We start from the raw sequence: 72089 nt of genomic DNA on the forward strand, positions 1-72089 counted from the left end.
CAAAGAAAAAGCCTGGAAAAAATGGACAACATACAATAACATTTGCGATTACGAAATATTTTCTCTATATCGAACCAGGTTCAAAGAGGAGTGCAACAAATGTTATCTTAATCATATTAAATTAATCGAGGAAAATATCACCAAAAATATAAAAAATTTTTGGACTTACATATCTAAGCGTAAAAATACGAGTGCTATACCTGCCAACATGTATTATAAGAATAGTACCTCTGACGTCCCAATTGATACATGTAATTTGTTTGCCACATTCTTCCACTCAGTCTACGAACCTTCAACCTTAGACACTAACAACTGGCTGCCGAACACTAACCTTGCTGATAATTCCACTCTCATAACGGAGATACAAATGTCGATGACATCAATCACTAAAACACTAAGCAACCTAGACGAGTCTAAGGGGCCAGGACCGGATGGTTTGCCTGTTATATTTCTAAAGTCTACAGCTAGATCTCTGACAAAACCGCTTCATATATTATTCAACAATTGTTTAAAAAATGGCTTGTTTCCAGATATCTGGAAGCAAGCATATATAACACCAGTTCATAAAAGTGGCGATAAGCAAAATATCGAAAATTACCGACCTATTTCGATACTCTCTTTAATATCAAAAGTTTTTGAAACCCTGGTTCACAGCATTATTTATCCTAGTCTACACAGTGTGATAATCCCTGAACAGCATGGTTTTGTGAAACGTAGATCCACAACTACTAACCTATTAATTTTTACGAACTATTTGTTTGAGCATTTGGACCATCGCGTGCAAATCGATGCTGTATATACTGATTTTCAAAAATGCTTTGACAAAGTGGACCACGAACTGCTTCTCAATAAAATAGCGTTTAATGGTATCAGAGGAAATCTACTCAGATGGTTCTCCTCTTACGTAACTCGTAGAAGCCAGGTAGTTGTAATTAATGGTTATAAATCAGATATCATAGTAAACACAACTTCTGAGGTCCCACAGGGATCCATTTTAGGTCCTTTATTGTTCGTTATATATATTAATGACATAAAAAATTGTTTCCAGAACTCACAGTTCTTAATGTACGCCGATGACCTAAAAATTTATAGAAGTATTAGTAATGAGTCTGATGTCGACCTACTTCAGCAGGACCTAAATAGATTTATCCTTTTCTGCCATCGTAATAAATTGAAAATTAATTTTGACAAATGCTATTCCATCTCTTTTTCAAAAAATAAAAATGTTATAACAAATAATTACAAACTATCTGACTCTATAGTAAAGCGCGTTTCATTAATTAAGGACTTGGGAGTTCTATTAGACTCGAAACTGCATCTAGATCAACACATAAGTACCATCAGAGATAAAGCGCTCAGATTATTTGGCTTCGTCATGAGGTCATGCAGTGACTTTAAGCGTCCCTCAACATTTTTAATATTGTACACAACACTTATACGCTCCCAAGTAGAGTATGCCACACCAGTATGGAACCCCTTATTTAATAAATATGCTGACACTTTGGAGAGAATACAAAGTAAATTCCTTAGTAGAATTGATATCCAATATGGGCGTACGAAACGAACGTACAGTCAATTGCTTGAAATTTATAAACTTCTTAGCTTACGCAATCGGCGTACTCTTTTGGGTGCAATGACATTGTACAATATTTGTCACAATATATATGATTGCATAGAACTAAACAATAAACTTAATTACGCAGTTCCACGCATAGCATATAGGCGGGCGGTGCGCACGCAGCGGCTATTTCACACGCCGCGCTACCGCACGCACGCTGGCGGTCGCGCCCCACTACACAGATTAGTCGACACACATGACAGACTTTTTAATGACCTTGACATTTTCTTTTCAACAAAACCAAAATTTAAAAAGCAAGTTAATGATATTTTAAGTGAACTGGATTAATATATATATAGTTTTATATATATATATAAAACCGCATTAGGTAACTCTTTTGTTTAAATATAAAGTAAATTTTGTAAATAACTTAGTTTTAAGACATCTAATTTTATATTTCATTCCTCTTTATGTTTGTACATATTTCTTTAACTAATGTTAAACTTTGTTATTCATCATGTAAGATACCAGTAACTATAAAATTAACCTGTGGATAACGGTGTGGGTTCTCACTAAAATTAATTTAATATCTACTTTAATTTTAAATTGTAAAATGTATTGTGTGAACTGTTTGTTGTCCCTAAGAAATAAAATAAAATAAATAAAATAAAATATACTGATTAGAATGTATGGGCAAAGTTATGAATTTTGACAATAAATTTTGTGATACGTATTCGAATTTATAAGTTACAATAGTTGGAATTATTAAAGCTGGTGAAATTACGTTGAATTAGGTTCTGTTACGTTATAGACATGTAATAAATGTAAACGTAAGTATAATAAAATGAAATAGATACTGATGTGGATTCATCAATGTAAGCCAATATCGATAATATGTTTAACAATGTTGGTGAAACAATATACTTTGGAATCTGGTAATTAATACACAATATGTATTTATTGGCGATGTAATGTAATTATATTTATAATAATAGAATTGTAACTGATATTTCAGTGATAAGTTGTTGATTTAGGCGTGTATTAGAAAAGGTCACGATAATGTTTTTATTTGAAGCAAAATTTAAGTAGGTTCGGATACTTACCAGTGGGAGGCTCCTATACAGGATGCCGGCTAGATTATGGGTACCACAGCAGCGCCTATTTCTGCCGTGAAGCAGTAATGTGTAAACATTATTGATTTTGGTCTGAAGGGCGCCGTAGCAAGTGAAATTACTGGGCAAACAAGACTTAACATCTCAAGTCTTAAGGTGACGTGCGCAATTGTAGTACCGCTCAGAAATTTTGGATTTTTCAATAATCATGAGCGGCACTGCATTGTAATGGGCAGGGCGTATCAATTACCATCAAGTGAACGTCCTGTTCATCTCGTTCCTTATTTTCATAAGAAAAATATATACTATTTGATCTTTGAGACCTTGCTTATTATTAAATCAAATTTTGTCATTGTAGATCATTTTACCCTTTCACATTATTTTTAATTTTACTTTCTTACATCCCATTTTATACGTTGACAAGGTCGTTTCATCGATATTAAACGAACTTTATATTAAATGATTATTCAACCCAGTATTTTCCTTTAATGTAGCTAACGATTAAACAAGAATCTTAGGAAAAGTTGTTTTCATTTAACGTTTTTATCGTTTCATTGTTCATTCTTTTATTTTGCAATTGCAATCTTTATACTATAAAGACTTAATTTTTTATGCATAGTTTGCCAATATTTCGTTAACTACGTTTTCTTATTTCCTTGAATAATATTACAACAGTGAGTTTGGTGTGATAGATCCATCACAAAATCGTCACTTTTTATTTTTAAATTACCTTGAATTACCAAAGATTTCGAAGCTTCCAGTTGTATTAAAAATTGTCATACCATTAAAATTTTGATGAATTTTATAGAATATTTCTTTGTCAAAACAAAAAAATCTTCGTTACTTAGTAAATAATAAATGTAGTGTTAATAGATTTACTGCAACATTTACAATACGCTCACATTCACTAGTACGTTGAATGTACAATGAAGAGCAATGAAATGTTAATGAGCTACTGTAATTATTACTGACAGACATTAATTTCATTTCTATTAATGATTGTATAGCATTTATATTTTCACATCATATTAATTGTGACATGGCAGTAAAACGTAGGACTACAAATATAACAACAATATTTGCCGATTTGCACATATTTCATTGATTTTCACAATATTTCATCACTTCAGTTTGATTGCTGTCAGCCTTAAAAATGTGCAACCCTAGCTCTAGATTTATTACCTGGTCGTGACGTCATATTGTAATCTTTACACATAATAATATACTAGCTACCGACAGTCATTGTTCCATTCATAGTAAAAAAACCATTCTGGGCCGAATTTCGTAAAATGCGTAAAAAACTAATCCTTAAAATTCATAAAATTCTAAGCTGATTTACAGTCTATCCTTTTACGCTTACTTACATTTCAATATACTATCGACATAAAGCATTGGACTATAACGGCTGTTCCCAATATTCAGTCTATCTCCGATTGTGGCCTACTTGAGATAAAATTCGTAACTATCGTTGACTTTTTTGTCCCATAATCATATCGACGGTGACTCACCTTATTCGTAGACGCTGTCTGTCAATGGGGAGACGTATAGCTTACCAGCTATAGAAGTTTGTAAGGAAATTGCAATTCACGCGTCCCAATATAAGGCGATAAAAATGGCTTATCAGGTATATTGGGACAGATTCAGATTATTGACAATTAATTAAAAATACAAAACAGTGTCTTTTTTCACGTAAGAATCATTGGAAACAGGATGAAATAAAAGATAAGGAAATACTAATATAACTAGCTAGGTCGCTTGGGCATGAGCACTAAAATCGCAACTTGAAGAATTGTATTGAATTGTAAGATTGAGTTGGGGTCATTGTATCACGCTACAAAATTCGTTATCCAATACTTTTTCTGCTGCATGCTTTGAATATGCAGTCGGGCACTACCTACCCTAGTTATTTAGCGTTGGGAAAATCTTACTGAATTCGTGCTCATTCATTTGAAGTTTGGTTGTAGAATAGCGGAATCAAATTTAGATTCGTAAATAGGCACTGCCTTATTGTCTGTATGGTACGCATGCCCCTGGGTCACAAGGCAAAATGGGGCAGATTGAAAAATTGGGTCTCATCATTCTCGAATCGTGGTTATTATCTGAATAGACATTTCAACTAGCAACGTCTATTAACATAATTTATTGCCCAATAGTTTTCTTCAGTTTTAGTTGTGAGTAAAGTCAAATGATTTTGCAAGTAAATTTTTTGATTCGAAAGCTATTAATATCTCTCTTGCAGTTATTCTGAATTACAAATATAAGTCCAGGGCCGAAAGTATAATAAAGCAGAACAACTTATACATAATTCACACGAGGGCTAATAATTTATGCCCAGGTCTGTGTATCTGAAACTAGGGCGAATCATGATGTGGGTCAGCTGTCCGACAGCCCAATCAAAATAACATTACTTTTGATTTAGTGTTAATTAATGAATGGATTATTTTTATTAGAACAGGAGAGAAACGAGAGTATGGTAACTTGATGGTAGGTGATCACTACCGTCCATATTCTCTTGTGTCAATAGAGGAATTAAGATGTATGTACGCGCTTTCTTTGTTCATTCATATCGTTCGACCTTGTTCTTGTTGTTCGATGCGGGACACGGAACGCGAGAGGTCGCGGGTTCGAGTCCCAGATCATTCATAAATTTTGCTTATAAATTTTATTTGTGTAATTAATCCCAGAAGTCAGGGTTATCACATTAAAAAAAAAAACAAATTGTTTAGATTTTCAAAAGCGACATCTCAAGTCAATTTCGTAATATGCAAATATTGGTGTTGAGCAGGTTAAGTAGATCCTGTAGATGAAATCACAACCTGAGAGTTGAACATGGCATATATAAGATTTATCAACTATACGTCACTTAGATGATTGGCTCAGTTGAAGAGCACTCTCACGGATCGCGAGAGGTCACGGGTTCAAGTTACATATTGTTCATAAATTTTGTTTATATATTTTACTTGTGTAATTAATCCCAGAAATTAGGGTTATCGCTTTAAAAAATAACAAATTGCTTAGATTTCCATGAGCTACATCTCAAGTTAATTTCCTAATATGCAAATATTAGGGTTAAAGAGGTTATCAACTGTAAAGTAGACCCTGTAGATGAAGCATAATTCATATAATTTGTTTGTAAATTTACTTGTGTAATTAATCCCAGAAGTGAGGGTTACCGCATTAAAAAATAAATTGTTTACATCGGTGAGTTTGATTTTCCTACGGATCTCCTCATTTCTGAATCGATCTCGCACGGAAACTCCGAGAATAGCCCTCTCCATAGCACCATGAGCTTCCTCATAAGGCCCATAGTTAGATTTAATATAACGTCACTCATATCTTTAACAGTAAATATCCTTTATGCGTTAAAGATTAACCAGGCTAAGAAAAAGTGGTTACAACCTTCACACTCCTGGATCAGTTCTGTGAAGGTCATAAGGTCTTTACTATCTCTATAACTAACCGACTTCAAAAAAGGAGGAGGTTCTCAATTCGTCGGTATGTTTTTTTTATGTTTGTTACCTGTAAAAATCCTTTATTATCTTATGTGTCATGACACAGAATGTAATGAGCAAGCAAAGGTATTGGCAAATGGACTTGTATATTCTTTGTAGTTGATTTATTACAAAGAGACTTCAAGAACTTTGAGTTCTGCTGAAGCAGCATCTTAAAATACTTAAATATTAAACAGGACATTATAATAGAATATTAGAACAAGCTTTAAGTTTGTTACTTCAAGGTGTTGAGTAACCGAAATGCACTTTATTTTGACATCTATTTCATTATGGAAGATTTAATTATTTGGACGACCCCTATAGCCAGACCCTACCTACTGAGCCAGAGGTCCCGGGTTCGAATTCCGGTAGGTGCAATCAATTATATGATAAATATTAATGTTTGTTTCCGAATCATGTTTGTATATATTTATAGGCATCCTCAGGACTTGTTGTCTCTCCAAAATGAGACTGTCTCGTGCCAGATTCTGGCGAGACAACACGTCCTGAGGATGCATCGTGTAGAGGCGAAACACGTGTCGATTTGTTTAAAGACAAATATTGGCGGAATTAACACTAAAGAAAACTCAAACCATTTGAATAGTTATGGATTTCCGCAAAATTACGCCTATTTCAATAAATTTTCTTATGTTTAAGTCAGTATATTGTATTAAATATATCATTATCTTGTACCCATAGTGCAGGCTATGCCTAGTTTGGGGCAAGATAATTTGTATAAGAGTGTTTCAGTATTATTATTATTGAAAATCATTATTTCATGTATATGTAAGTATACGTTTCTTCACAATGCATTTCTCATAATTTTTTAAACATCTAATTAAATTAGGTGCTTAAACTAATAATAAGAAAAATATATATTTTTTCATTTTATTAACATCTAATTTGATTAAGATGAGATCATCATATGGAAAGAATATCGTATTCATATTCCTTTAATTTTGTATTAAACTATACATATATATATAACCTTACAAATATTAATGAGAACTATTCAATTTTGGTGCTGAAATTCCTGTTTGCTCACGTTGCCATATGGCAACGGCATGTTATTTGATACTTTTCAGTTTTTGCAGTCGGTTTTTTTAAACGTCGTTATTTATAAAAAAAATTAAAGTTTAATAAACTTTAAAGTTAGCGAACCAAACTTCAATAACAACAAAAAATAAAAAAATGTAAAGTACGAGAGGTACAATGGGTTCCGTACCATAAAATGTTGTCATTAGTTACCATCAAATCAAACTACATGATATAATGTGCTGTGCTTTTTAAATACTTTTTTAATAAAAATAAGAGTTAAAAAAGTGTGTGTGTACTTATGTATGCACGCTAGAAGTTATATTTCTTTGGCCAAACAAAGCAAAAATCCTTAAAATTATTTATTACTAGTGCTATTCTACGTTTGTAAAATGAATAATATTGTAAAAATCTTGCAACGATGGCTTTAACAATTAATTATTAAATAACGAATACGATTGTACGGGCTTGAACCCTTTGCCTATCCTAATTATGGACGAAGAAACCAAAAAAAAATTATAACAAATGTCGCAAACGTCAGAAAATTTTAGGAACCAACATCACCCTGTTATTTTTGTGTTAAAGTGATGCGCGCGCATCTAAAAATTTCACTCTCAACATTTTTTCATAACGCGCCTAAAGAAGTATAACTTCAATAACAATATTTTATCATTTGTAAAATTATTTTTCGAAATATTTATTAATTTATAGTTCATATTCTTGATAGTTTCCTAGTTCATTAGTCATTAGTGTTAAAGAGGTGATGGTCAAAAAAACACTATGAAAATTTTAGCGTCATTTTGTCAAGTGATATTATTTTTTGTAGAAATATCAGAATTTGAAAAGATTGAACAAAAAAGAAACAGTAAATTCTTAGATTAAAGATTTGTCTCCGCTGCGTTCCAGCTAGATACCGCAGGCGTAGTGGCAAAGTGCGGCAACTAATACTAAACCGCAGTGGGCGTACTCGAGCCAGTCTCGAACAATGTTTGACGTTGACGTGCTGCATGTTCTGTTAAACTTTGCTAATAATTAAAATTTTAATTCCGAGTTGCGTAGTAATACTTTGTAAAAATAATATTACAAGATATAAGAAAGACGCTGAGAACACATATTATTATCAGTAATTATCTTGCATTTTATTGTGAAATAACACGATGTGTATATAAGTTACAAAATTTGAAACATGCATTTGTGTGTCAAGATGCCACGCACACGAGCATCTTTACAAATAGCCAAAACACAATACAATATAAGATTGCCGTAATAAAAAAGCTATTGTTCTTAGATAGTGCAGTATCTAGTTGGAGCGCAGCGGAGGACAATCCTTATTCTAAGAGTAAATTGATTATTTGTATCACACATTTAATTGGGTTTAACATTTCAAATTTCATTAAAAAATTTTTTCTTATTACATTCACTACTTGAAAAAATATTGAATAAAGATTTATGATTACTAAGTAAGAAAAAAAAAACCCTTTTTTTACACAGACAAAGTGCGCGGTCTCTTAGCAACGTTCACGTTCGTAGTCTTCTCTTGAATCTACAAATGCTTTAATTAAATGTTTGAATCCCTGTAATGTTTTTATCTAGAGTATTTTTGAGGTAAAACTACATTAGGCGCGACGTGACACGAGGGTAAGTTGGATTTTTTTCTGGCGGACGTAACGCTTACTTCATAAAAAAATAAATTAAAATTTTTTTGAGCTGTTAAAATATAATGGTTTTAAAAATTCCACGCTCATAGCGTGTGAGTTACGCAACCGTAATAGTGTGAGACCTATAGGGTCCTTATAACTGGGCTTTATGACTCCATCCTGCTTGGACTGAGGAATCAACCTGCTTGTTTTGCGAGGTTGTAACTTTAAAGTCTCCTCTTCAGGGCATCCACGCTTTAGCGCTTTCAACTCTGGGGCTCTCTCATTTAGGATTCAGCCCCAAGGCATCCTACATAAGGCGAAGGCCTCTTCGGCTCCAACACCAGCCATCAGCTTCTTGTACTTCTTCCTAGCAGCACATCCCAAGCGGGGTCGAACCCACTTGGGAGCCGCGTTCACCTGGACCATCGGTTGGGGCATTTCGGAAGGTTTTTCGACTTGAAGCACTTTTTTCTAACACCTGTCTCGGCTTCTAGGCATTCGCGTGTGTCACGGTTGCAGAGAACAGGAATTTTTTTTCAAAAATTAAAAAAATTATATTTCCGGATCATGTATCACACAAAACTGGCTACGAAAATAAAATAAATCTTATCGAACAAAATTACAAATACAATTCATACCCAACTACCCTTGGTAATATATTCATCTGTATATTAAACATTACTCTCTATCGAACCACGCAATCAATATTCAAAAGCCGTGACAGAAGATCCTGGAATCAGCTATTTTATATCACAATCGCAGTTTCTATTCAAGTTAACTGCGTACATTTTATATAAACGTGACCTATTACATCCCTTGTAAATGTCTTCACATTTTTCATGTATGTGATTTTATTTCTAGGCATTTTTGATATTTTTTTAGTATAAATACCTAGACTGACTTATACAAATACAATTTCCAATATTAATAGTCGATTTTGCATAAATTAATTCATAACATCTTAGATAATTTATACGTCTAGATAGAGTCTCTTGCTATTAGACAACCGATAAAAAGATTCCACGAATATTTGTATAGGGTGCGTTACATACAAGCTCTTTAAACTCGCGATTTGTATAACATTTTTTGTTAGTATACGTGCAGTACTTAAAATAGAGGTTAATTGTAAACTTAATTTTTTTTGACGTTTTCACAGCTGTCTGTATAAATGACATCTATATGTATAAATGACCTAAGATCTAAGATATTAAAATAAAAATAACCTCGTTATTTCAGAATCTTAAGCAAAAATTACTCCTTATATTGTCTTTAGCTAAGCAAAATTTGATATAACTGGATTAAGGCGACTGGAAACCGCTGAATATCTTGAACAAATAAGAACATTTAATTATTTTCTTTAATCCCTGCCACGCTCAAGTATTTAACGAGTTTTGTCTCAAACAGAATTTTATCTTATGAAAACGAGTGCTTATTCTGTTACTAAAATAATACTTTAAAATTATATGTTTTGTGTTTAAAAAAATATTTTAAAGGATTAAAACGCGTGTAATTGTAGCTTGGTTTTTACATCAGATTTTAGCGACAAAGTTACATTTTTATCCCGACCTTTCCAGATCTCGTTTTCAGGGGGACTGCAGATTAAATGAGTCAAGATAGTAATTTTTAATAGGTAACACAAAATATACTATGTTTTGTGTTATTAATGAATAGATTATGAAAGAATTAAACGCCCTGCGACTGTATAATGTATCTTTAGCTTCTTCTATCTATCTTTTTTTATGTCAATAAGGGACGAGACGAGCAGAACGATCAGTTGATGGTATTTAATACGCGCTGCCCATTATAATACAGTGCCAATCAGGGTTCTTGGATAACCCAAAAATACTGATCGCCACTACAATTGCGCTTGTCACCTTGTAACATAAGATATTAAGTCTCATTTGCCCAGTAATTTCACTAGCTACGGAGCCTTTCAGACCGAAACAAAATAATGCTTCTACATTACTGTTTAATGGCGGAAAAGGCGCCGTTGGTATCCATAATCTTGCCGGCATCCTGTGCAATGAAGCCTCCCACTGGTAAATGCCTTTAGTCGCTTCTTCCGACGCCCTAGGGCCTGGTATTCCCTATTCTTTGTGCCTCGGGGAAGCACAAGGAAAATCTTATATCGTGATATGAATCTAATTGCTTACTACGATATAATTAATTACTTTGTTAATAATACCATACCTTGTATAAAATGGAACAACCCCCATAATTGTACCCCCGAGACTATTTAAGCCGTCGAGATTCTTGCGCCCGGTCTTCTCTAATCTGAGATACATCTCTTTGAATGGGTATTGGTTACAAAACAAATCCTCTAACTATATTTACAATAATATGACTACATATTATTAAAACTATCATTACGTGGAAGCGTACCAAGAATACTGGCAGTATTTCCGCGTTGGATAGCTAGGCTGATCCGTTGACTGAAATAGCTGCTAGCGCTTGGGTTTCCAGTAGCCTTATTGAGGTGCGAAGATAGTACTTTGTACATTCTCCACGTCTCTGGGTCCCACGGGCCAAGTGTCTCGACACTAAACGGCACATATAAGTATGACTCACTGAGACCGACATATTTGCGACGCTTGCAGTCTTCTTAGTGGTTGTGTTTAATAATGGGTGGTAAATGATTATAAATGTTTTGATAATGTGATTGTAAAAAATTTATTAAACTGCAATCAGTTGAATTCAATAATTCAAAAAAATATCAACACAAAGCAAGCCAAGTTTACAAGTCCACCCAATATTTTTTTCTCATATTTAAACAAAAACAACTTAGTTTACATAGGTAACGAGCAAACGGTCCTTGTCGCTATTTACTCAGGACGAATTTTCATTAACATTTAGAAGGTTTATATTTATTTTGTTATGATTGGCTAATGTCGTTTCGGATTTAAGACATATTAAAGTATTCCAAGGCTTTCATTTAAGTATTTAAATCAATATAAACATAAATCTTAGAGCTACTACGAACAATCTATACCTATTGTACTAGATAATTACTATTACTAGAACATACACCAACTACCCTAATTTTAAACTCGTTCAGTGAGCGAGTAGGCAAGTCAATCCTATGTCAAAATTCGTTTAATTTTCGTAAAGCGACTGTAATAGGCGTATCTCGCATAAGATTGTTTCTCGCTCGTGGAATTACGATCAGCTGCTGTCGCCTTCGCCTTGTAGCGCGTCCATCCGGTACCCACAGACCAATTCGCTCCAGTAGGGCTGGATGACTCACCGTACCACGTAAAATTTTCCATAAATTTAAGACCAAGTGTACGTCCCTCCTTGTTTTTAGTTTTTTATACACAACTATGCCAAGAACAAAATATATATTATACCAATATCCCTACTATTAGTACATTATTATAATTATTTTTGGTAGAACCAGTATGGTCTGACTGATTTTATAAATCATAGTAGATAAATTAGCAGTATAATTAATTATATCACTTTTAGACTATTACGGTTCTCGCGACCTTATTATGTTGGACTTAATAAAAGAAGAAATATGGGAAGCACATATTATATTAAGGAACCTTATTTATAATAAGATCCTTGAATTGTTGTTGAAAAAAATAAAACAAATATATTAAAAATTAAAAAATAAGTACCACTTAATTTATTTCACCCTATTAAGTGAGTAAATCTACTCACAATCATCGCCTTTATATTTAGGTTTTAATGTAACCAAATAACCTCAACATATCATCATCATCAGCCGGAAGACGTCCACTACTGGACAAAGTCGTTTGTGGGAGCACAAAGTTCTCCACGACGATCGCTCCTGTGCTGCCCTCATAAAACGTATTCCGGCGATCTTGACCAGATCGCCGGTCCATATTATGGGGGACCTACCAACACTGCGTCTTCCGGTACGTGGTCGCCATTCGAAGACTTTACTGCCCCACCGGCCTGTCCGTCTTTGATTCTCCTGACTTTGCTTCTCCTACGGATCTCTTCATTTGTGACTCAATCTCGGGGAAACTCCGAGCATATACCTCAACATAACCGCTACAAAATTGTCACCAAAAATTGCTTAAAATAGTTCCCTTTATTCAAATATCGTTAGCAATGATAACGACCACTATAAAATCAAATACGTGACATGAAACTCATCATAGTTATCTGTATTTTCAATATTTTATTCATCTAGCCCATTACTAAAACAGGCTTTGCTCAGTGACAATATCAATTTAATTCGGCAAATAAAATGTTCTGAAAATTAAAACATAAGCATCCACGTACTCGCACAATACAGACACACACACACATAAAGACACACACACACACACACAAATATTTTTAGTGAGTTTGCTTATTATTATGTACCTAGCTTTCTGAAAAACCTATCCCCTGCAACTCAGGGTATCTTACCGCAGAGGGTAGGGCACAAAACATTATGTACCATATAGTATCGAGTCTTTTAAAAAAAATACCATTTTGCTCTACTAAAAAAGCAACTTGCTGCGGAGAAATTGAACCACTTCCACTGGCAAAATCTTTCTCTAAAAGATTTTTTCTGTGTCCAGACATAAACATACGCTCACACTCACGCACATACGTAAATACACACACATACACACACACACACACTCACATACACACACACTTACATACACTTGCAAGGGTAATCAGAACACTTTTTTTGTAATATTACATTTTATAAAATAAATAGCTTAATTAGGTAATCTGGGAGCCACAATACATCCACTCCCACTTACTACACCTTAGGGAGGAGGGGATGGCTGAAAAACAGCGCTGCATGGAAACATAAATCCATGATTCCATGTCAGGTGAAGCTGAGCCTTTTCCTTTTGCCTTTTTTTTGATCGCGTATCCTAATTGTTCATTTTATATTTGTAATGATTTGTATGGCAATAAAGAATTTATTATTATTATATATAATATGGCCCTACTATATGAACTGACAACTTTTTATTGCCTAAAACTATCTGATGGCTCTTAATGTTCTGCGATACATGATATATTTTATAATATTATACTCTATATTACAGCGAAAAAAACAAAAATATTTATAATTCCTTATCTGACACATCTTAAATGTTCAGGTAAGCAATACAGACTGTATTATCTTTATATTAATTAATTAATTCTTAAAATTGATGGAATTTAAAATGGATGATGGATGATCACATAATGTAACCATCGCGTCTCCTACCAAAAGGTTATCTTAAAACTTCATACAATAAAACTCTTAATACTCAATAAAGCCGTCGTACAAACCACATTTATCTGAAAACCTCAAGAGCCACATTCAACTTTGGGATTTCTAGTTGCAAGCTCTGGCGGGAACAAGATAAATAATTGTCGACTCAGATAATAATGAAAACTTTTTAACGTTCAGATAAATATCCTGCTTGGGTTAAATTTATTCTACGCACATAATTAATTTATATTCTTTACGTAATAATAATTATAACATAGCGGAGGTTAATAATAACTGTTTCATTTTAGAAACGGCAATACTTCAAGCCGGCTCACATTTTAGCGCTCTACAAAGCGCAGGTCAGGCTATATATTATGGAGTATTGCTGTCGTATCTGGTCTGGCGAACCCTAATATCAGCTCGAACCATTTGACTGCGTGCAGAGCTGCTCACATTGTCGGGGATCCAGTGCTCTGTGAAGGGACCTTTTTGTCTGTGTGAATTCTTGCCACCGATTTCCACCGTCGCACGACACGCCATTATAATATGTATAATATCATCATAACAAGATATCATCCCCACCATCTGGATGTATGGCGTTCCACGGTTTTCAAGAACAAGAAAATAACAAGCTGTGGAATAAGCTTCCTTGTGCGGTGTTTCCGGGACGATACAATATATCTTCAAAAAATTGCGAACACTTTTCTTATAATTTCTCTGGAGTTACAAGATAATGTGGGCGGCGGGGATCACTTAACATCAGGGAACCTTTGTTTGTCCTCCTCTTCCATAAGAAAAAGGTTAAATAATGTTTCGAATGAGTGTGCTGCTTAAGATTTACATCATTTTTGATTTTATGCTCATTTGATTAGATATTATTGAAAAGATCATGAGATTTTAACCTAATTGTGAAAGTATATCTATTAAATATAATTTATCAAAATTTTAATATACTTAAGCCGATATTCAACCTATATAAAGTGATAAGGGTATTTAAGAGGAACATTATTATTGTAAAGAAATTTCAGAGTACCTCATAGTTACTGTATTTGCTATCATTTAAGAAGATTTAAAATGGTAATATTTTAAAAGGCTGACATTAAAAGTGATCAAAACACAAACGAAGTATCAACGAGGAATAATGTAATGTTTACCTATTTGAATTTCTATAGCGCTTACAATCAATTGTTAAATACAATAAAAAATAATATTTTATAAATTTCAGCACTCATCATGCAAATTATATCTCTTGTGGAAAATGGTTATTCTTTGTAGACAAATCAGCAAACTGGCGTATTATTCGTCAATCGAAGGATTAATGTCGCAACGAGTTTGTAGATGAAATATGTTTGTTAATGATTACATTTCTGAACATAAATCAATTCATTTACGTAGTCATTTGGGTTGTACCTATAGTGTATGGAAATGCTGTTTTGTAGTGTAAACATATAATCATATAAAACATTAATTAAGTATTCTTTAATTAAAAAAAAAAAACACCAAATAACAACGCAATCAGTATATGCCGTTTAAAAATGAAAAAAGTATTTACCCTCGTTATCTACACTTCTGCTACCTCATGATCTTTTATGCTTTTACTATAGGACTATGGGGACGTGGTCTCAAGAAATTCTGTGAATATTGTTTTGCTTCTTGAATTTATTTAACATGTAATTGTCAGGATTTTCATCTTTGTTGTTGATTGTCATCAATGCATGATGAGTACGAAGTATTTTTTTATTTTGGCGTGAGTCCTTATGTTCAGCTATCATAACAGAAAATATAGTTTTTGAATTCGTCAAAGTTACAGTTGATTAGCCTTATTTTGTACTATCCTTTTCAATGTAGCAGTGGGAGGCTCCTTTTCACAGGAAGCCGGCTAGATTATTGGTACCACAACGGCGCCTATTTCTGCCGTGAAGCAGTAATGTGTAAACATTACTGTGTTTCGGTCTGAAGTGTGCCCTAGCTTGTAAAATTACTTGGCAAATGAGACTTAACATCTTGTGTCTCAAGGTGACGAGCGCAATTGAAGTGCTGCTCAGAGTTTTTGGGTTTTTCAAGAATCCTAAGCGGCACTGCATTGTAATGGGTAGGGCGTATCAATTACCATTAGCTGAACGTCCTGCTCGTCTCCTCCCTAATTTTGATAAAAAAATGTATCTACTTTTCAATCGATCACTCTTGGTCACATCAGAGTGGTCGTGGCCGCTAAGATGATGCGACAATAGTCGTCGCTGATCTCCTTATTTTTCGGTCACTCTGCTTCCCTCACGATGCTCCTCCACTTTTGATGGTTTGTAACATTGCAGGAACACTTCACTACAGTTGTCAGGGTCACTGCTTTCGTGAAACATTTTCTTTTTCTGACAGAGAACTGACGTCATGCGTACTTGACACGGTACACATTTTGAGGTTAGTTTATTATTTACCATTTTTTTTCTTGAGTCCCTCAGTGTGTGTTTAGTAAATAAATATTGTTTTTATATTTTTGTGTTGATGAACGGGGCATAATGTTGTGCGAACATGCTAAATATTTTAAGATTACGTATTTTCTTGATTTTATATTTATTTCTTCACTTATAAAATATTTAATGTTTGCTGCGTAGCTTACCCAAATTCTTTATGACCTACACTCATACATCAAGAGTCTGACGATCATATACATATAGATATTTATATATTTAATTCCAACTCCTCGATCTGAGGATGAGTGCGTTCAAACTCTTCAGCATTATAATGTTAATACATAAAATATCTCTGAATATTGAGCGAAAATAAGACACCACTTACGGACTGAACAGGTTTTCATTAGATATGGTAAGGAGATATTATTGAAAAGCGTGCAATTATCCGGAAGAAGTAGTTCATTACATTCATCAGTCACTACGATTCGTTCATTCGTTATACAAAACGTTTAGGAGGAACAATCGTGTATTGAATTAATTAATGAGAACTATCTACTTCACGCTGGTTTTCTGTCCGAGCGCGGTATTAAACTAGACGAAATTTCCCGTATATGCTATCTCCGTAAGACAGCAAACTTTTTCCACATGATTGCATTGATATGGGCAGGGCGTATCAATTACCATTAGCTGAACGTCCTGATCATCTCGTCCCTTATTGTCATAAAAAAATGTATAAGCGTAAATTTAAGAATGAATGGTTTCCATTTGGATATTTTTTTCAATTGATAAGTTAATCTATGTACATATTAATCTGGAGCTCATGATGAAAGCCATGAATAATTTTTGAGGGTAGGTATTTCTTAAATATTACAGTTATAGATAGAGCGTATTATGTCAGTTCATTAAACGAAGCAAAACTCATATAAAAATGTTGTAACGTTCTCATAAATGGTGTGAATATTAAAAGAAATAATAATTGTTCAATTATTATTTCTTTCAAAAGGTAAAAGACTTTTTTCCCACCTCGATGAAAAGCTGTCTTTTAGTCCCTTGTACGAGGGAGAAGAGTGGGCGATTCTCTCCAGGCAAGACGACTTTTGTCCCTCGTACCAGGGACTAAAAGCAAGCTTTTCATCCAGGTGGGAAGAAATCATATCCGCACCACTTGAGATAAGTAAGACATTGCCACCCGCGATTGTCACCCTCGCCTTCGGCTCAGGTGTAAATATTCCGCGGGTGAGAATGACCTACTTTTCTCCCTAGGTGCGTATACGACATACTATTTCCATCCGCATCCTGTCAATAGCAAAATAGTACTATAAACACTACAAAGCAACACTCTCACCTCAAAGCTCTACCTCAAATGTCTATTTGGAGTCTTCCAAGCTCTCTCGCAAGCTGGTAAAACTCTGACGACCAAGGTTACGTAAAATTACTCATGTAATAACGGGTAATGGGCCTTTTAACAAGCATGTTTAATATAGGTGTCACCGACAGTCCACTGTGGAGAGCCTGCATGGAGGTAGAAGAGACTGCCACACACCTCATACTCGAGTGTAGGAGTGTAGCCACATACGGGGCCAAACACCTGGGGTCACCGAAGACTCTCCCCGAGGTCATGTGTGACGTCAGAGGTATGATATTATACTACCTTGAGGAGTTGGGATGGAAGGATTAACCGCCCACCACGCAAAATAGGCGCTCTGTAGTCATCGAGATGCGGATAGTAGCCCGTGATAACCTATAACCTAATTGTTCAATTTGATTGGACTTGAAATTCAGCTGGTATAATTATTTTGAATGTCATAATTGTTGCAATTATTACAGTACGTACACAACACACATATATTAAGTGGAACCTTAATTGTAAGATTGGAGTGTAAATGCCATATTAATAAATCACTCAAATGCTAATTGCTTCGCATATAATAGACATTTAATTGGAAACGTCATTGTACAATAACAACCGTACCCTAAAAATTAATATAAATAGAAATTCTTATAGTAATTTATTTATTATAATATTAAACGTATCTGCTGTCTCACAAGAAAAAAAACTTATTTTCCATTCCTCTTAAAAACGTTTAAAGCTTCATCATTTTATAAATTGTTTTAATTACAATATAATTTAAAGTGTTGCAACATTAATACTCAAACGTCAAACAGCGTTCAGCTGATGGTAATTCATACGCCCTGCCCATTACAATGCAGTGAAGTTCAGGATTCTTAAAAACCCCAAAAATTCTGAGCGGCACTACAACTGCGCTCGTCTCCTTGAGACATAAGATTTCATTTGCCCAGTAATTTCACTAGCTACGGCGTCCTTAAGAACGAAACACAGGAATGCTTACACATTACTGCTTCACTGTACAAATTGGCGCCTTTGTGGCCTACATAATCTAGCCGGCATCCTGTGCTCCTCCTGTGAGCATCCCACTGGTAGATATTAAATAATAAATTAATCCCTTTATACCATACATTTCAAGAAAAGCGTTTTATCAAATAACATCGCTTTAATTTTATAATGCAAACAGTTTTTTTTTATTTAAAATACATACAATACATAAAATTCCATTGGATAGAGTCCATTGCTTGTTCCAATTAAGGCTCATGTTTCAGGTTTAATTAAGACTGTGCTATCGTTTACAATGTGTCAACGTACAACACTAACCAACTTTCTTGTTGACTCATGACGTAAACTGGAATGAAAGATGGAGACGTACACAGCTTTAATTAACTTCGTGAAATGAGTTTAGCTTCATGCGGGTCGGATTTCGGAGTCTACTAGTAAGTTGAGAATGAGCAATTTAATATGAATGAATATTTATTTAGTGGAGTTATCGAGAGACTAAGAAATAAGTAGATACAGAGCCGCAGAAAAAAAAATTGCAGTGTCAATCCAAAAGAACTATAATTAAAACTCAATTCCAGCGCTTTGTCGCATGAAAATGATAAAAAAATATTAAAATGGGTAATACTATTATAGATATTAATATTTTTCTGGACTTTCACTGGCAGATAGCATATTTTTTAGAACGGTGTTTCGAATTCGTTTCTTGTATATTTTCAGAAACCTTAAAAAAACTGAATCGACTGTGAGATTGCCAAGTAAACAATACCGATAACGATTCGACAAATACTTAGGAAAGGCAAATGACTCCAAGACGGTACGCCAGAAGAACCGTCACCCGACAGAATTGTTAACTTAAACTAATCTGAGTTGAACTAATTAATATTGAAATTGTTTAACTTGACCAAATCTTAGAATATTATATACACTTGCGGCCTTACAGATAAAATTGGCATAAAGTTTTAATTAATCATAAACTAAGAAAATGCCAAATGTTTACAAATAGACATTTTGCTTACGATTGGTGTATTCGGACGTATAACGTTTCCCGCGTTTATTTGCAAGGCTGCTTGTCATTCAGAAAACTTCAGAATTATCCTTTTATTGACAGTGTTGTCAACGATATTGTAAACATTTTGCATTTTTTTTTTTTTGCTTAGTTATAAATTTTTACCAAGTTTATTTGTAAGGCCGTTAAATTTAAAGTATATTATATGATAATGTCAGGATAAGTCATTGAATAATAAAATATTTTATTGGTTATTAAATATATTTTATTATTGGTTACAATACTTGAATATGTGCATTAAATTTTTTTGTGTATGGGCATTATTAGTCATCATCAGCCGGAAGACGTCCACTGCTAGACAAAGGCCTCCCCCAAAGATTTCCACGACGAAATCAAGCATTTGACGACATTTGTGCAATATTATCTACATATATCATATCTATGAAATATTTGCAGTAAATCAAAGTTATCTATTAGCCTTCCAATACTTAAAATAAAACTCATTAACATAGCTAAGCAAATGATACGATTGACGTGCAGAAATCGAATCATTAGCAAACATTTGTGTCCTACAAACTGTGCGACACTCATCATTGATTGTAACAATTGACGGTTGACGCGTCAGATTGACGATTTGTCCTTACAAAATGTCTATTCATTTTTCAGCTCGGAATTATTTTCATTCAAAAGGTTTAATTTTCATGACGTAAGCGATATTTTTAATTTTCTTCTCTTTCACTTTTGCATTCGAAAATATTCTCAACGCCTTACAATGATTTTCAAATAATAAGTATACAATATTATTTTTGCTTTCTTGCTTTTTAGAGAATATTTTACAATTAAAGAAATATTCCATTAATTTAATCCTTACTAATATTTAAATGTGAATGTGTTTGTTTGTTCTACCAGTGGGAGGCTCCTTTGCACTTGTAGTGCCGCTCAGGATTTTTTTGTTTTTCAAGAATCCTGAGCGGCACTGCATTGTAATGGGCAGGGTGTATCAATTTCCATCAGCTGAACGTCTTGCTCGTCCTGTCTCTTATTTTCATAAATAAAAAAAAGTAAAACTTATATTATTACTATGTGCTTGTGTTTGTACTAATACCACCTCTCTCTCTCTAACAAAATTACAGTGCAGTTAAACTGTTTGAAAGTATATGGGTCACGATTTTGTTACGGGACTTCCGTTTTCAAATTTCAGTTTGAATTTATTTATTAAGAGATTATTAAATTACAGAATAAGAAAATAATACAAGTCTTACTTAAAAGCTAGTTCACACTGTGCCTGAAGGTAAACCTGTGATTCAGGCGGAAAGAGCTTATATTAAAACTAAATAAACACAAAAAAGAGAAACTTAATAAACTTAAAAGGTATAAATTAATCTACAGGTTAAGTATATAAGTAAACAATATCTTCGAAGTAATGACTATTAACTAATACAAATAAAATATTGACACTGTTTATTTTAACATTATTAGTAATATTTCTGTATCTTCATAGGACATATTTTGAAGTGCTTCATGAAGAGCCTTCTGACAATTAATATAATTTAGGGGATAGATGTTTGCTATTGCGTTTAGTTTATTGTAAAGAAATGGTCCTAGGAATATATAAAACTTTGGTGTAAAAACAAAGTTTTTGCTTTTTGAGGACAAACAATATTTTTGCGTCTCTTATCAATAAGTTCAGTGCCGTAGGGAAGATTTGCATTATGTTTTAGTACTATGCTTATTATAAATAACCGTCGAACTCTTAGTAATTTATAGAAGATGTTAGTAGGAAAAAAGAATGGGTGGTTAGTAGACACCTTAAGAATAGCTCTCTGAGCTCTCTCAATACTTAATAACAATGTTTTTCCCGCGCCACGGAAATGGCGGAATGATGTCTAGAAAAATGTATCTCGAGGATGTATTCGCGCATAAACATTGTTATGATTATCAACAAAATAAAATAGGCGATTGCATTTAATAATAATAATAATGAATAACTCAAAAACTATTTTAATATTTTAAAGTTTATTTAAATCTCCTCTTTAAGGATCAAATCGTTTATATTTTGGGACCTTTATACACTGCACAAGATAGTTTGTGATGTTTTACGATTAAAATTATTTAACTATAACATAGGGCAGGGACTGCATTAATATATTTATAATAATAATAAACTATTTGTTATGTTTTTAAAGTGATACCCCTCACTTCTAGGATTATACAGAAAGAAAAACTTAAAACAAAATTTTATGGACGATGCGGGACTCGAACCACGACCTCTCGCGTTCCGTGCGAATGCTCTCCTAACTGAGCTAACCGTTCGAGTGACGTATCATCATAAAATCTTGTATGCTTTGTTCAACTCTCAGGTTATGGGCTTCATCTACAGGGTCTAATCAACAGTTGATAACCTGCTCAACCCCAATATTTGCATATTAAGAATTTAACTTCAGATCTCGCTCTTACAAATCTAAACGGAACGCGTGAGGTCGGTTCGAGTCGCATATCGTTCATAAAATTTTGTTTTCAAATTTTATTTGTATAATAATAATAATTAAAAGGTTTATTTGGTTCAAACAATTTACAGAAATCTTATAACTAAAAATAATGTGGTGTCGTGGGACACCAGGTAGGAACGAAGTTCCTTCGGCTAATGTAGAATCGACACAAATTCTACTCGCTTGTGTTGCGACTGTCGCGCCTGCGCACGTCTCATTTAACGGTTTTATTCCACGCACTTTTCCACGCACTTTTTTCCACGGATTTTTTCTTACGGTTTTACTATCACATTTTTTTCAGTTCGGTCGCGCAGGAAAAATTCCTATCCCCTCCAAGCCTGCCGTAAGGAACTTCGTTCCAATAACAATATGATCATTAAATGACCAAAATGGTGTCCAGTCAGCATTGTGTTGGGAATTTTACTTCTCAACGCTGATATTCACTAGAAACTTTAATATTCTCTAACTCCAACTCTCTAGAGAATTTAATAATAACAATTTAATGAATTATGATGACAATTCCAACTCTGACCTCTAACGCTGGTAAGTATCACAAGCAACTTTCAATTTGCTCTACTTTTATTGGACCTCAATGACAACTAGTTTTTACAATATGTACAAACTATTGAGAACCTTTCACTACGGGGGCGTAGCTCAGATGGTAGAGCGCTCGCTTAGCATGCGAGAGGTACCGGGATCGATACCCGGCGCCTCCAATTTTTTTATATTTATAAATCTCATATTATATAACTATTAAAGTAGCATTTACAGCGTCAAATTTAAATTGCGTACTTTGTATTTATGCCATAATTGTACACTGCAATCTTAGAGTACCTTAACTGGATTACTTTCTATATATATAATATGTATTTTGACTGACTAAGTGATTTAGGGCGGATCTAAACAAATAAGTTCTTACTCGCGAGTAACTACTGCTATCCTAAGATTAAAGTTAATTTTCCATCTTACGAACCACTAAACTAAGAATGACTTAACTTACATACATACGCAATTACATACGCAGGTAAATATTTACATGGCCGATTTCATCATTGCAGCATGGCTAACGATGTTTTAGATTAGTGATTAGTTACATTTGGCTGGTAGCTGCTGGACCGTACGGACATGAGAGTTAAGTACTTAACTGTTATAATAATTATTCGTTTTTTACTAATCAACTATTTTCTGTTCGGATATTACGATCCCATCAATTATCTATTAATAATCGAATAGCGTCACCCCTTGTGAATATTGAATGAGGTTAGTAAGTTATATTTAAGTATTCTAAAATAAGTACAATTTATTAAAGATTCCTCAGCTTTTTGGATGAATATTGTAAATAGAAAATTCCGTGAGTGATAAATTACTGAATATATTGTTACATGATTTACACATGGGTTAGGAGTTTCTTACCAGTTCTCCCCATGTCAAAGCCCCTTTCCGAACTGATGTAGCTTCATGACGTAATAAATATATTTCTAAAATGATGGTGATTTAAATATGAAGGTTATATCATTAGATTATTTTCATATTCAATTTACTCGAAACTTTTAATTCCCTATACTCTATTTTTAGAAGCCATTCTAACACACTCGTATATTATATAACTAAAACTATTTCATTACAAATAATGTGTTTGTAAAAGAGGTAAAACATTTCAGTATCAATGAACTTCAATCTATTTTGTATTATGTTTGTTACAACACTATTTCCACATTAATAACTCTCACGTCAATTGCACAAACGTTCCGTTAAATTGATGTTTCCATCCATCGACAGTGCAATGGTCCCCAAAACAAAATAACCTTTGGTCACTATTCATTCCACTAAATGCATGAGATTTCAGTTATTTGTTTATTTATGTGTGTAAACTTTGAGCTTCTACAATTAAAGATATAATAACAAATATTTACATTTGAATTTGGAATTTGTAATTTTTATATGCTTGTTCATTAAGCGAAATTAAAATGGAGTGGTTTGATAAAGAGAACCGAGTCGCTTTGACTACATTACACAAAGTAGGTATGGAGCCAAATGCAATTTTTAAAACTCTCCATACAACACTCTCGTTACAATGAGACCTCCTCGGTTTGTGACAGAAAAATATCTGGTCGTCTACGTAGTGTTCGTACGAAACAGGTGGTCAAAACAGTAAGGGAAATAATTCGAAGAAAACCTGTCCAAAAGCAAAAGATTTTATCTCGCGAGATGAAGATAACACCTAGAACCATGTCGCGTATTTTAAAAGATGACTTGCAGCCTATAAGAGACGTACTGGTTATTTCTTAACTGATAATTTGAAAAAGAATGAGGTGGTAAAATCGAAACAACTGCTGAAGCGGTACAATAAGAGAGAGAAAAATTGTTTTTCATACTGTAATGTGAGAAAATGCTGAAATGAAACTTGGAAAATAGATGTATTTTGTGAACCACATTAAGATATTCACACAAAAATAGAAATAAAACAATTAATTGTGGGGGTTCCCCATACTTAGAACTGAAACTCAAATTTTTTTTTCAACAAACCCATACGTGTGAGTATCCATGGATAGGTCTTCAAAAATGATTTATTGGGTTTTTAATATATTTTTTTCTAAACTGAATATTTTTCGTGATAGACACTTCCAACGTAGTAAAATATGTGCCCCCCTGTAACTTCTAAAATAAGAGAATGATAAAACTTAAAAAATATATGAGGTACATTACTATGCAAACTTCCACTGAAAATTGGTTTTAACGAAATCTAGTAGTTTTATTTAATGTCATAAATCGTTTATGTTACTTGCTGCTACGGAACCCTTCATGGGCTAGTCCGACTCGCATTTGGACACTTTTTTAATACAATAAAAGTTAAATATTATGTTTATGTATCGTCCCGGAAACACCGCACTAGGAAGTTTATTCCACAGCTTTGTAGTACGTGAAAGAAAGCTCCTTGAAAAACACACTGTGGAGGACCGCCTCACATCTAGTTGGTGGGGATGATATCCTAATTTGTGGCGTGTCGTACGGAGATTGTATTTGGCTGCAAGAATCAGGTGAAACAGCTCTTCGGAACACTCCCCGTGATAAATGCGGCAGAAGACACACAATGAAGCGAGTCTCCACGTAACGCCACCTGATCCAGCCTTTCTCAGAGCACTAGGTCCCCGACAATAAGTAAAAATAAATAATTAAAATGCTTTATATATTGTTATTTAATGTCAGTGTGTGAATATATTAACATTACTTATTGTGAATAGATTTATTTTGTGAAAACCGTTAACGAGAGTAAAATCTCGAAGTTTCGAACGTAAGCAGATATGGTATCTGTCCTACAAACTTTAATAAAATCTGTGCCAGCTTGAAAAGTTTGGATTTAATCTTATTATAAAGGTTCCATAAAATGAAGTCCTGTATTAAAGTATAATCAGGCTTATCCCTTTTTAATGAAAAATAGTTTATTTGTCAGTGTTTTCAATTTCACGCTGTACCATTGGTGTGTGTTAGACTTGTCTTAAGAATTTTATTGCATTGCAAGCAAATCTGAAAAACTATAGCTTACTAATTAGGGTAGGTAGATCATATCTGATATACTACTATGTCAAAAAGTAGAGGTGAGTTATACACAAATTTTAATTATTTATTAAATTTATTTTATCACTATTTGACGGGAATAAGATAGAATAAGGGACAAGACGAGCAGGAAGTTCAGCTGATGGTAATTGATACGCCCTGTCCATAACAGTGTAGCACCGCTCAGGATTCTTTAAAAATCCTTTAAATAAATTTTTGAGTGGAACTACAATTGCGCTCGTCACCTTGAGACATACGATGTTAAGTCTCATTTGCTCAGTAATTTCACTAGCTACGGCGCCCTTCAGACTGAAACACACTAATGCTTACACATTACTACTTCACGACAGAAATAGCGCCTTTGTGGTACCCATAATCTTGCTAGCATACTGTGCAAAGGAGCCTTCTACTGAAATCTCATATTGAACCGTTAGTTTATAAACTAAAAATGGGAAGAGAAAATAATTAATTTGTAAATGTTCGTTACTAAGTCAACTTATACAAATCTACTTGGCTAATAACATTAAAATAAATTAATCCATGAAAAATAATGTTGTTCTCAAAAGTATGCCTAGATATGTAATTGGGCATGTTTATCTTAGTCTATTGATTATAGTATATAAAATAGGTTTAATATTTAATTTCAATAATATTTAAGACAAAAAGCGAACCTCAATCAGTTAATCCACAATCGACATTAGGTTTCACAGACGCTTGTTGGTTTACGTCTTACAAATACACAACACGCCTGTGGTCTACGTTCATGGAAATCAAATTAGATTATACCCTGATCTACTTTCACACCCTCACAACAGATTCTATTATGTATTCCGATAATTATTGTACGAACAAAGATAATATAATGCTCTTGGGATTTTCAGAATACTCGAGAAGGATGCCCGAGATAATAAAGTATATAATAGTAGTTTGTCTATAGGGGTGGGTCCTATGTCTATATCCACCATATTATATGTTACTTAAATTTAAACTGTCACAGTATATTATTTTTTTAGCACCAAAACAATTGCACATACTGGCAAGTGATCAGAAATACCCAGAAGAGTAGTAAGTCCTTTGCGCTGCCGGCTGTTGAGGCTTGTGTCAAATCCATCGTTTAGGTACTAGTTAAATGATGGAAGTGAATGAAAGTTAAAATAACCCTACACCTTTTACCAGTGGGAGGCTCAGTAATGTTTAAGCATTACTGTGTTTCGGTCTGAAGGTCGCCGTAGCTAGTGAAATTACTGGGAAATGAGACGTAACATCTTGTCTCAAGGTGATTACCGCAATTGTAGTGCCTCATGGCATCAGCTGAACGTCCTGCTCGTATCATACCTTATTTTCATAAAAAAATGTTCCTTAATAAGTCTTTCAAATTAATAATTCTTAAGGCACAGTGAATTGTCGTATGTTTTATATTTATACGAAAATCTCAAGTTCAACATTCCAAGTTCATGGCATAAACTTGCTTTTATTATCTATAAGTCACCCAGCCCAGCTTTTTTCTGAGGAGGAAATATATATATACAATTATCTATTGAAGACCCCGAAACTAGGCCCATATTATATTGGGTTCGGGTGGTAACACCCCCTACCGACTAAAAACCTCCTCTGTGCCCTAAAGGCTTTTACAGCGAAGCCGGGCGGGGGCCTTGGAGGCCGGGTTCGTATCAGGCTGTATATTGTTATAGAAAAATATAACATTGAGAGCACAACTTTGAAAATATAATACAAAATATCTCTTTCATAATAAGTTACTCAAGTTCTCCATCGTGAATATAGCTTCTATATTAAGAGACAAAAAATACAAAGGCAGGATTATAGCACTTTACTTATTTATTCTACGAGTATCATATTAATCATACTATTAAATAAATTTATCATCAATAAAGCAGCCATTAAACATAATACAATATGCGTATTTAACTGAATAAATATAATTAATAACGTACTCTTTGTTTAACGTATCAACAGAAATGGTAATAATTGACTCTATTTTGATGAATACCACTTCATACTTTAAAACCATAGAAATGTGTGTTAATTTCGTGGATTATTGCAACGATCTTGGTAATTTATTAATTCTTTTCACATGAATAAATTATTATCCGGTAACTATTATTAAATTCACTTGATTCACTTCCGCCGCATTCATGCCGATACTCCACAATCATCCCCACCATCTGGATGTGTGAGGACAGTGAGGTTTTTAAGGAACTTTCTTCCACGTACAATAGAGCTGTGGAATGCGCTTCCTTGTGCGGTGTTTCCGTGATGATACGACATGTGTTTCTTCAAAAAAAGCGCTAACACCTTCCTTAAAGGCCAGTAACGCTCCTGTGATTACTCTAGTGTTACAAGTGAATGTGTGTGGTGATCACTTTACACCAGCTGGCCCGTACGCGCGTTTGTCCTCCCTTTCCATAAAAACAAACTAATTTTATTTAAGAATAAAATGACTTTTATCACTTGAACTGTCTTTATCATAGCTTAGAGATTTTTCCTTAAAAACTCTTCAACCTGCACACCTAAAAATACAGTACAGCAGTGACTATAACTTCATCTTCTTCAAATCTCTTCATTTCAAATAACCCTGCAACCTGGAAAATAAGTAGAATTATATCTCTTATAGAAAACCATCTCTCTGGTCAGTACAATTATACCTTATAGATGGGTGGGCGATCCCAGTCAGGCTCATCTTAGATAGATATAAACTATATAACTATAGAATACCTAAGAACATTATTACCTGAATTTTATCCTGTGATTCTTAGTAAACATCTTTATTAACTTTAAAACCCAAAAATTCTGAGTGGCACTATAATTGAGCTCGTCACCTTGAGACATAAGATGTTAAGTCTCATTTGCCCAGTAATTTCGTTAGAGACGGCGACCCTGAGACAGAAACACAATAATGCTTTTTGCTTCACGGCAGAAAAAGGCGCCGTTTGGTACAAATAATCTATCCGGCATCTTGTGCAAAGAAGCCTCCTAAATGCTCTATATCGCCTCTTACAACGAACAGTTGGGCCTGGGACTTACCTACTGTTTTTATACAACGAGGAAGTCTTCCATTTGTTAAAAGGTATTCTTATTGTTTTTTTTTTCTTAATCTAATCATGGAATATTGGTTAAATTAAGAAAAAAAACTTGACCAGCTCGTATTTACTTTTTGGTTCCAAAAAACTTCTAACACTCACCTCTATCTCACTATTAATTATTGAATGCTATTTATCATATTATATACAAACGATATATTTGAGCAAATCAGATTTAAAACTAATTATGTAATTTTCTGTAGGTATTTTAAATAGAAAAATCATCTCAAACTTCAAAAAATAGTCAAACTATGACAGAATGTTGATTTAGTGGTTGGTTTTTCCACTTCAAAAGAGCTTCAGAAGTTTCTCCGCAACATTTTTAATATTTGACACGATCTATTTTCCCGCAAAGTTAACAAAGTTTGATATTAAAAGAATTTCGAGAAACATACGTGTAATTGAAAATTAAGTAAAGATGTGACATGTTTAGAGTCTGAACTGTCTGAAGACGAAGGCTTTCAACCAGTGTGTCTTGCCAGTGATGACTTACGGTACACAGACGTGGTTGGTAACTATGGGCCCGACGAGAAAGCTCATGGTCGCTCAGAGGACAATGGAGAGAGCTATGCTCGGAGTTTCCCTGCAAGATGGAATCAGAAATGAGGAGATCCGTAGGAGAACCAAGTCACCGACATAGCTCAAATGATTGCGAAACTGAAGTGGCAGTAGGCAGGGCACATAGTTCGACGGACAGATGGCCGTTGCGACAGTAAAGTCTTCGAATGGCGACCACGTACCGGTAGACGCAGTGTTCACCACAAGATGGACCGACGATCTGGTTAAGATCGCCGAAATACGTTGGATAAAGGCAGTGCAGGATCAATCGTCGTGGAAATATTTGGGGGAGGCCTTTGTCCAGCTGTGGACGTCTTCCGGCTGGTGATAATGATGATACTGACATGTTTGTAAAGTAATTAAATCGGCGCTTTTATTACAATATGTTTAATGTAAAATATTATTTATTTCATACTAATGAAAGTTATTTTAATTCAACTTTTGGTATTTACTGTTTCATGTTAACAATTTTTATATAAAAATTGCGTCTAGCTTGAGCGTTGTTTGTACCTTATGTTTAATTAAATTTGTTAGTTATTTTTATGACGGTAAGGGACGAGAGGAGCAGGACGTTCATCTGAAGGTAATTGATACGCCCTGCCCGTTTCAATGAAATACCACTCAGGATTCTTGAAAATCACATAAATTCTGACCGGCACAACAATTGCACTCATTTCCTTGAGACATAAAATGTTAAGTCTCGTTTGCCCAGTAATTTCACTCGCTACAACGCCCTTCAGATCGAAACATAGTAATGCTTACACATTACTGTTCCCGGCAGAAATAGGCGCCGTTGTGGTACCCATAATCTAGCCGGCATCCTGTGCAAAGGAGCCTCCTACTGGTATACAGTCTATGCCAATCTCCCGGAGATGCTGTCCTCAAGGAATCATTTGTTAATACTTACTTAGCTCTTATAAAGATTTTAATTGATGGCAACATAATCCAAGTCACTTTTACTTCTTCAGTCACATTGGATTTTAAGGTGGAATTTCGCATGATTGCGTCTTTCAAAATGGAATACGCTATTTTGTCGGAGGAATGTTGCACAACAAATTATTTCCACTGTTTCAGTGAGATTACAATTTTTGCTTGGACAAAGATGTGGCTAATTAAGGTTTCAAATTGAAAATATGTGAGATTTCATGAAGCTATGCAAATTATGCACTTCAAGACAAGCCTCCGTGCTTTGTTCGCGTTTTTCCCAGCCGTTCCCTGAGGCATTTTTATAACAATGTGTTTGCATATTCGCCTCTAAGTATATTTACTCGAATACAAATTTAAATTATTAACATATATTTTTAATTTAGAATTTTGGTGTTGTTTTTTAAAGTTTCGTGAGTAGAAACTATATTACTTATGTGCTGCAAAGTGGACTTTCAATAGATTGATAGGTTATAACATATTGATTATTATATATTATATTGATCTTATCACAAATTAATAAAATATTATATGGCACTCAAGCTTATTTTCTTTGGACGGTTTTGGAGATATGCTGTCACATTTACATTGTATTGGAGTAAAAAAATTACCACGCATTTAAACCGCCTGAATATTTTCAATATGTATTGAATATATGCGCTTAAGATCGCTTGTCTTGGAAAAACTGACAAGACAGTCAAATAATGATATTCATAATATGATTACAGGCTTATAATTATGAAGGAAAGGATAATATTATAAGGAAAGAAATTATATTTTTATTCATGCTTACTCATATTTCTTGGGTAAAATTTATCGAAAATTTACTCTTTTCTATATTGTTGTTATTATTCAAGTTATTGTCAGTAATTAGTTCTTATTTTCTTAGATCATTAAGAATAAGTGGCAAAATATATTTCCTGAGTTTTATCTAACACATGTGAACATGAAGCAAAGAGCATAAGCGTATGATGAAAAAGCGTAAAGTTCATAACATTGAAATATCAAAAACTGACCTCGAGAACGCAAAAAATATTATTATTCTAAGCGCTAAAAGGGCACGCGGCCATTATCCAACACACTTGTACGATAAGCAGATATATTTCAATTAATAATTGTGCTTGCTGAATTTCACGCTTTCGGACAATGGGAAGTACGTAGTGTGGATACAAACTCACTTCCTATTTATTCTAATAAACTTCATAGAAAAGATAAGAAAAATATGAGCACATAATGCTTATAAAAATCGTTGTTTTGTTTAAAACTGAAAGTGAAATAAATATTCATATTAATTGTTTTTCTATTAAAGCAATATGTGATAATATTATTATACTTTAAAAAAAGACGATTTAAAAATATATCAATTAATTTTTTAATATTAAGAATTCCTTAGCGATATACGAGTAAATCCACTGAGAACTAATTTTTAAATTCTATTATTATTCTATTCTATTTCTTTTCGCAATTTTGGTTGTAGTTTTTTAGTTTAGTTGGTTAATCTATGGAGTATACACCATAAGAGTTATTATATTTTATCACCACGAAAAACTCCACAAAACTCATAACTTTAATAATAGGTTGTAGTTATTGCCTGCGGGATAATATACCACAATGTAATAACCAACTCAAAACTTGGTGAATGTCATGTATTTTGAAAATGCAATTATAATTTAATGGTCAGTTAATGTGAGCATAAACAGATGTGCGGCTTCCTCTCAATTTTCATACAAATGACGCGTTATCCGTTTTAAAGTAGGTAACATATACAGAGATTTTGGCTACTTTGACTGTTATATTGTTTTGTGTTATATTTTCATTAGCCTTATAATGAATAATTTATAAGTGAAATTTTTAACCGACTTAAAATAGGAGACGTTTATTCAGTATTGAATATTTTATGTTTGTTACTTCAGGAACTTATGGACATGATGAACATATTAAATTGGCCCCGTTATGAAAACTAACTAAGATCTAAGAGTATTCGCAGGAACTTCAATTATTTTTAAATATGTATGCCGCTTTCACATTTTTCAGTACTAAATTTTGATTTAGTACTGAAAATTTTTTGCATTTATGTACGAAAAAAATAATATTATAAGAAACCTAATAATAATTCTTCTATGATTGTATAATCTTATGAATGTAACATGAATATATTCATTTGTTTTATATAACATACACTTTTATTGCATTATATAAAATCATTCTGTGGGCTTGAGAACATGCATCCTATATACGATGGTTAATCTCTATCCAGTTTTTTTTGTGTTTTTAATGAAATATTTCAGATTTAAACTTTAAACACGATTCATATATTGGATTTTGTTTTATGGAAAATGAGGACAAACGAGCGTACAGGTCACCTGGTGTTAAGTGATCACCGCCGGCCATATTGAAGTTGTTGAAGATGCTGAACATCTTACAAACTAATGTGTACTTATGATTTAACAAGTTCCACTATATTGTTTCTTATGAATGCTATTAAAAATCGGAGCATAAAAATTTTATGTTTGTAACACTTATAAAATTATTATCAAAATATTAATACCAGCTCAGTCAGCAATGGTTCATGAATTTATTTATAACTTTGCAGGATAATATGTCATGCGACAACAATGTACAAAAACTATGTTATTATGTGATCTATGAAGTGCAAAATACTAGAGCACTGAACCGAAAATGTTATTTAAAATTTTGTGACACTTTCCTTTAACATACAGCGCGTTTAACATGGTTTTGAACTCAGAGTACAGAACAATTCTGATGTTCCGAATTTAAATGGACTTTTAAACATCAAAATTATTATCGATTACCCTCAAATATTCAAATATTCTGGTTTTTATACAATATGAATGTATGACATTCCTCCACAGTGCGGTTTTTACCAGTGGGAGGCTCCTTTGCATAGGAAACCGGCTAGATTATGTACCACAATGGTGCCTATTTCTGCCGTGAAGTAGTCATGTGTAAACAGTATTGTGTTTCCGTCTGAAGGGCGCCGTAGCTAGTGAAATTACTAGGCAAATGAGACTTAACATCTTATGTCTCAAGGTGACGAGCGCAATCTAGTGCCGGTCAAAATTTTTGGGTTTTAAAAAATCCTGAGCGGCACTACATTGTAATGGGCAGGACGTATCAATTACCATCAGCTGTAAGTCCTGCTCGTCTCATCCCCTATTTTAATAAAAAAGGGAACCTTTTCCTCCGTACAACCAAGCTTTGGAGTGAGCTTCCTTACTAAAATACGACATGGGTACCTACAACAAAGCGCATACACCTTTCAAAGAGGCCGGCAAGGCTCCTGTGATTTTTCTCATATTGCAAGAGGATGTGCGACGGTGATCACTTAACATCAGGTGACATGTACGCTCGTTGGTCCTCCTTTTCCATAAAAATTGTTATTGTTTTATTAAGAGTAAAATGAAATCACCACATGATTCTACCTCTTGCAAAACCACATTTGAACGAGCATGCTGAAGCCCAATATGAATACTTATTCAAATAAGAAAAACAAACTTATGTGATTAAACTAGGGTTCAACAATAAATCTGCTCAACAATCTGTCTATATGAGAGTCCCATGTAGACAGCCCCATATATTTATTCAAAAAGATGCACTGTTTATGATTGTACTTATTTATCATATAAAATAATAACAATACATAAATGGTCACACTGTGTATTATAATAGGGGTTAAAGTATCAAATTTCTGTTTTTAACCGACTTCAAAAAAGGAGGAGGTTCTCAATTCGTCGGTATTTTTTTATGTTTGTTACCTACTTAATAACTTAATACTTTCGACTGGGTGAACCGGTTTTGATAATACTTTTTTTATTTGAAAGCTGGTGGTCTCCCAAGTGGTCTCAATGTAATTTGGTCCAGATCTGACAGTGGAATCCATGAGAAAACCATAAAAGTCTTAAATGTTGCTATACATACGTAACGCAAAGTGGTTGATAAATTTACGAATAACTCAAAATCGCGCCAACCGATTTCGATGTTTTTTTTATAGGAAAGCATATACTTCAGTAGATAATTAAGTGAGAGTTTGGTTAGGTTCTGATTACGGAATCCATGACAAAGTAAAGGAACACTGTCTGTAATCAAATTGCAAAGTATTTACGTTCATTGTTGCATCGAAATTTTTTGTATATTTACACATATTTAGACAAATTGTAAGTTAGTATACTTCAAATTCACTAAAAATAATAAAATAAAAAATGTTTTAATAAAAAAACAATCGCCTTCAAAAACACTATTCCAAAACAATAGATATAAGGTACACTGAAAAGTATAAAAATAACTGCGTATTTTTATACAATCTAATTAATTAATGTTATTCTAGTTACGATTATTGTAATTTTTGGAGTCGGTGTCATCCAAGATAGGTTTGTTACTACATACATAGTTATGTTTGAGATGTGCTTGAGTCGTGAGGAGGCGAGAGGCGAGAGCGGGTTGCGGCGGAAGGACACCGATTCCAAAAATAACAATAATCGTAACTAGAATAACATGAATTAATTAGATTGTATAAAAATGCGCAATTATTTTTATACTTTTTAGTGCACATTATATCTATTGTTTTGGAATAGTGTTTTTGAACGCGGTTTTTTTTTTTGATATTTTTTTTTTATATTTTCATAGGTACTTCGAATTGACATAGAACCTTCATGGTTTGAGATTTTTGAGTGAAATTTTTTTTTTCACATGGTACCTATGTAGTTCTTCTTTTATAAATGTGCAACATTCGATTATCGACTTTCAGTTGTTTTTTTATTCACCTTAGACAAAAAAGATGGATACTTCAAAAATTCGAGTGATATTTTAATACGAGTTCCGACGTGGAACTAACGCGGCAGAAAGTTGGAGAGGGGACTAATAAAGGCACCGTGTGATTTTGATCTAAACAGTTTCGTGATGTAAACTTTGATTTGAAGAACGAACCACGGGGAAGATTGCCCACACATGTGAATAACAATGAATTGAAAGAGATGGTGGCAGCCGATCCCACACAGGTGAATAACAATGATTTGAAAGAGATGGTGGAAACCGATCCCACACAGTTGACTAACAATTGATTGAAAGAGATGGTGGAAGCCGATCCCACACAGGTGACTAACAATGGATTGAAAGAGATGGTGGAAGCCGATCCGAGCCAAACTACCTAGGAATTAGCGGCATGTTTAATGTTATCTTACGAACAGTAATCTAGATCACCACAGTACTATCGCAAAGGTATAAATGATCTTATTAGATGGCACCAATGTATAGATAATAATGATAATTATTTTGACTAAATCAATATGTTAAATTAAGAAATTTGTCAGTACAAATCGGCAATTTCATACTTTAACCCCTAATATATCTTATGTTCTATTAAACATTATTCGAATTTACTATAAATTATGGTGACATAAGAAATTTGCAAGCTTATATTAAATGCCTTTCCATATTTGTATCTGAATTATTAAGTTTAAAGGGTAAGGATATGTTTTGAGGCAAAACGAACCCAGCAGGCCACATAAATAAAAACAATGTTACAAAGTGAGGGCAACCCAAGTATTTTGTTAATTAATGTTATGCTAAGCGCTTACTCACGCCAATTAATTTAACAGATTAAATGTGTTCATATTTATGTTGAATTGAGTTTTCTTGTAAAATAATCTATATGGATCTTTACTTGACTAGTTTTTAGAATTATTAACAGTCAAACATTTAAATTAATTCATTATTACACCACTGATAGTGTTTATATAATATGCTTTACCATTGAGAGGCTCTTTTGCACAGGATGCCAGCTAGATTAGGGGTATCACAACGGTGCCTATCTCTGCCGTCAAGCAGTAATGTGTAAGTATTACTTTGTTTCGGTCTGAAGGGCGCCGTAGCTAGTGAAATTACTGGGCAAATGAGACTTTACATCTTATGACTCAAGGTTACGAGGGCAGTTGTAGTGCTGCTCAGAATTTTTGGGGATTTTCATGAATCCTGAGCGGCACTGTATTGTAATAGGCAGGGCGTACCAACACCATCAGCTGCACGTCCTGCTTGTCTTGTTCCTAATTTTCCTTAGTTTTTTTTTAAATGCTTTATTTCTTAAAAATCCGAAGACTAGAGGGATTTCATAAAACCAAAATAAAGTATATTCACTATTCGGCCTAAAGATTTGTGAACGATTTCTTACACCAATCATTTTTTTTTGTTTGCATTTCAAGACCCGGAAAATATTATAAAACATACATAGGTCGTCCCAAAATTTGTAAGATGTAGCGTAAATATTATAATCTCCTTTTTTACCGAAATTATATGAAATTATTTTGAGTTGAAAACAAATTGCATTTCTTATTCCTTTGTGAAAATGTATATAGTTATTTTATTTAATATTTTTAAATTTTTTTTTAATTTTTGTAGAAGTCTGCTCTTGCTATAGAAATAGTTACTTCTTGCTTTCGGCAAATTAAAATGGTTTACCACGTGCTAAAGAATCTAAGCAATGATTCCAGACCTGGCCAACCTCCAACTACATTAACACATGATAACGTTATCTTTGGCTAGATAACAAACAAATTATACATCCTGAAATTTTTGATGATTTAAGTAAGAAATATATTAATAAAGAAGTATTGTTGCTACCAATGATATTATAGTGAATGGCTTGAAGAATATATTGAGTTATATCGCAGTGAACCTTGTCTTTGGAATATTAAAGGCAAAGAGTATCACAATCGTGACTTAAAACGTTCAGCATATACTAAGCTGGTTGAAAAATTTAAAACAGTAGACACTAGAGTTTTTTTTTACAACATTCGCTCTACTTACAAAATAGAGCGTAAGAAGATCGCTGATTCAAAAAAATCAGAAGCAGGAACCCAAGAAGTGTATAAACCAAAAATATGCGGTTACTCTATGTTGCTGTTTTTGGATGACGAAGAAGAACCAAGGCGTTTACGCTCTAATATGGACGACGAATCAACAGACAACGAGGTAAGTCATTTGCGTGTTATTATACTGTGGTGCCAGCAGAGTAGAATAGCACTAATATGGTTATGTGAATATGATAAGTAAACCCGGCCATATTGAGAATGCTTCATAGTTATTTATATTATTACATGAATAAATAATAAATAAAAGTAAATAACTTTTTTATCAAATCGTTTATTCTCAAAGAGTTAACGTATAAAATTATTTTGCCACGGAACGCTGCCTTCACTTGCAATATTCCATGTACTCTTCTCTGACTTTTTTTGCGGCAATCGAAGTATTACCAAGATTTCTTCGTTGCAAATTAACTATCGCTGAATTCATTGTATCATATCCTTGGGTTATTGACCCGTCATCAACATTTTCTACGTTACAGTTACTACTTTCTTGTTGACAGTAAGAACTTTCTGAAGTCTTCATTAAATAATTATGTAAAGCACAACTGGCCATCACGACAGACTCTATTCTTTTCGGATCAAGACTAATTTTTGTGTGAAAAATTCTAAATCGAGATGCCAAGATCCCAAACGCATTTTAGACAATGCGCCTTGCTCGTGATACACGGTAATTTAGAATTCTGGTTTTATTTGTGGTCAAGTCTGCTTGTCGAAATGGCTTAATTAAATCTGTTCTAAGTGGAAACGCATCGTCAGCCACACATAAGGCAACTCTCTAGTGCTATTTGCGACAACTGTGTCGGTTGGAATACACAACTGATTATTATCAAATTTTTCAAAAAACTTAGTGTTTGTGAGTACGCCATCATCTGAAATTCTTCCATTTTTTCCAAAATCACATAAAAGAAATCGATAATTTCCATCAACGATTGCCAATAACACCATGCTATGATGGTTTTTATAGTTGAAATACTCTGAGTCACATCCATCAGGAAGAAAAATTGCTATATGCTTTCCATCCATCGCGCCTAGACAGTGCGGAAAGTTCCATCTCTTTTCGAACACTTTGGCCACATCCTTCCATTCTTCTTCCGAGCGTGGGAACTGTAAAAATATTAACTGTTTCAGGAAATTGAAAGTGAAGCATCTCCAGCCGCCCAGTCAACTCCACAGTCACCTCCAGCCACGCAGTCAACTCAACAGTCACCTCCAGCCACACAAACAACTTCACAGTCAACTCCCGATACTCGTTCAATTACAAACACATTGTTTAATAGGAGTCGGCCAAAAAGAAATGCAAATGAAAACCTAACTACTCAAGTTTTACAGTCTGTTCAAAACCATTTTAAAAGGCCTGCAATTACTAGTGATCGATTTGATATTTATGGAGCAAACGTCGCAGCTAAGCTGAGAGACCTCACAAAACATCAACGTATTTTGGCCGAAAAAATAATTAACGAAACATTATTTCTGGCAGAGATGGAAAATTTGACTATTTCACACCAAGTGATGGATTCAACCAGTGTGCGTTTTAATAATTATGGTTACAACGTTCCTAGCCCCGTTGCACATACTCCCAGTCCTGTAGGTAACAATCCTAGCCCAGTACCTTATCAGAATTCAAATTATGATTTTCAAACACATCCAGGCTCCCAGACAATTCTCCAAACCCCAATAATGCAAACTTCTCAACAAGATCAGTCCCAACAAGTGCAAAATTCAGCGGCTACTTTATTGTCTAATTTTACTTAATGTATTATCCACCATCATTATAAGTACAAATTAGTAAACATTACATTCTAGTAGTTTTTTATTATACCTTAAAATAGTCTTTACGGAGAACCTTATATATTGCTTCACAGGTTTCAGGTATTATGCGACCCAAGGCTTGAGATGAAATGATGCTAGAGAATTTTAAATCTTCATAATTTCTTCCTAAAAAACCTCAAAGTAGCTACAAGCCTGTCGTGGGATGGAATAGCATTTCTCATAATAGTGTCTTGCTTCTCGATAATTGGTGCTACCAAATCCAGTAGATGTAAGTACGTATCGTGATCCATTCTTAGAAAATTATGCCAGTCTTTTAGAAAAAGCTTTAATTCCGCCAACAAATTGACATGAGAATGAACTCTTCTTTTCATTAGCCATTCTTTACACCAGATGCTACGATTTTCCGCTTCACTTTTTTTTCCTTCAGGGGGAATATTAATCCAATAATTGCTAAACCGTCGTCCGTCGAAGTCATCACTGACACGTGTGCGTCGGCGCCGCTTATTGTACCGTCTGATCGTAACGATTTCTCGTAGCGTATATGGCCACCATTAGATATGTCACTAGCGCACCGAAGATGAAGCGCATAAATGGAGGCAATTGGCTCCTTTGGTCGTAGTCGCTCTCTCGATACGAAAACGGTGGCACGCGTTTATTGTTGCCAGAATTAAAACTTGATATATGTGCTACAATAAAATGCCGTCTTGCATTATGGGAAGAAGAGCGTTCTGTCTGAGCGCTCTTCCACTGAGCAAACCGTTTGAGTTATGTACGAGCTACAACCTGAGATTTAAACAAGACATACCAAGATTTATGAACGATACGTCCCTCAAACGGTTGGCTCACTGGAAGAGCACTAGAACGGAACCCGAGAGGTCGCGGGTTCAATTTCCGCTTTATACAATTAACTAAATATTACAAAGTTTTATTGCTGAAGTGAACAACGTTACTTTTTATACTGCACAATATAAACCCAGATCACTTCCAACTTTAAGTCGAATGTTTCTTGTAAACAAGATAGATGCTTTTGAACAACTATAAAAGTGTGATCATGACCGTAGCGGAAACTTGAAATGTCTTCTTACTGAAGGATTGTTACGAATGTAAGAAAATTTAATCAAATGCAATTTTCACTGTACTTTTCTCAGCCAAATGGTAACTAAAAGGAAACCTATCATTAAGACGTGATTGTCCGTCCGTCCTTGACTGTCGATTGATCTGACAGCGGGTCTGCATTTCCCACACGGCAATAGATAGCTGAAATTTTGAAAGAATGTTCATTAGTATTATTACTACCAATGATATTATTGTATTAAAAGAGGTAGATATTATGTCACTAGCGCACCGAAGATGAATCGCCTAAATGGAGGCAATTGGCCCCTTCGGTCGTAGTCGCTCTCATGAAAACGTTACGCACGTGTTTGTTGTTGTCAGAATTGCTTAAAATTTGATATAGGTACAAGATTAAAATGTCGTCTTGTATTATGGAAAGATACACTAATTACGAAAATAAAAAAAATCATAGAATTACATACCACAGGTAAGAATTTGATTTCAATTTTTCTTTAACAAAATAAATATGACGCCTTGACAGCCTACCGAGCGTAAGCCGATCTAAGCCGAGCGCGACTCGAGTGGCAGTGCGGACATAGATAACGTACAGAAATGACGAAATATTGATGCTGTCTGGTGCAGAATGATCAAGATAGTATATTTTAGGAAATGATGTAAAAAAGGCGCTGTACCAGTGAATGTAACTAATACGAAATGTGATATTTTCATATAAACAAGTGCGTATGTGGCTGAATGATCAAACTACAAAAACAAGTTTTGGGGTAGGTAGCGGACGTAGACAGTGAGTGCTATTTCACTTACATCAGGAGTTTTTTCAGTAACACTGTCCCTTTCGGTATATCCTTTGCTAACTGCAGAAGAATCAATGGACCATTTTCTTCTTCTCCCATTATCTTATTGTAATAAACCCCCAATAAAAAGACATTCATAAATTGTATAATATACAAAAAATAATAATCGTAAACTTAAAACTTTTTGGAATCCGTCGTTAGTAAAATTGTAAAAATGGGATGATTAATTGGGCCCTTACTGTAAATACATTTCGCTTTTGTTTTGTTATGTCTGTATGTTTTTTTCAAATATTATATACAAATAATTGGTATCACCTATATGGCTTATTATATTACAATCAATATTAAATTATTTTTTATAAAATTAATGACACTTTATTTACGAAATTTCATTGCAGTTTTATAACTTTATAAAATTTACTACATGAAGTCATTAATGAATCGTATTTTAGGCATTAATTAGTAGTGTTCGGTAAAATCTCATATCTGATGAATTATTCTGTATTTTTTCTATTCAAATTACGAAGCAATTATCCAGTTTATCTCTTTTTCGCTTGCAATAATTGCATTTACTATCCTTCTTTGACGTGTAATCGTAATTCAGTGTGCTATTGCAATATTAAATTATTCCAGTGTGCGTTAGTGTATCATTTTTGAACACCGAGTTGACTGGTCTAATATATATGACAAAAGGTTAGATAATAAAACTGTTTAATCAAAACAATAGGCCTGTGAAATAACTGCAATGTAAGTGGATCCAGTGCCGGTGCAAGTTAAATATTGTTGGAGTACCGCTTTGAACCGAGAGGAATGTGAGCGACACTCGCCTCAACTATGCAAATTGATTGCCGTTTTAAGGTCAATATTACACCAGCAGAAGCAGCTTAACTACGAGTTTAACATTTATTATAAATTATATTATTATTGTATGACACAGTGATGATTAATATTACAATATTGACGGTCGTTTCTCCCCGAGTTATGATGAATTTACTATTTCAAGAAATGATGGCAATTCAATTTATGGTTACTATTTATGCCATATTTGTTGATATAAATACGGAAAGTTTGACACTTTTGAAACTTTTTACGCGAGGAGTGAGACGAGTAGGACGTTCAGTTGATGGTATTTGATACGCCCTGCCCACTAAAATACAGTGCCGCTTAGGTTTCTTGAAAAACACAAAAATTTTGAGCGGCAATACATTAGCGCTCGTCACCTCGAGACATAAAATGTTAAGTCTCATTTGCCCAGTCATTTCACTAGCTACGACGCCCTTCAGACCGAAACACAATAACGCTTACACATTACTGCTTCACGGCAGAAATACGCGTTGTTGTGGCACCCATAACATAGCCAGCATCATGTGCAAAGGAGCCTCCCACTGGAGACTAGTTGTATGTGGGAGAATGTTATTTGAGAAACGTATGCTGGTTGCGGTACATACAAGTTCAGATAGTTTTATAAAACTTTTGTCATGATTGGGATTTGGTCTGGTGTCATTTTTGTTGTTTAGGATATTTAAGGACAAGGTTTAATTGGTTTGTTCGGTCGGATCACAGGTCTCATGCTAGATTTTCCTTTACAAAGGAAGCCGGCTAGATTATACATACCACAGCGGCGCCTATTTCTGACCTAAAGCAGTAATGTGTAAACATTACTGTGTTTCGGTTTGAAGGGCGCCGTAGTTAGTGAAATTACTGGGCTAATGAGATCTTATGTCTCAAAAAAAAAAGTCTTGCCGACAAACTAACAGATACACATTAAATTGGTTTAAAGTAAGGGTTCTTTTTTGCTATTCGAGGCATGGCACTTTAGAATTGCATTTGAAAAATGATCTTATTTGTACGATACTTGTGCCAAATAACACAAGGAAAAGAGAAAGCTAAGCAATAAAAAACAAATTAGTCACTACTTTATTATGAATAATATTATTATAACCTCAAAACATATCCAGCGCTGAAATATTATTGGACATTATCCACAAATATTGTCTTTTGTTCTCTCCAAGCTTATTTGGCCAGTCCGAATTTCAGCTCTGATTAACATAAAGTTATTTTTGCATATTACGATTTCATGCTAGCAGCCCACCCCGGTTTTGTTTGGTTAAATTTAATGGTTAAACTGTTATCGTAGTTCTTTGATGATAAAACGTTTATTTTTTCTCTTTTTATCATTAGGTACGAATTCAGTTAACGGGTCTGATTTTTCTTTTATCTTTTTTTGATTAAATTGTTTAAAAATTATAGAAGACATGCAATACGCTTAAAATTATTTACTCTAGATAGAAAAACAAAACAAAGTATATCGAGGTAAAAACCACATTTAGATATTTAAAAAAAATCTTAAGTTAAGTTACACCCTAGAATAACAGAGTTGGTAGTTTCATTAGAGATAAGTTATATTTTTAATGACAAATTCGGTTAACCATTGAAATTACTGGGTATAAAATAGATTACAGAATAAAATGTCTGCAAATGTCAATTATTATTTTAAAGATTCCACAAGGTTTCACTTATATTAAGGTAATGTTAATATTTATTATTATATTAAATACCGAAATTATTGTAAGAATATTGTTAAATCCGCAAATTTTCTGTAATTTGATCAAAAGCTATAGAAATTGATACGCCTCTTTTTCAAATAAATAAACTGCATTTCAATCACGTCGTTCTATTTCGCGATCAGAGTTTTAAAGTTACTTCCTGACGTATGAATATTGTAAACTTCACCCTGATGTGTTTTGTACGTGTTTTTAATTTTTAACAACCAACAACCCTGATATGATACAACAAAATAACAAAACATATTACTGTAGGTATAGTATTTAAATACATAGAGGAGATATTTTAATTTTTTTGGTTTGTTCAAACTGCGAAATTAAATTTAAATCTAATATTATATCAAATTCCCGTGTCCCGGTGTTTGAAACCAAGTTCCTTGGAAACGGCTGTTCCGATTTCTACCAAATTTTGATTTTTGAAAACATTTTTTCATATCCCTAAACGATATATATATATTTTGTTTAATTTTTTTTGACAATTTTTTTATTTTATTATGACTCAGCCCTGAAAAATACATACAATTTCAAATTTTCAAATTTTATATTATTCTGTTCCATCCACAAATTCGCATAGGGTTGCAAGATGGCAATCGAATACAATAATTGTACTACGATATATTTGGTAGGTCTGAGAATCGGTTGCATCTATTTTTTATACCCCAAAAATTTTAATAATTGAATTTTTTTATTACTTTATATGGCAATACAACGTTTGCTGGATCAGCTAGTATTTATAATATACAGTATGACCCATGTGGATCTGTCAGTATGGGCAAGTCTAAATTTATAATCTTGCAGAGATTGATCCTTAGGAACCATGTCATCGATTTTAATGAAAAGAAAAACTGCATTCATAGATTTAAAAAAAGCACTGCTCAATCCGGGAATCGAACCGAGAGGTTTTGAAAAATAAAACGTACATTATTTCTATTTACATATCGATCGTGTAGGCCTTAAACAGTAAATGTCACTTTGAAACTTGATATCATAACTAAAAAAATCCTTATTTTTCATATCGTTTCATTTAATTTAGTAGGTGTTCGAAATGATAAGCATTTTTTAATACATCATCGAATTATTTTAGTAGCGGAATATTGTCTCAGCTGCTTTCAAATTTTTAATTCCATTTCGAAAGTTTCTGTCTATGATTGTAATATACGTACGTATTCTGTGTAGTTCAAAAAATTCGTTTTGCAAACCTATTTCTGCCATGAAGCAGTAATGTGTAAACATAACTGTGTTTCGGTCTGAAGGGCGTCGTAGCTTGGGAAATTACTGGGCAAATGAGACCTCACATCTTATGTCTCTAGGTGACGAGCGCAATAGTAGTGTCGCTCAGAATTATTGGGTTTTTCAAGAATCCTGACCGGCACTGCATTATAATGGGCAGGGCGTATCAATACCATCAGCTGAGCGTCCAATTCGTTTTGTCCCTTATTTTCATAAAAAAAATAATAAAAGAAATGATAGATCTAGACAGACATTTTCCGACACGTACGTGATATTTTCCGATGAAACACAGTTTTTCAGAACCAAATGTACAAATGCAAAAATCAGTGCTACTGCAGTCAACAAAATCCCTTACGAGAGCACGAACGATGCTTTCAAGTTAGTTTTTCATATTACTGCTGAGTCAGCCTATTTCAAAATAAGGTTCGCGTGTTTAAAATAAATGATGAACTCTTTATATGATTATTCTTCTTCTTCGTTACACTCTTAGCAGAGCGGTCGTGGTCATCACGTGTGACATCTTTTGGGGCAGATGTGATTCGCCCCAGAACCATTCGCCACTTTTCCCTGCTGAATCATTACAATAATGAAAAATTACAATAATCTTAACTAGAATTAGATGAATTAATTAGATTGTATGAAAATAAACAAATATTTTTATACTTTTTAATGCATATGTTTTTAAAGTCAGTTTTTTTTGTATTTTTTTTTTATTTTTAGTGAATTTGAAGTATACTAACAAACAATCTTAATATGTGATGAAAATAATGAAAAATCTAAAATAAATGTAAATGTATCATCCACATACGTATAGCAAATTTAAGACTTTTATGGTTTTCTCATGGATGCCACTGTCAGATCTGGACCAAATTACACAGACGACACAGAAAGCACCAGCCTTAAAAAAGAATTATCAAAATCGGTTCGCCCACTCGAAAGTTTTGAGGTAACAAACATAAAAAAAACGACGAATTGAGAACCTCCTTTTTTGAAGTCGGTTATAAAGGATTGTCACCTTGAACACTTACTTACTACATTAAATTGAAGAGTAATGAAATGTCATTATTAATTAGATATGAAGTTTCATAGTAACATTTACTGCTTAAAATCAACACAATCGACATCTTAATAGTAATAATGTACGTTTAAAATTTCATGGTCCGATTCCCGAAATGAGTACTACTTTCTTATGTAATTCTATGAATGCAGTTTTACTAGTCAGTAAATCGATGACGTAGTCTTACAAACAGAACTATATATGTCTTATTGTTTCAGATTTGCCCATTCTGACCAATTTATATGGGCCATCCTGTATATTGATAACCAAAACATACAGAAAAAGGGTCAATCACCTGGAGTTATAAAGGTCACGATGACAATAATTTTGATTCATATATCAACTGTGGTAATGTTCCAATAAACACCTTCGCTCGATAGCATCTTAGAACCTGTCAGTCAACCAAATAATAGCATAATAATATTAGTTTCTATACAGTCTGTCCTTTTTAAAATTTATTATAAATGCTGTTTGATAATTTTTCATAAAGGGATTGTCTATCCCCGTATCTACTCTCATACATCACTTTGTTATTTGCATGGTTTGTACTTCGACGTTGACAAATGAACTTCAAACCAGCGGGCCTACCATGAACTCTTATTGCGATTAAATTGACAACCTAAAATGAACTGCTTTGCTATTTAGTACCACGACGTGATTAGAGCTATCTAAATTAGGTTGACGTCAAATCAACTGATTAAATCGCAATGATGTCAATTGAATGTCAAAAATGATATCAACTGAATCGCAAACTGATTTAGTTCGTTCATTCATTCGTACCATGAGGTGTTATTTCAACCTAAACTGGATAGCTTATCTGTCAAAGTGACCGATTCGAAAAAAATTGCTACTTCCTTGGAGGAAAGTGAATCGTGTTGTTAATAACTTTTAAAAAATAGTGAAAACATAGAAAAGAAAAATTTTATTGATTAAAGATGAGATGAGAATACTTTATTGGACTTTTTTGTAAAACAAAATACTGAAAATAAATACCAAAAACCAAAATACCAAAGACGAGGCAGTAAGGGCCCGGACTATAGCCTGTTCGCAAGAACGAATGTGAAAAATGTACTCTGTGGTCCTGTCAAAATATCAAACATCAATGGAGGTGCGTGTAACTCGTTATTTTTACGAAAACACATAAGCAAACATTTAATTTGTAATTCAAAGAACTATATTTATTTATATTACTATTACTTAACAAGTATAAAAAAGGGCTTAATGGTTTATAATTTGACGCAATTGCGCAATTTTAAAATGTACTTTTAGTATTTTCTACGCAAAAATACCGCTAAAATCACTATAATCCCAATCCTCACTTACCTAGAATCATCATCATCAGTCAAACACCAAAAGGAGTATGTATGCATTGTCAAAATTTTGACGAGTTTTTAACACAAAAAAAAGATTATAAGACTTTAGTAATTATACAATTAGCATACACTAAATTCCGAATAAAAGGTAAGTCACCAGTGGGAGGCTTCTTTGCACGGTACGACAACGGGGCCTATTTCTGTCGTAAAGCAGTAATGTGTAAGCATTACTGTGTTTCGATCTGAAGGGCGCCGTAGCTAGTGAAATTACTGGGAAAATGAGACTTAACATGTTATGTCACAGAGTGACAACCGAAAAAAACAGGCCAGGCATATAGCTTAGTGTGCGTGACAAGTTACGTCTTACACTCGCGATTTGTATGACACTTTGTGTCAGTGTGCGTGAATTGCTCAAAATAGAGGATAGTTAAGTCTATTTTTTCGACGTTTTCACAGCTGTCATAGTCTATCTAGACATATTAATGATGTAAGACTCCAATCTCGAACCGACTGCTTGCTAGGTTGAATAGAGAGAAGATCACTATCGATCTAATATAGTAGTACCCTGTTGAAACTTTATTTATTTAATAATTAAAATAAATTTTACCAGTAGGAGGCACTTCCTTCCGTCCTTTGCACAGGATGCCGGAAAAATTATGGGTACCACAACGGCGCCTATTTCTGCCGTGAAACAGAAATGTCTAACATTACTGTGTTTCGGTCTGAAGGGCGCCGCAGCTAGTAAAGTTACCGGGCAAATGAGACTTAACATCTTATATCTCAAGGAGGCGAGCGCAATTGTAGCGCCTCTCAGAATTTGAGGTTTTTCAAGAATCCTGAGCGGCACTGCATTGTAATGGGCAGGGCGCATCAATTACCATCAGCTGACCGTCCAGTCCATCTCGTCCCTTATTGTTATAAGAAATATTACACATTACAATGTGCTAAGGCGCCTTTCTAAAGATAAGTGCTTAGAAGATCTTTTCCATTCCAATATAATTATAACATAGTTTTTCGTCTCAAGATGGTTGTCACAAGATTATATAAGATGTTTCAAGTAGCTTCATATAGTTGAAAATTTACTTTAGTGTACTAACTTAAATTTCATTAGAAACTCAAGATAGCGGAGTGTTTACTTTGGTTATAACGTAATGAAATACATCTCTAATATGACTTGGCGCTTTGTTCTAGAGAGTTCCGATTCTATTGTTAAAATAATAGAAATAATTTCTGAGTTCAAGTTATTCATGAAATATCGTATGTCTCAAGGTGACGAGCGCAATTGTAGTGCCACTCGGAGTCTTTGGGTTTTTCGAGAATTCTGAGCGGCACTGCATTGTTATGGGCAGGGTGTATCAATTACCATCAGCTGAACGTCCTGCTCGTTTCGTCCCTTATTGCTATAAAAAATTAAAATATTAATTTATTTGCATTTTTTCCAACATGGTGGCATTTATTCTAATATGTTTGCACTTAGTGGTAAAAGGTATAGAATCATAATATATTATGATGATGTGTGTGTGCGTAGTATGTAAACTCAAACATCTAATTTTTTTTTAATTTGCTTATTTTTATTGGACAATGATGATTGATGGTAACACCACATAATTACATTAGATTTGTGGTTGGTTGCCTTGGAGGATTGTTTTATGAGTAGTAAACCCTTAGATAATTCATACGTCTAGATAGAGTCTTAGAGAGATGCAGAGATTTAGTATGCGTGATAAGATACGTCGTACATTCGCGATACGTAACATACATACTATTAGTGTGCATGGGTTGCTGACAATAGAGGTCAAAAGTTTGTTGCTATTTTTTATATTCATAGCTGTCACAATCTATCTTAACGTATAAATTATCTAAGAGTAAAACTATAAAAAAAAAACACGTTGTGCCCTCTTTCAGTGCTTACTTCGCCGGTAATCTATTGTATGTCTATCTGTATATGCTCTACTTCTGTTATTTTGTATAAAATAATAATTATTGTAATAATATTGGTCAAGGCAATAACAATAAAGACTGATAAAATTCAATGGTCTTACTATTGTTTTTAATGAGCTACAACAAGCTGAAAGACTGACAGACGGATGATTGGATGTACAGCAAAATAACCTTATTGTTAAGTCCATCAGAGAGATCCAACATTTAAAATAAGTAAAGCGATCACATTATTGAATATTGCTTCAACTTTTTTTTAATTTTGTAATTATAAATATATTTTAAATAAAACTATATAATTGCTTCACCAAAATATCACAAGCTAAGAAGGATTTAATCATAATCGTGAATCGCAAACTCAATACCCATCACCCGCACTTCGAATCCGAATCCTCACTTACCTTGAATCATCATCAGTGAAACACCAAAAGGAGTATGTGTTCAGAGTCAAAATTTTGACGAGTATTTAAGAGACAAAAAGTTTATCAGTTAAATTACGAATAAAAGGTTAGTCACCAGTGGGAGGCTCCTTTGCACAGAATGCCGGCTAGATTATGGGTACGACAACGGCGCCTATTTCAGCAGTAATGTGTAATCATTACTGTGTTTCGATCTGAAGGGCGCCGTAGCAAGTAAAATTACTGGGCAAATGAGACTTAACATTTTGTGTCACAGAGTGACAATCGATAAAAAAAGGCCAGGAATATTAGTTTAGGGTGACAAGCTCCGTCTTACACTGTATGGCAATTTGTGTCAGTGTGTGAATTGCTCAAAATATAGGATAGTTCTAAAGTCTATTTTTTTGGACATTTTCACAGCTCTCAGAGTCTAACTAGACATATTAATGATGTAAGACTAACCTCGAACCAACTGCTTGCTAGGTTGAATAGAGAGAAGATCACTATTGATCTAATATTGTAGTACCCTGTTGAAACTTAATTAATCTTTATTTATTTAATAATTAAAATAAATTTTACCAGTACCAGGCTCCTTTGCACAGGATGCCGACTAAATTATGGGTACCACAACGGCGCCTATTTCTGCCATGAAACAGGAATGTCTAAACATTACTGTGTTTCGGTCTGGAGGGCGCCGTACCTAGTGAAGCTACTGGGCAAATGAGACTTAACATCTTGTCTCAAAGAGACGAGCGCAATTGTAGTGCCTCTCAGAATTTTATGGTTTTTCAAGAATCCTGAGCGGCACTGCATTGTAATGGGCAGGGCGCATCAATTACCATCAGCTGACCGTCCAGTCCATCTCGTCCCTTATTGTTATAAAAAAATATTACACACTACAATGTGCTAAGGCGCCTTTATAATGATAATAAGTGCTTAGAAGATCTTTTCCATTAGAATATAATTATAACACAATTTTGGTTGATGGTTGTCACAAGATAATATAAGATGTCTCAAGTAGCTTCATATAATTGAAAATTTACTTTAGTGTACTAACTTAAATTTCATTAGGAATTCAATATGCCAGAGTGTTTACTTTGGTTATAATGTAATGAAATACATCTCTAATATGACTTTGCTCTTTGTTCTAGAGACCGATCGTATTGTTGGAATAATATAAATAATTTCTGAGTTCAAGTTATTCATGTATTATCTTAACATCATAATATGTCTCAAGGTGACGAGTGAGCGCAATTTTAGTGCCAATCAGAATTTTCTAATCTTATATATTATAAAATTCTCGTGTCCCGGTGTTTGTTACCAATTGCCCAGTAATTTCACTAGCTACGGCGCCCTTCAACCGTAACACAATAATGCTTACACATTACTGCTTCACGGCAGAAATAGGTGCCGAACAATAATTTAGCCGGCATCCTGTGCAAAGGAGCCTCCTACTTGTAAAAACCTGTATTCACGGCGACCTACTGGGCGTCGGCCCTCTACTAGTCCGGAGTATGCCTTTCCTATCTAATGAGTAATTAAAATATTTATTTAGCCGTTTCGTAAACTTACATGTATTGCATTGAAAGAACTATTTTCTTTTATTTTTTCTTGTCTTAACTCACTGACATAGCCCAGATGGTTGCGAAACCGAAGTGGCAGTGGGCAGGGCAAATAGCTCATACAATGAATGGCGACTACGTACCGGAAGACGTAGTGTTGATAGGCCCTCAACAAGATGGACCGATGATATTGCAGCTAAATAAGTTTTAATTCGTAACATTACATCCTTACAACTAGTTAAAAATATATTAAGTGGAAATTAAATAGTATTCAGTAATTTTATATATTTCATAAGTTATCATTGCAAACTAGCTGTAATTTTCTGAAATAATTATGAAATTAAAAATATGTTTCTTACAATGCAATAAATTAACAGCGCCTTAATAACGATGTGACCCTGAACAGACGACAGTCTAGAAATAATTGTTGGACTTGATCCAGACAATGAAATCTTTTGTTTTTAATTCCGGTTCATATTTGGCTCGTTACTAAGTAAGTTCATGTTAACATGTATCATTGTTCATAAATTTTATGTGACAACAAGGCAATAAGCTTCTTTTGTGTCTTTCGTCATTTGATCTTCCATGGAAATGGCTTGGCCTAGATATAAGTTTTCTTACACATTTTCTAGAAATTCATGTAACTATTTCTTAAAATATACGCGTCAATTCAGGTTCGAGTCGGTAGAAGCGATCCTAGCTGTTACCGGGCGCTAGTACCCTGTCAGCGATATTTCGACTTAGTATGAGAATTTAGACTATTGTTTTGGTGTTTGTCAGTTGGATCTGTATGTAATAGATTTGATTCTATACTGAAGCCGTAACAAAAGATAATTCGTCTCTTTGGTCTCCAATAACACTTCTCCGTAGATTAAAATAGTAGTTTCATCTCCAGCTTGCGCATAGAAGTTATTTGTGCAATGTATAAGAAAAGCAAGTCACATTCAAACATAAGCCTGCAAAGGAAAGAGTTCGTTAACCTTGTGTTTTTTTTTTATGATTTCTGCGTGAGCGTATAACGCATATACCATTTCACTTTTTAAATTCAATGGTAAAACATTATTTGCTGTGGTTTTCTGCAATAATGAAATTGTTTCTCAAACAGGATCATTCAAGTGGTTCTTAAGATATAAAAGGGCATCCAGATTGAAAAAAAATCAAATAATCGTACAATCGGGGTCTTGCAGTCTGTTTGGTGGAGAATTTTACAAAAAAACCTAATTACAGATAGAGTTTACAGATTTATATTACATATTTAGCAACTCTCAACTTTTGTAAAGATCATTATGTTTCTATTCATACAGGTGGTGATAACTTAGCATCTTGACCCGGATTCTAGATTGATAGCTAATCCTTTTATTATTAAATATGATAATAAGCGTTTTTTAAATATACCCAATTCAAAGTAGTGGTAAGAGTTTACTAGTGGGAGGCTCCTTTGCATAGGAGGCCAGCTATATTAAGGGTACCACAACGGCACCTTTTTCTGCCGTGAAGCAGTAATGTAAACATTACTGTGTCTCTGTCTGAAGGGCGCCGGTTCTAGTGAAATTAGTAGGCAAATAATACTTAATATCTTACGTGTCAAGGTGACGAGCGCAAATGTAGTGCCGCTCAGTATTTTTGGCTTATTCAAGAACTCTGAGCGGCACTACATTGTAATGGATAGGGCATATCAATTGCCATCAGCTAAACGTCCTGCTCGTTACTTATTTTTATAAAAAAAAAGCAAAGTTGTATAAAATTTATTAAATGATATAAGGAACTATCTGTATTTGTATATATTTTCTTGATAATAAATCGAGGTGTCCACTACGCTCAGAGGTGATTCGTTTTGAAGGTCCATTTCGTCGCAGTTGAAGTTAGCGATCAATCCAGCTTAACAGCTCTGTGGACGACATTTGTTATTGGGGAAAAATTTAATAACACAGTTATTTTGCTTAGCCGGTTTTATGTAAGTATGTATATGAAGTTCCACAAGAATTGAAGATGTCATAGGATAAGTCGACTATATAATATAATATTATGTGTAATAGTCAAATTATCCTCTACGATCAATCTTATTTAAGTTTTTAATTTTTTTTAATGACGACCAGTGAATTAGTTATAAAAAATTATTTACTTCAAGGATAGTCCCACCATAAAAAAATACCCTGATTTGATAATGGTTAGATATTATAGTGTGTTTATGTGTTTTTTAACAACAAATCTAGCATTTATTAGTTAATTCAATATCTAATTTGTCACCAGAACTTTTCAATATTAAGTATGTTAAGCATTTGTTATATTTTGACCCTTATTAACATTTATATATTTATCGAAAATACACGAGACTGGCCACAAAACGTATTAACTTCATGTAATTAACAGAATGCGATCAGCTAATTAGATACTGTAATTGGAACCTGCGACTGTAAAGGCAGATAATGCATATTTTTCACAACAGAAGCAATCTATAAAAATGCAAGTAACCATTAAGTACTTGTTTGATGATTTATGAAAATATCGTTCACTTATTTGTATTTCATTGCTTTGTTAAAGTACCTATACAAACAAATAAAATTATTTAAGTGTATCTTAAATGTATCAATATATTATTTATTGACTGTATATAAATTTATATTTATATATCACCTTCCAGTGGGGTTACTAGAAAATCAATTTATAATGTTTTTTCATCATGTGGATTTTTAGTTTTGGTACTGACAGCTAATTATTTTTTTTGACTTTTGACGCGAACGAAGTCCGATTTAACTATCAATTATAGCAAAGTTGAACTGAACATGTGGAGTGTCAACGCCATAAATTGTTCGAGACTGGCTCGAGTACGCCCACTTGGGCGTAGTATTAGTATCTGCAATTAGCGACTACGCCTGCGGTATCTAGTTGGAGCGCAGTAGAGACCAATCCTTAATCTATGTACTACTCCATGTTTCGATAGTGATCAAAGGTACGAGAATCAGGAGTCGATAACTCAACTATCTCAACAAGTGCACATTTTATTTATTTGGGTATTATATTAATTTGGCTAACTTACATAATGTTTAATAGTTAAATGTAATTAATACTAAACTGTAACTGGTTTTTAATTTTATTTTACTTACATTGAATATTGTTTTAAATTTATAGAGCTTAAAAAATTACCTTAAATATAATTCGAATACGAATTTCCGCCTTCTTTCTTTGTCATAATTTTTTTTTTCAGTTTTTTGGAATAGGTTCCCAGTTGTTATGCATTTTAAAAAGATAGCTAAGAAAACGGTCATGTTTTTAAGTAATCTGCAAGCTGCTTATGAGGCGATATCACTAAAATGAAAAGGTATGTATAAAAAATTGAAATAATACCTATCGTTTTTTGTCTCGCATTTTAGGGCTCCGTAGCCTAATGGCAAAAAACGGAATCTATAAGATTCATCATCATCATGTCTGTCCGTCTGTCCGTTTATAAGTCCATAGCCTCTTTTTTCAGAAACTATAAGAAGTCTACTGTTGAAACTTGGTAAGTAGATTTATTCTGTTAACAGCATTCAGATTTTGATACAAAAATGAAAAAAAAAAACAATTAATTTTGGAGTTTCTCAATACTTAGAACTGGAACTCAACAATTTTGAAAAAAAAAATGAAAAAAACGTGTGTGTTATGCATACATAATCCATATATTCATAGATAGGTTTTCAAAAATAATATTGAGGTTTCTAATATCATTTTTTTCTAAACTGAATTGCGCCAGAGACACTTCCAAAGTGGCAAAATGTGTCCCTTAACTTTAACGTCTAAAATAAGAGAATGATAAAACTAAAATAAATTTAATATACTGTACATTACCACGCAGACTTCCACCGATAATTGGTTTGAACGAGATCAATTAAGTAGTTTTTTTTAGTAGGCCATAAATATCTTAATTAAAAAAATACTCGTATTATTAAGACATCGATCAAAGTTACAACGACCTACAAGAACTTTTATAGTATGTTACTTACTGCTACGGAATACAGAAGTAAAAATTAGATTTCAATATATTTATTTTTTAAATAAATTTTTGATGTTGATTTTTTGACTTATATTGAAAAAAGATAAAAATACTGAGAACTCAATAATTGTATATGGGGGTTAAAATTATAGTTAATAATCACCCCTATTACCTCTTAGCGGGAGTATTAACTCCTACACTGAATTACCAATTAACTTCATAAAGAATTAGTTTTATTTAAGCGTCTCTTATTCTATGTTATTTAGAAAACTCCATTATTCATGTATTGAAATTTGTTTCATGCACAGAAATCCCATAAACAGGCATAAAATTAACTTTGCAGTGGAACTAAACTTTGTTGAGAAGCATTACTGTTAAGTAGATATTTACAATTCAGCATGGTGTTAATAGTTATTATAATTTACATTGTAAAAGTCTTACACGGCTACATTTAATATTTTATACAATAAAAGTATAAAACAACAATTCAATTTTAATAGAAAATTATCAATTATTTTTATCTATTAATTATAAGGCTCTTAATCAATTTATCTTACATTGATTAATTAATTAAATACCTACTGTAGTATTACTCATCACAGAAATTTATTTATTTATTTATTCAAGGTCCACTAACACAGAATACACAAGACAATTCATAAGATTGTAACATAAATTTCAAAAATCGTGTTCCTGCAATTATTACAGGTCAACACATCATGCACTTAAACATACAAACAATTTAGTTCTTAATTATATAAAACTAAATTGAAGTCCTATAACGGTAACATGTAAAAACAATATAAAAAGATAAATTAAATTAAAAGATAAATATTAAAAATACTACTGATGTTTTTAACATATCATACAATTCATATATAAGATAAGCCAAATCTTTTAAGATTTAGGTAATATTTAGTTTATATTTTATAAATTAAGACTGTATGTAAAATATTTTTATAAACACCATTACATAAAATTAATGAAAAAAAAATTAAATTCATTAATTAATTCCATCAATTTCAATAAAAGTACAAAATCCAATCTGAATCTCGACGTTGGAGACACAAATAAAAAAAGCTTGGTTAAATTGAACGTAGAGTATCTGATTGAGTATGTATTAATCTAGATGTCTCCTGTTAGACAGGGGTGGACATTGCGTCAACCTGTAATTAGTAAGTCTTAGGGGCTGTGTCTCAATGTCGAGATAAAATAGCAGTTGTCATAGGCTGGATAAATTAATGGCTACATACAGAGTTCCAGATATAACAGATTGCATTTCACAATCACTATATTATTTTAATAAACAAATAAAATTTGAAAACGAAATAGTAGAGGAGCCCAAGCGAGGATTTTGGGGTTTAGTCGAATGCGTTACAATAACATAAGGGGGACAAACTTGCACCTTTTGATAACTCGCAACATACCTGAGCCAAGTATATAGGGTCAAACGTCTAGAGCAGCCGATCAGACTAGTAAAAAGTAAACGATCCTTAGAAAAAATCGCGTGAGTCAGTTTGAGGTAAGGTAAGTTAATTTAACAATTTGAGTGTTACATTAGGAAATCGGAAAGTCACAAAGTTCCAAACCAAAAATTTCAAAGTGTCAGATTAAGGGAATTCCTTCACACAATTGCGGGTTAGGACGGCATTAAGATGAACCGTCTGTAAAATAATCTGACGCGCTTGAGTATTATTTCATTTTTTAACCGACTTAGAAAAGGAGGAGGTTCTCAATTCGATTGGTATTTTTTATGTATGTACACCGATTTCGCTGAGATTTATGATCCGATTTCCGTGATTCTTTCCGTGAACATTTTTTATGAATATTTTTGTTTACGTGGATGATGTTTTTATAGTTTGTGTAGTGCTTTTTTAGCAATTTTCATTAAGTTTGATGATATATATTTTATAACCCGTATACCGAAAAGTGGGTCTTAGGCTTCCTGTCGTTCATAGGAAACAAACGTCTAGAACCAAACAACCCAAGCGGGCAAGCACTGACTGAAACCGTATGAATCGGTAGCACATAGAAATAATAGTATTTTATTAATATTATAGGTATAAGATTTGCATAAGAGGGGTATTAAATTAAATCTGTATTAAGTTATTTTAAACTTTTGAGTTTTCGAAGTCGGTTTTTTTAAACGTAGTTTTTTTGTATTTTCAAAAACGGTTGAAACTTTTGATCACGTCCAAATCGTCAGTCTTGACCAGATGCTACAATAGGGTTCACTTAACATCTCCTATCAATGAAGCGGTGTAAAATATTTTGTTTTAATATTTTCTACCTCTTTGTTTGTTCACCGTGGGGGTGGCAAACCGGCAGATTAATTTAATTTATTTTCCCGTTATCAGTAACGGGTGGGGTGCAAACATTATTAATATCTGAAGCACTTGAGTATTTCTTTGTGTCTGCTTTTTTACATTGATGTACACGCTCCCCCCACCAGTGACATGTAACACATCATTTAAACTTTTTTTCTTTTTTAGCATTTTTTTTAATAGGTCCACAGGGTCCCATATTAATTTTCACGTGTTTATATCATAACCATCTGACAATAACATATTATAAACGACATTTATCCATTTTATCAGTGGGAGGCTGAACACAAACAATTAAACCGGTGGGAGGCTTGCCTTTTTAGTCATCTAAATATTTTGCATTTATTACCACAAACAGCAAATATTAATGAAATATTACCTACTGATTTCATTATTACTAAAATGAAATTCAAACATTACTAATAATTATTCGTTCCAAACATTTATTGCTTTAAGTGTTAAGCTAGTGTTTGTTCACAATAAAATATGTTAATTTCCTAATTCCCTCGGTCGCTTTTCCATTTAGTGACCGGCGTAATGTTATTAAGCCATCACCACGAATTTGATTATCCATCAAACATTTAATCAAACACAATTTAATGTTGTACAATTATTAAAGCGACAATTCATTTTATCCGAATCTAACTTATACTCGCGAAGTTGTCCACGTTAAGTCATATCGCGTTTCTACGAGATTCTATATCTTATTTGTATCCTATTTCCTGTTCTACAATATCTTCACTCATTTAGCATTGTTTCCTGACCAATATCACAAAGATAATAAAAAAAGATATCGACACATAGTATGTAAAGAAATTGATTCTTTTAATCATAGATTCTGTTTTAAAGCATTAAATGATAAGTGAAATAAAATTTTGTTTAATTACATTTTTTTTAATGAAAATAAGGGACGAGTTGAGCAGGACGTTCAACTGTTGGTAACTGATACGCCCTGCCCATTACAATGCAGTGCCGCTCAGGATTATTGGAAAACCCAAAAATTCTGAGTGGCCTTGAGACATAAGTTGTTAAGTCTCATTTGCCCAGTAATTTCACTAGCTTAGGCGCCCTCCGGACCGAAACACAGTAATGCTTATACATTACACAGTTAAACTTACAGTTAAACTCATATAAAATACAGTTACAAACAATTTGTTATGTTTTAAATTGTAACCCTCACTTGTGGGATTAATTTCACATATAAAATTTTATAAACAATTCGGGACTCGAACCCGCTACTACACAATGATGCCACAACCACAAGTTGAACAAAGCATAGAAAATTTTATGAACGATACGTCACTCGAACTCGTTCGAGTCCCGCATCGTTCAAAATTTTTGTTTTCAAATTTTATTTATGTAATTAATTGCAGAAGTGAGGGTTATCACTTTAAAACACAACAAATTGCTTAGATTAGCAAGAGCGACATCTCAAGTCAATTTCCTAATATGCAAATATTGGGGTTGAGCAGGTTATCAACTGTAAAGAAGATCCTGTAGAAGAAACCACAACCCTAGAGTTGAACAAAGTATACAAGATTTTATCAACGATACTTCACTCGAACGGTTGGCTCAGTTGGAAGAGCGCTCGCACGGAATGCGCGAGGTCGCGGGTTCGAGTCCCGTATCGTTCATAAAATTTTGTTTTCAAATTTTATTTGTTTGCAGTTACAAAATTAGTGTGAAGTAAAACAATGTGTCCACCAAGAGATTCAATGAAAAATTCAGAAAATATATCTGTTATGAAAAAAGACAAGCAGACAGAGAAAAAAAATTACCAGCTGATGGTAGCCTTGTGATGAGATATATACCTGAACACCTCCTTCGAACACTAACCAAAAATTATGCGGTAAAATAATTAGAGAATCGTAATTCACTGGTTATGTTCTTATTATGAATCTGCAAAACTTTTGTTAAATCAATAACAAAAATCATCAATAAAATGTTTTACTTTATTCTGTCGAATATAAATAATTTATTTAAAATTTGTGCTGAACTATTTGAATGACCAGACCAAATTAAATAAAATATTTATTTTGTATAATTCACCAACAGCATTAATACGTCCACTGCTGGACAAAGGCCTCCCCCAAAGATCTCCACGACGATCGGTCCTGCGTTGTCTTCATCCAACGTATTCCAACGGTCGTCCATCTTGTGGGGGCCTACCAACACTACGTCTTCCTGTACGTAGTCGCCATTCTAGAACATTTCCACCCCATACATATTTAGTATAATGAATTATATGATGTGTGTCAGCAAGGAATACCAATATTTATAACTGTAACTGTTTTGATAGTTTTTATCAATATTATCATGTAATTTTTTTTTTACAAGCTCACTAAGATACACAAAAGATATAGAGCTATTATAAAAGGGGGAAAGATTGAAATGAATCTTTTATTTATTTAAATAGTTACATCAACAATACATCATTACACAATTAAAATTTCAGCAAGTACACAAGGGATAGTACAAAACAACATGTCTTTACAGGTATAAACAACATATACAATTATTAGTGCAAAAAGAATAATAAAGTTGAACAAAAATGATGATATAAAATGACTTAAATACATTTCTATTATAAAAAAAGAGATTTATAAAATATATAACTAAACAACAATACAATAATTTACTTAAAATATTTAACTTACATAACTAATATCAAAATATTTTAATGCAGTTGGTTTTAAATTTATTGATATTAACCATAATATGAAAAATATCTATGAATCAAACATATTATGTTAAATATTCGTGTATATTTTACTAAAAAGATTATTGCATCATTTGATTACAATACAGATTGTGTGAGAATTGGTATATCGAAGTGCAACACAACATTAATAAATCATTGGAATGATAATTAGTTCGTAATTGATATACATTAATTATATTTCAATTACGTACGTCAGTTGTCATGATGAATATGATTTATTTTATACTTTATATTGTTGCTCCTGACGGATATAATTTAATCTTTATAATTTATAATTAGACGTAAATTCAGAAAAACATTTCAAACCACAATCATGTCGAGTTAAGAACACAAAACTGGTCACTAGATGCATATTAACGGACTGACAAAAAATGGCAGACCTACTGTCACTCTCTAAATGACGTCATGACTTAGTAGCCCAATCCACATGAATGAAATACACTAATATTTATTGAACTTTAAACACGAATTCCTTAAAATGTGATAAGCCACAAGGGCTTGGAACGTTTTTCAGGAACTACGTCCAATTATCTACAGAAAAAAATTGTGAACGTCATAATAGCCACAGTTTACTTTATACAGATGAGTTCTTATAGAACTTACCAAATAACCATAAATGTATCTCTGTCTGTCTTTTTATTTTACTAATGTAATTGACATGTCTTTCTGGAGAACTATCTGGTGATAAAATTAGCAGTTATATTGCGGAAATCCATAATTATTTTAATGATATAGATAGGCAGTAAGGTCTTACTTATTAAATAAAATATTTTTAGTGTTTGTGAACTAATCCGAATCAATGGAAAATCATAATACACACTCCGATTTTACGTTAATGCATGACAATGCGCGTTAACATACAGCTCGGCGAACCAGTCAATACTTGGCAACGGAGAACGTCCGGGTATTGCCCTGGCCTGCACAATCGCCAGACCTCAACCCTATCGAGCACGCATGGGACATGCTCCAGAGATGTGTTTTGAAGGTCTTGAACGGAGTGACAACAACCCAACAGCTGAAGGATTTGCTACAATTCCACTGGGAGCGAATACCGCAAGATGACATAAACAGTCTCATTAATACAATGAATAATCGTTGCCGAAAATTTCTGAACAGCAGAGGAGGCCATACTTTGTATTAAATTATCCTATTCTTTTACAATAAATTCATTTTCTTTAGAAATTTCATATTGTTAAAAAATGTTTAGTTGCTTATGTACCTTAGTTTCTGCAGTATATTCTAATATTGTTAATTTCTGTTACTAAAAGAACTTATAAAGACAACAGCTGTTATTTTTACACCATAGGACACTAACAATATTATTTTAAAAATACAATGTTACAATGTGAAAAACCATCCTAAAATTTAAATTAGTACATGTTGCTTAGACTTTTTTGATGTGTGTACTTTCTACAACATTTTTTGAATATATAAGAATAATATATAAAACATTAGAATTATACTATTATATTCATGTGTTTCCTATGCAGACGTAAATTATATTGGGTTCAAATAGAAAGATTACTATATTTATGAAGATTCTTAAGAAGTTAAGATAGAGAGATAAAAGATTAAGCCGTAGTCACACGACATTTAGTGTTTTGTAAAAATATCAATTATCAGTATTCGATTATATAACATAAGTTTGAGTTTTGAATTATAGAAATAATTCATCTTGCATTTCTAATCAAAAATATATTGAATAAATAAATCTATTATATGGTATAATTTATATAATTAATTAGAGTTGTAATTATAACGATGGCAAAATCTGAAGTCTGGAGAAATGTGAAAGCACCATGCTTTAAGATTTCTCCTCGGACTAAAAATAAGTCTACCACAATTTACATTATTCTTAATTTTAATAATTTTAATATAACACCAACAACCTGTCAACCAAAGTCCCTAATGAAAATGAGAGCCTGCTAAGGTCACGAAACGTCTGGTTAAATAAATAATAATAATATAACTTTTAGGCAAAAACTTCAAATTAGACTAAAAAAGACATTTTTTATGAAACAAGCTCTTCAAAACTATTTATTGCAAACAATATCGATAGTAATTATAATTAAGAAACACGATTGAATGTCACATCACATCTATAAACTCAAACTTATATATTTTATTAAGAATCAATGCAGTTACGACACAAATTAAGGAAATTCCTACATTTTATTTGTATTGTATTATCAGGTGCACTTTTACTCATTTTATTTCGCATCGTAAAATAATGCTAGCAATAATAAAATAATACCTTCTATCTTAAGTAATTTCATTTTTAAAAGTAATAATAAGATTATAAAAGCTTTGATACTATTGTATACTTGTCACCTAAAGAAAACGGGATGTGTAACTATGATAGAAAATATTAGGATAAGGATAGAACAATATATTTTTAGGAAATTACTGTTATAATATTTTTTGGTAAGAGTCTTAATATATAATTTACACGTATATTATAATTATACCTACCAACTCTCGTTATAGTAGGAAATGATAGGAGTGGAGTCCTAAACAATTCCACCATGAATGTCGGTAAGGACTGACTCGTCTCACGATGCCGCCGCAAGCTATGAAATTGAAGCAAGTATAACGTAAATTGCAACGTAACTAAATAAGGCATTCTTAACAATATATGTTGCATATGCTGCAACTTATGCTAAATTACTATGATTATATTTCGTCTACTAAATATAAATTTCTTACGTTATTCATTGCTCGCTTGTCCACCGAAATAGGCCTCCTCTATCCAGTCCCACAATCTTTTAGAAATCATCTTCCCATCGTATGTCTCTCTCTCTATATTTCTTTTTCATCACTCTATACTATCTTTTGTCCATTTATGTTTTTTGCTTCTCATCACATGTCCTGCCCATCGCCATTTTAGCTATTTAACTGTTTTTTCCTAACTTTCCATTTCTATTTTCTTTCTTATGTTATTCTTACTTCATCTTGCTTTCTTATTTTCAACAATAACAACGGAGAGAAAGTTAGTAGTCGGTCATTATATTTTTATTCAATATTTTTATTACTAAAGTTACGGTACTACTAAACCTTCACGGTATATGGTACGTTAAAGGGCCGCCGCGTTCTCGAAAACAAAAAACTTTTCAAAGCCGAATCTTAAAAGGCGCCTAAGTCCTGGCTTATGGTTTTTAACATCGTTAAGTTATTGCCAATAAAATAAAGCTACTATAAGTATATTAAGTAAATCCCAGGGAGTTTCATGTTATTTGAGATTTAATAATAAAATTTTACGCAAAGAACTGACTTTATTGCGCTATTTATTTTAATTTATTACATTTCGTTGTGGTTTTACTTCTTCAGACAGTCTCGTCACGTAGTATGAAATAATATTTTTTATGCTTTTCTCAATAATTATTTTTCACTTCTTTTATGACAGCTATAAAATAACAGTTATTCTTTGCAATATTTCACCAATCTTAACTTTTGGCTAGTGTAAGCAAACATTTAGTCCAATGTTATGTAGAATTAAATAATAATATAATATAATTAATTTAAACTGCTTAGTTAAATTCTATAATTATGTGTCAGAACATTGATTTGAAAGTAAAATTTACGTTCACGTGATAAGCGTTAAATACTTAGCTCTTATAAAATCAAAATGTCTTATTCTTAACAATGTTTATTTCTTAATATAACGGATATAAAGTAAATTAAATTATTACAGTTATCATTTTTTTAAGCTAACTTCTATAAACATCACATAAATCACGAAATAAAATGTTATTATATTCGTAAACTACAATTATTTTAAAATACAACTCTTTTAAATTCTGTCTATAGATTACCACCTGCTGCTCGCCATATATTATTTAATCTGACACAGTTTACCTTCCCTCCCTTTCTAATAAGCTTTTTAACATGTCGTGTTAGTTGTACTCAAATCTTGTAAGTTAAATTAAAACCACTTCCTGTCGTACGATAGGGCTCAACTTTGGAATATTTAAGTACCTTCGGTGACAGTGCAATACTACTGTATAGTAGTGCTGGCTGATGATGGAGTTGGAAGGTTGGAAGTGGAACTTCTAACTAAACAATACAAACTCATTTATTTTGAATTCCTTTGCCACATTTAACAAAGTTTGGTGCTGGAAAATTTCCTGCTCCTGATACATTAAGAACAAAGTAAATTCTGTTCGAATTTCAAAATGAAACATTAAAAGCGACTTCTTTAGATGTAAGACTTCCTCCTACATAGCCTCTACTGATTTAGTAAGTCTATATCACTAACCTCTACTATATACCACTGGACTTGTGGCTGTCAAAGTGGTTTAGAGCCTGTTTGATATTCGCCATTTTGGCGCTGTTGGTCATGTAGCGAGAGTCTGCGGTACTAAAACTAGTGATGACAACCTCAGCGAAAATCGATAGGTGGTGGGAAACTATTTACAAAAAAATGTCCACTTTATAACGTTGATTTTTGAAGTATAAATAACACGGAAAACGAACGAAATTAATTCAAAATACTTCAGAGTATTGTACGTTTCTTCGCAGCCATTTGTAGTATACGTCAAAATCAGTTATTTGGACGCTCGCGAGTGGTGCTACAAATAGACACAAAAAAATTTCTGTCAAACTTAATTATGGAACAGCCTGTCCAGTGGTTTTTATTCAAGGTCAGTGGTCTATAAACATAAACTTAAAGCTAAAAACTAGAGCCTATATAATAAACTCAAATTAATTTTCTGAGTAAAATAATTATAAAATTTAATCAAAAGTGGTAATAAATACAACTATAATCGCTTTATTCTATTGAAACGTAATAAGCCTACTTACTACCTTCTCAAATGTATGATATTAATTAAACAAATATAGGGTTACTGGAGTTAGTCGTAGAAGAAAAAGAAAATGTTTATTCCGTAACTCGCTCCTATAACGGTGATATTTTAAACAATGCTAATAAATCAAAACATTATTTTAATGACTAACGAGTTTGTTTAATTTATTCTTTTATAATTTAATTCAGCTGTAAATCTGCAGTGTACATATACGAGTATTAAGCCAATTATGTTCGCTAAAATTTGCTCGAATTTGAATATTCCAACATAACTTCGACTCAACAAAGTTTTGGCTTATATTTTCTTCATTAACTGTTGGTATGCCAATACAAAGATTACTCGAGTGCTGTAAACTTGTATTCCTGTTGACTTTCTATGTTAATTTGAATGCGGAACGGAGGCGAATAACGTTATGTTAATTGCGTGAATTTCGTTTAGCACGGAACGGGTTGAAACTTAAAATGGATTTACTTGCGTACGAATTAGTACATATGAGCACAAAACAAAACTTTAAAATTTGTTTTTCCATCACTAAATAAATAATACTTAATTTATAATACAATATTTTACAATGTAATTTGTATTAGTTTTCTACACTTCGTATCAATGAAAGCTTTTACGATGGCAAAACTTATATACCCAAAAACATTATTGAAAAAGGTTCTTATATTTTTGCATTCCATAATAATATATTTAATTATTATTTTTTTTTATTTAGTCTCTAATTCAAAATTTGTTGAAATCATTTCAATCCTCAGCAAGCGGAATATTTTGAAATTTTGAATTAAATTAATTTTAATATCAATCATCAATAAAAAGATCAAGTAGGTATATTAGATATTATTGTGTTGGGCGTAATGTTACTCTTTGAATGAATGAATATTGGAGTGATTTGAACTCTTATTTCTTTTCTCGAACTGAAATAATCCTCCCAGATCGAAGTAAAAGTTTGAGAAAAACTAATGAAAAATGTTTTTGGTCAATCTTAAGGTTTCAGTCTTTTTTCTTGATAAAATTAATTTGACGAACTAAACTCTTCCGTTTACAATTCACTGACTTAATTTCAATATTGTAAGAACTATTGAATAAACATGGTAATTTTTTTATTTTATTTATTTATTATATCTATATACAAAATATCAGATCAACTTCGCCCAGTTTTAGTTTTTATATAGAATAAAACTTAATGAATCTAATCAGTTCAATGCCATTAAATTTTTTATTTCGATTGATGAAAAATTTTCTTTGATTTTCAACCGAGTCTAAAAATGGAAGATGTTTTCAATTCGTTTGTATTAGACATAACGAAATGAATAAACCTTTATTTATGTGTTACCTTCTAACTCTAGCATTTATGAAGTGTTATAGATTATCTTTTTATTTGAAAGAAAAAAATATCAATATTATATAAATACATGTAGCGAAGTGGGTAGAGAACATATCGTGGATACAATCATTGTTAGCCGCAATATTTTTTAAATTATAGAAATATCCGAAATTTAGTAAGAATCAGCTGCTTTAATATTTATTTAATTACTATTATAATAGTCATCTAAATTCATCTTTTATTCGTCTCCCTTAGAAAACAAGACTTGAACATTAAATAAAAAAATACTGAAAATACCTGATGTTCTAGTTTCAATTTTTTGGTTATATTAATAGCTTGATGACGATGATGATGAAATGTTTTGTGAAATTTTAAATATTAATTTTTTTTCTAAAAAATGTAAGCCATGAATAAATGTAAATTCTTCAAGGTTTTAATGAAATAAAAAAGGGATGAAAATTATGTACAGATCAAAAAATCCCATCCACCCGCGATATTTAAGACGGTCTCTTGGGTCTTGAAAAGATTAAAGTTAAGAAAACTTATTGCGAAGCATTTTGATAGACGAACTGTACAAGCTATTTCAATTATATACTAGTCAAAACAAAATAAGGGCCGTTTAAATACGTTTTTACAGTATTCTCATGAATTCTTGAGGTTTAAAGGTTGATCAATGTTTCAGTTGGATAAATTGATTGATTTTTATTGTAGACAGCATAAAATAATGATGCATTCCATTAAAAAAAGAAATTTGCTCCACTTTTTCTAAAAATTGACATTTTTGCAAAAATAATTAGTGAGGAAAAAAATTCTGAAAAAAAAAATGTTTCTTGATTTATGACTTTCCTCAATATCTAGTATGCCGTCCTCGATTACTAATGCACTCTTGAAGCCTAGAAGGTACATTCTCCACCAGGTGAACCACTGTTTCTTGAGGAATTTGTTCCCAGCTTGATTTCAAAACGTTTATAAGCTGTCTTTCATTGTGCACGGGTTGGTTTGTGCTTCGAACACTGCATTTCAGTAAATCCCACATGTGTTTAATGGGATTTAGATCCGAACTGTTTGCAGGCCAGGCCAACACCTGTATACCAGCCTCCTCTAGGGCTTCTCTGGTGACCCTAGCTGTATGAGCGCGAGCATTATCGTGCATCAGATGGAATCTTGCGCCGATTCTATGTGCATATGAGACCACATGGGGTCTTATGACCTCCTCGATGTAACGTTGAGCTGTTATTGTGCCTTCGCTTAGAATTACCAGCTCGGTTCTGCCTGACATAGAGATTCCTCCCCATACCATAACATTGGGGCCCCCAAATCTGTCACTATCATGGATGCAAGCATCCGAAAATCGCTCACCTTCACGCCTCCAGACCCTAATGCGACGGTCATCACTAAAAAAATTAACTTTGCAATCATCCGTAAACAATACAGTCCTCCAATCATTCATATCCCACGCCAGATGCTGCCTTGCGAATGACAATCGGTTTGCACGATGAGCACTTGTTAATGGTATCTGCACTACATGTCTCCTGGAGAACTGCTGGTCTTCGTGTAAACGATTTCTAATAGTTTGATCACTAACACGTGTAACGGTCGCCTGCTGCAAACGGTTTTGTAACGAACGGGCTGTTATACAGCGTTCTCTACGCGCAGTCAAGCGCACGTAGCGGTCCTCCTGTGCTGTAGTTGCTCGAACTCTGCCAGATCCCCGTCTCCTGGTTAGTCTCCCAGTCTCTTGAAAACGATTCCAAGCATTCTGGATCGCTCGCCGGGAAAAACCCAGCTGCAACGCCACAGAACGCTGCGAATGGCCTTCTTGAAGCAATGTTACGGCCCTAGTTACGGTTGGCAAGTCCATATGACTTCGAATTCTCCGCATAACTTTTTTAAAAGGTTAATTCAGCCAACAGTCAAACGAAACTTACAGTGTTCCTGAGAGAATCGTCAATTTGACTGAGTTGAAATCCGTCTTAAAATCGGGTAGAATCAAGTGGTTGCAATAAATTATCTAAAACTACCCACTTTAAACAATTATGCGGCTCAAAAAAAGTGTGTAAACAAATAAGGTAACACCACAATAAAGTATCAGCTACTTGAGAATGCATAAAAAACAAATTATCGCTAGCGAGGCCAAAAAAATCAAGTGGCCCTTATTTTGTTTTGACCAGTATATATTAAAGCTACATTAGTACAAGATTTTGAAGTAAAAACTTCTATAGCGGCGCTGAGTACTTTTCTTGGGTTAGTATAAAATGTTAAACTCGCGTCAGGATACGTGACCTGATCGTAAATTCGTAAGAAAATCGTTGAAATAATGGATGAAAGTTGAATTTACTGAAAGATAAACTTTTTAATGTAAAATAATTGTAATAATTCTGAAGTGTTAATTTTTTATGTAATATAAATTGTTATTATTGTGTACGATAGCGCAATAAATGAATATTGTATGTTAACCACATAAATGCTAGTACTTTTATACTGATAAATAAAGCAATTCGTGCAAAATTATTCCCTGATCATTCCAAAATATTCAAAAATGCACAACTTTAATGTTCAAGTTATTTCTGCCGGCACTCCCGGAGTTAACAATCTGGTATTTTTTCTTATTTTATAAATTCAGTATTCGTTATATAAGTAAGTTATAACGAATGGCATAGTATATCATCGTCAAATTTGAGGATGATATACTATTGATATCATTTTTGTTTTTCTGAGGATTTATTTTCCTTTAGATCGTAATTCACTCGGTGAGTGCTTGGGTTATTTATAACATTAGAAAAATCTACGCATAAATTTCTATGCACAATTGATCAAGTATCTATTGAATATTGAAAAATAGTGCCGATTGCACTTCTACTAATAACACATAATATTAATAAACGCAAAGTAAAATTTTGCCAAGTTTCAACCTTTGTCACTACAGAATTACATGACAGGGATTTCATTTAAAAATAATTAATATTTACAATTTAATTTCAGACTTGAGGAGATCCGTAAGAGAAGCAATGTTTCCAACATAGTCCAAATAATTGCGAAACTGAAGCGGCAGTGGGCAGGGCACATAGTTTGACTGACAGATGGCCGTTGGGACAGTAAAGTCCTCGAATGACGACCACGTACCGGAAGTGTTGGTAGGCCCCCACAAGATGGACCGACGAGGGCAGAGGCAGTTAGATGAGGGCAGCGCAGGACCGATCGTCGTGGAAATCTTTGGTGGAGGCATTTGTCGTCTTCCGGCTGATGTTGTTGATGATGAATATTTACCACTTTTTAAATAATATTTAACATACTTTGACACTACAAGATATGATATAATAGTTACTATTATTGTTTGCTTTGACTAACATTGGTTCCTATCTCCGTGTGAATATCTCGCATTCTATGTAAATAACATTGTTAGCACGGTCCACGGATAGTTATGCAAAGGTATGTCACAAATGTTTGAAACAGATTATCTCATAAATTACTTGATTGTTTGGGGCAGTCTAGCATATAATTATGTTTTATTGTTTTAAATACAACATAATATGTCAAAATATAATTAAAAATATTATTCAATACCCATCAATATGTTGTAAATTAGGCTTAAATTCCATAGTCTTAAGTGACCTATTCTTCTAGATATTGGGTCTACTGCACAGTTTAAAATATTTATATTTCAACCAAGCACGTATTACAATTGTTTTTCTGTTTGCAACATATAGTTTCTTACGGCAAGGGAGCCTTCATTTTTTCTTGAATCCTTAATGAACATAAACACGATTAACAATTTCTTTGTGTCCTCGCGCGCTTAAGCATTGCTTTAATTACCGTGATTGGATTTAATATTGATAATTACTTAACCACTTAAATTATGACTCTCCAACTTATTGACGAGAATTAAATTTGCAAGTTTTATTGATTGTATATTATATAGATCGTAACTTAGAGGATTTTTTGCTTTATTTCAGAGTTACCAAATAATATGTAATCATAGTCTGTGTTGCATCATCATCTTTACATAATATTCTAAAAGGGCTTAAAGTATGAAATTACCGTTTCATATTATATGTATTGTTTTGGAATAGTGTTTTTGATGTCGGTTCTTTTTTGTTAAAAAAATTTTTTAGATTTTTAGTTAATTTGACGTACACTAACTAACAATTTGTCTAAATATGTGTATAAATAAGATTCGGCCCATCGTTATATCGTTAATTTGCTCCTACGAATTGAAGAGTTCCGTTACTTTGTCATGGATTCCGTAATCAGAACTTAACTAAACTCTCACCAAACTATCTTTGAAGTATATCCTTTCCAATAAAAAAGAATCATCGAAATATGTTGGCGCGATATTGAGTTATTCCTAAATTTATCATCCACTTTGTTATTTATTTATTTATTTTATTTAATATTTTTAAGAAAGCCAACAGCTGGTTTTACATACATTAAAATAATTAATAAACATTATCAAAATCGGTTCACCCAGTCGAAAGTTTTATGGTAATAAACATAAAAAAAATATCGATGAATTGAGAACCTCCTCCTTTTTTGAAGTCGGTTAAAAATATTTTTGAGTCAGATTTCACGATAAAATATATAAAGACTCTTATTAAAACTAGTCTCATGCCAGAATTCAACGAGTCAACATCGAAAGAGGCGAAACACGTGCTTCTAAGATTTGTCCTTTACCAAGTGTATATAAAACTAAATTAACACACAAGAATACTCATTTGGATAGTTATGGATTTTCGCACAGTAGCGCCTAATTTTTTTTACGCAAACCCTGTTATTATTCATGAATATTTGTTCAACTAGGAACAACACACAGATGAATTTCAACTTAAATACAATATTAATTGTCTTGTATACATAAAATTTATTATTACTACACTACTTTCACGGGAAGTTTTATATTTTGAAGGCTTAAGGACCTTTATATGAGTGCTTGAACAAAAACAATATTAGAAAACCCCGGAGTCCAAGTCTGTGTTACTTGTTATTATGTAAACCGTTTAATCCCCTGAGCATTAAATCCTCGGTTTAAACGCTACACTTACATTATCTAATACGATTTGCTTGGAAATCATTATATTATGTTATACAAAAGTTTGTTTATTGTTTAATGTATCTTACTAAGACAACTTACTATATTGTTCTTTCTACAAACGTGAAATAGCATGAGCAATAAATTATTTAAAGGATTTTTGTTTTGTTAAGCCAAGGAAGTATAACTTGTACAAATTAACATGACACCCCGCTCGATTTTGACAGTTGCATTGCGAGGGAAGTAGCGATAGCAGAGTTGGTTTAGTCGTTAAAATTGTTAACGTAAAATGTTAATTATTATAACACTGTTAAAAATTACTACTCACAGTGTTATATTTTACTGCTTTTGTTTTATATCACTATTTTGTGTTGATTACTGTTGATTCGGGCGTTCTTCGTTAGAAGTGTAAATACTTACTGTTTTATTACTGTACAATACAGTGTAGTGTCATTTTCATAAAATATTTAGTATTTCCAAATCTAGCATTTATTATTAATAATTATTAATATTTTTGCACACTGAACATCTTGAACGCGTGCATACTATACAGACACTGTTCTGTTCACTATAGGTACTTCTCATAGCAATATAAAACACACGTTTATTATTTCTACGAAAGAGCGCCAGACTGTTTTTAATAACAAAATAATCGTTATAAAACCTATAAATAGACCCATAGTCTATATAGCTGAGACTTTACTATAAATAAGAAGCAGTAAGTTCACTTTAAATATTCAATTAACTCTTGCGTAGGTTTTATAACGCTCCAGCAAATTTTTCTGTTGTGTAGCGTGTGTATGTTGAGAATAGTAAATGTTGTGGTTACGGAAATAAACACTGCTGAGCCAATTAGAGCTTAACTTACAGTGGCCCATATTGTTTTATTATCTTATAAGAGTTAGTCTTGTATATTATCTAAGTAAGATGTATATATAGC

General features: G+C 33.1%; 1 non-coding gene and 1 pseudogene across 1 annotated transcript; one reads left to right on the top strand and one right to left on the bottom strand.

Moving 5' to 3' along the window:
• Window positions 1-12741: 12741 nt before the first annotated feature.
• On the bottom strand, window positions 12742-39526 carry LOC126973051 (uncharacterized; annotated as a pseudogene).
• On the top strand, window positions 22912-22984 carry Trnaa-agc (transfer RNA alanine (anticodon AGC)). Its single transcript has one exon. It is a non-coding gene; the product is annotated as a tRNA-Ala (tRNA).
• Window positions 39527-72089: the final 32563 nt, after the last annotated feature.

This window comes from Leptidea sinapis, chromosome 28 (genome assembly GCF_905404315.1).
Source record: "Leptidea sinapis chromosome 28, ilLepSina1.1, whole genome shotgun sequence".
NCBI lineage: Eukaryota > Metazoa > Arthropoda > Insecta > Lepidoptera > Pieridae > Leptidea > Leptidea sinapis.